Source organism: Melospiza melodia, chromosome W, assembly GCF_035770615.1.
Source record: "Melospiza melodia melodia isolate bMelMel2 chromosome W, bMelMel2.pri, whole genome shotgun sequence".
NCBI lineage: Eukaryota > Metazoa > Chordata > Aves > Passeriformes > Passerellidae > Melospiza > Melospiza melodia.
The window spans coordinates 12,493,374-12,565,462 of NC_086225.1; positions in this window are offsets into that span (position 1 = coordinate 12,493,374).

Here is a 72,089-nt window from a genome sequence, read left to right on the forward strand (position 1 = left end):
AATGTGTCTGAAATTTGCTCAGCTCGGGTCAGAAGTATATTCCTGTTACTTAGCGACGCTGCAATGGAGGGAGGGAGAAGATGAGGTGGGTGCATTGGTTAGTAAACTCAGCATTTACGAAGACACTGTCGCCGCCCCGTTACGGGCCCACGTCTCGCCCGTGGAAACGAAACTGGCTGGGCATGTCTGGAGCCTGGAACTGACGAGGGCTACCAGAAACCAAGAGAGGAGCTTAAGGAGGGAATCTTCTGCATCTCGCCAGGACAGACGAGAGTCTCTGCTATTAGGAGCAGGCGTCCCCCAGCTAAGGAGAGGGTGTACACTCCACGAGGGTATACTCCCGGCAGCATAGGAGTGATGATGTCATGTCCAGTCCTCTTGAAGGGACCTCCAGGTCGTATTTACAGGAAGGGAACAATGAGTACCATGACCAGAACTAGAGGGGCCCTGCCTCTAGCCAGGTAGAGGAGAGGGTCTATTGGACTGTGTTGATCCGATGGCCTGGCGCATCAGACCCAAAAAAGTGTAAGGCTTTAGTTGACACTGGCACACAGTGTACTTTGATGCCATTGAGAAATGTGGGGGCAGAATCCATCTCTATTTCTGGGGTGACAGGGGGATCCCAACAGCTGACTGGACTGGAAGCTGAAGTGAGCTTGACCAGGAAGGAATGGCACAAACACCCCATCGTGACTGGTCCAGAGGCCCTGTGTATCCTCGGCATAGATTACCTCAGGAGTGGGTATTTCAAAGACCCAAAAACACATCGCAAGGAGAGGCAAGGTAAAAAGTGCAGTAGCTGATTTGCAGCTGGCAGATGCCGCTCCGATGGGAGTTCGGAACCTCGCCAGGTGGCCTGGGCTGGCACCGAGAGGAGAGAGGCAAAGGGGGTGCTTCCCCTTTCAAAAAGATTCCTGCAAACTCACGGGGGTGGCAGCTGGTCTCAGTGCTAGTAGTGGTTGAGGTGCAGGCGGCGGACGGCTAGAATCTTCTCATCAGCAGTGGACACAGGTGGAGAAGGTAGCCAGAACTCAGTCACAGTGCTGAGTTGCAGCGCAGCAAAGTCCCGGGTCAGAGCGCACAACCTCCCACGGCACCATGCCGCAGATGGTTCGCAGATCCCCTGAGTGGAAGGGCCCACCCCCCCCAGCTAAAACTCCTCAACCAACCCCCACTGGAGAATTGTAGTATCCTAGACCAGCCCAGGTGTGAAGGGACCTTGAAAGATCATCTGGTGCAGGCTCTTGTGGGAAAGGGAGCCTAGATGAGATTATTTAGCACCCTGTCCAATCGCATCTGGAAAACGTCCAGCAATGGGGACTGATGCAACTTGTGCCCGTTGTCCCTTGTCTTCTCCATGTGGCTCCCTTGAAGTACTGGAATACTGTGTGGAGGTTCCCCCTGAGCCCAGGCAGGTGCCTAACATTTTGCAACTAATTCCTTTGTCGTTGCTAGCCTTCACGCAGCCGCTAGCTGCTTTTAGATGTTCCTCCACAGCTTTTGGATCATGCTGAGCCCATGTGTCCGAGTATTTAGGACTTAGGCTTATTCCCTGCTTCTGAAAGTATTCAGTGATATCTCTTGCCATCCCTCCGACTACGCCAATTGGTGCAAATGGGAGTTTTAGGTTGCCTTAAGAATCGCCAGAAAAGGTATCAGCAAAAGCAGGTTCTCCAGCCCTTTGAGCATCTTCATGGCCCTCCTTGGGACGCTCTCCTGTCTGTCCGCCTCTTTTAATAGAATTCTGGGGACCAGAACTGCACACAGAGTGTGGCCTGCAGGCATGGCCTCTGTGAGAAGAGGCCAAGGTCTGCTCTGTGCTAGACACAGCTAGTTTTCACCAGCTAGGCAGCAGCCTTCCCTGAGAGCCAAAGCTGAGCAACTCAGCAACGCTGGTGGCACCTTTGTGTAAGCATATTTAGGAAAGGGTAAAGCGCTGTCTGGGGCAGGTATTTCCCTGCTGCCCTTAGATCTGGCAGGTGGCTATGTCCTGCAGGAATTTTTCGTCTTATTTTCTCCTCCTGTCCTACTGAGGAGGGGTGGTGAGAGAACAGGTGTTTGAGCCCCTAGCAGCCAGCCAAGGTCTGACCTCATAAAGCCTACAAGGCATATTCTTCCTTGTAGAAGGGGATTGGTGGCTTAGAGATTTTAGGAACAGGAAAATTAATTAGGCACTGAATGTTGGTTTGGGTGAAGGGCAGGTACCAATCCGTCTTCTATAACTGCAATTTCAGCAGCAAAGGACAGCTTGAGAATCAGGCCCCAATGATGCTGGTTTGGGTGTTGCTAAGATGGAGTTCATTTCCCCATAGCAGCTCTCACAGTGCCGTGTGTCACGTGAAAAAGGGAGGAGGCTTCCTTGACCCTTGGTGTGGGGAGATTTACTCAGTCTTTAGTGGTTAATTTGTCTGTGTTTCAGGAAAGTTGAGACCGTTGTGCCCGACCAGTCTGTCAGCATCCCATTGGGGGGCTCCTTCACTGAGCAGTCCTACTGGATCAGAGGGTGGTTCAAATGACTTAGGGAAACACACCAACAGCGTAAGGGAGACCCCTCAGCAGGTCTTCCCCTTTACCCATTGTGTTACCTGCTGCTGCTGCCGACTGGTAGCGTTCGCCAAGGGTTCACGCTAACAGTTTATGGAATAACGCTCTTTATTAATATAAATTGTGACAGGTTAAGGTTCGAAGATTGTTGGTGATAGTGTCTGACTGCAAAAATATATTTGAAGGAATATACAGACAAGCTCTAATCCCCGATAAAATGTTCAGCATGCATAGAGTATGATTCCTATCCAATAGGCATCTCTATGGGGGAGAAGACAGGTTTAGCCCATCAACTGATCCCAGTGGCTACGATGGCGCCTTCCCTAATTTTCCCCATTCTCGACTTATTTTTATACCATTTCTGTGTGTTTAGGTGGAGCTTGAGTGACTCTAGTCATGCATACCTTTGTTACTGATTAATGTAAAATTCTCTTGCTTTGCTTTTAAAGATACAGTCAAGAAGAATATAGAGCACACGCCCAGTGAGGGATGGTTGCACTTTGGAGGTGGGTAACTTTGGGATGGAGGTGTGCGTTAATATTATTATTAGGCTTTAATGAAGCAAGTTCATCTAAGGAGAGTGATTTCACCACAGTTGCTGGCTCAGCAGTAAGACATCTTCCCCTATCTCCCTTGGTTGACAGGTGGTATGCTGTTTATCAGCTGCAAAGTACCATCGAGTTCCCTTCCCTGCAAGGATTTCTGCAGAGCCTGGCCTTCGCTCCGCTCCACCCTCCGTTCCATCCCTCTTAGCAGGTGTTTGTGTGGGGGGGGGGGGGTATCATCACGGAATAGGTTCCAAGTCATGCCAACTGCATTCCACCCAGGGAGCAGCAACTGTGATTTACCCTGTAATTCCCATACTGTTCTAACTCCTGTGAGGATGCTAATATAACTCCTAAGTTTCCTCTAATTGAATCCCCAGTTACCGGTCCGCAGGGTAACCGGTCATTTTCCCACACCGTGCTTTGCACCGGTAGCTCGAAAGGTGTTGATAGCACACCAGTGTTTTGGCTACTGCTGCGCAATATTGGCACAGCATCAGTGCTGTCTCTCCAACATTCTGCCCCAGCATCAGTAGGCTGGGGGTGGGCAAGATCCTGGGAGGAGACACAACCAGGTCAGCTGACCCAAACTGGCCAGAGGGATATTCCATACCGTATGACATCAGCTCAGCAATAAAAGCTGGGTAAAGGAGGAGGAAAGGGGGGCATTTCTTATTTACAGTGTTTACCTTCCAGAGAAACTGCTACGTGTGCGGAAGCCCTGCTTCCCGGGAAGTGGCTAGGCGGTGCTTGCTGATCAAAACTAGGCAATAAGGTGTTTTTTTTTTTCCCCTCTCCTTGCTCATGCTCATACTTTTAGTTTTGCTTGAGTAAACTGCCTTATCTCAATCTGCAAGTGGTATTTCATCTCTCCTGTCCAGCTGGGAAGGGGAAGCGACAGGGTTGTTTGCTGAACACCTGGCGTCTTTCCCAGATAAACCCACATCAGTCCTTTTGGGTTCCTAACGTGAGCTGAGACAATGGCAGTTATATATCTTGCATGGCATAGTAATAGCAGTTACTGAGTAGCAAGCTCCTGTGTGGGACATGGAGTTTGTGAGGTATGCTGCTTATCTCTTTGTTTTGTTCAGTTTGGGAAGATGTTAATACAAACAGTGTCTCTGTGCTTTGCTGTGACATTGATGGCTTTGTTGTGCTGGGGGAGCTATTTTCTGGGGACAATGAGGGAATCCCTCTCCCTATCGGGGATTGATGTGTATTGTTTTAGAATGCAGGCTCCCGTGTTCCTTGTTCTCCCTCATGTAAGCTGTTGAATGCTATTAATACTATTAACTGCTACTGTTGGCATACTATGGGGTTTATGGAATCTGGTGTCATCCTGCTGTAAGACAAAACAAACTGTAGGTGAGGAGATATTGAAATGTGCCCTGAAGCGACTGGTCCCTGGATGGCAGTGTGTGTGGTAGGATTTGGGCAGGCTCCTAGAGTGGTTATCACCTCCCCTTGCCTGGGACTTTTCACCTAAACAGACAGTAAGCCCTGGCGAACTGACGCGTCACCTGATAGAAGGGTGCCTTACCTACCCTGATGAAACCCAGAAGCTTCTCGCCCTGTACGGGGGCCTGGCCTATGCCTGTTGAGCCACAGTTCAGTGCTGTCAGAGGAGTGTGGCTGAGGCAGGGACCCGACATGCTTTGGAGGACGCTATGGCTGAGATAGGGACCCAAACAACAACGACTACGTTAATTGCCCCCCAGAAGTGTCAAAGAAAAAGGGAATAAGGAGAGTCAAGGAGCGATCAGCAAGGCTCACTCACCTTTTAGTAGTCCCATGTGGCCAGTGCAAAAGTCTGATGGAGGGTGGAGGTTAACAGTAGACCATCGTGGCCTGAATGAAGTAACGCCCCCACTGAGTGCTCCTGTACCGCACATGTTAGAGCTCTAGTGTGAGCTGGAGTCAAAAGCAGCCAGGTGTTGTGCTGCACTTGGCATTGTCAATGCATTTTTCTCAATTCCTTTGGCAGCAGAGTGCAGACCACAGTTTGCTTTCATGTGGTGGGGTGTCCAATACACCAGGAATCGACTGCCCCGGGGGTGGAAACACAGCCCTACCATCTCTCATGGACTGATCCAAAGCGTACTGGAAATGGGCGATGCCCCCGAACGTCTGCAATGCGTTCACGACATCTTTGTGTGGGGCAATGAGGCTGAAGAAGTGTTTGAGAAGGGAAAAAGAATAGTTCAGAAAGTTCTGAAAGCTGGGTTTGCCATAAAGAAAAGCAAGGTCAAGGGACCTGCACAGGGCATCCAGTTCTTGGGCGTCAAATGGCAGGATGGCCGCTGTCATGTGCCTATGGATGGGGTTAAGAAGATAGCAACTATGTCTTCACCAGCTAAGAAGATGGAAACACTGGCTTTCGTAGGTCGCCCGGGGGTTTGGAGAATGCCTATTCCAGGTTATAGTCAGCTTGTGAGGCCCCTCTGTCGAGTGACCCGGAAGAAGAACCATTCTGAATGGGGCCTTGAGCAACAACAGGCCTTTGGGCAGATCAAAGAGGAAATAGCTTGGGCGGTAGCTCTTGATCCAGTTCAGATTGGACCAACCCTGCAAAATATACTCTACACTGCAGCTGGGTAGCATGGTCTCACTTGGAGCCTGTGGCAAAGAACATCAAGAGAAACCCGAGGTCAACCATTAGGGTTTTGGAGCTGGGGTTATTGAGGATCAGAAGGCCCACTACACTCCAGCTGAAAAAGAAATATTAGCAGCGTATGAGAGGGTTTGAGCATCCTCAAATGTTTTTGGGAAGGAAGCCCATCTCTTCTTGGCCCTGCAATTTCCTGTGCTACACTAGATGTTCAAAGGAAGCATCCCTTTGACACATTGTGCAAACAGTGCTACTTGGAGTAAGTGGGTGGGTAGCACTGATCACACAATGAGCTCGACTGGGGAAACCCAATAGCCCGAGAATCCATGAAGAAAGGCAGAGATTTTGGAGAATTTCTTTGAAAAGTCACTCGCGCTCAAGAAGCACCACCATATAATGAGTTATCAGAAGATGAAAGAGGCCATGCTCTCTTTACTGATGGATCCTGCCTTGTGGTAGAAACCATCAGAGGTGGAAAGCTGCTGTGTGGAGTCCCACACTACGGGTCGTTGAGGTTGCTGAAGGAGAAGAGAAGTGGCCTGTACTGTGTCTCTATAGTGACTCCTGGATGGTGGCTAATGCCCCATGAAGGTGGCTACAGCAATGGAAGAAGACCAATTGGCAATGCAAGGGTAAACCCATTTGGGCTGCTGCGTTGTGGCAGGACATGACTGCACGGATAGAAAACATGTCTCTGAAGGAATGTCACCTAGATGTTTACGCGCCCAAATGCCATGCCACTGAGGAACATCACAACGATGAACAGCTAGATAAGGCTGCCAAAATGGAAATAGCTCAGGTAGACTTAGACTGGGAGCAGAAGTGTGAACTATTTACAGCCCGATGGGCCCACGAAACATCAGGACATCTAGGAAATGATGCAACCTACAGATGAGCTTGCGATCGAGGGGTGGATCTGGTCACAGAGGCTATCACACAGGTCACCCATGAATGTGAAACATGTGCTGCAATCAAGTGAGCCACACGAGTACAATGTCCTTGGAATAGATGGCCAAGCTGGATTTTACAGATGGTGAGGCCTGGCAAATTGACCATACTGGACCACTGCTATGGACACACCAAGGCAAGAGCTTACATACTCATCATGGTAGAGGCAACTACTAGTTGGCTGGAAAAATACCCTCCAAGCCATGCTATTGCTTGAAACACCATCTTGGGCCGTGAGGGACACATTTTGTGGTGTCGTGGTATCCCAGAAAGAATGGAATCAATGAGGCTTGTTTTTGAAATAACCTCCTAAACTCTTGGGCAAAGAAACATGTGGATATATCGCACCCCTTATCACCCACAAGCCTCTGGAAAGATTGAGAGGTATGATGGACTGTCAAGAGGGTTAGGCAATCAGGCATGGAAGCCTTGGGAGGCAAATGTAGCAGAAGCCACTTGGCTGGTTAACACCAGAAGATCTGCTAACCGCGCTGGTCCTGCCCAAACAAAACCACTACATACTGTGGGAGGAGATAAGGTCCCCATACTACACACAGGGAAGTGGTGACTGGGGAAGCTGGTACGGAATGCTCCTCCCATGGGAAAAGGCAAACCTATTAATGGGATTGCTTTTGCCCGAAGACCAGGGTATACTTGGTGGGTAATGCAGAAGGATGGGGAGACCTGGTGTGTGCCTCAAGGAGATTTAACCTTGGGGAAAAATAATGAGTGTAAATTGTGTGTTGCACGGAGTAAAGTAGCAGGAGTGACGTGAACCGACAATGAGTGAATTTTACGAGGAGCGAGGAGAGTGCGACGATAGCCCAAGCAGGGCCGGTGTCGGTGCCGAACAATCGCGTGTGTCGCTTCTGTCCCGAGCACCCATCTTGATGAAATGGAGCCCAAGCCACAGCCTGTTTATAAACGTCCGGAGGGGTGGAGGAAACCCATGGAATGGGAAAATAATATCTGTCTTTGAGAGGAAGGGGGACGGTAGTTAATGAAAATGTACACGTGTGTTGGGCATAAAGATAGTTTAAGCATGAAGTTTAAGTTGTAAGCGATGGTAAGAAGGGATTTCAGTCATGACAAATAAATACGACGGAATAATTAGAAGACAGATATTTATTTATTTATTTATTTATTTATATTTCTGTGGCATCTGAGTACGATGCAAATGGTGTGAAGTTAGAGGTGGAGATTGTCCTGGGTGTGGCTGAGATGGAGTTAGTTTTCCGCATTGCGGCCATCAGTGCCATGCTTTGCATTGGTCACTAGAAAGGTGTTGATAACACCGCAGTGTTTTGGCTACTGCTGGGCAGTGTTGGCACAGCATCAGTGCTGTCTCTCCAACATTCTGTCCCTCATCAGTAGGCTGGGGGTGAGCAAGATCCTGGGAGGAGACACCACTAGACCAGGTGACCCAAACTGGCCAGAGGGCTATTCTGTACCATATGATTTCAGCTCGGAAATAAAAGCTAAGTTAAGGAGGGGGAAGGGGGCACATTCGTTATTTACAACGTTTGCCTTTCAGAGCAACCCTTAGGCATTCTGAAGCCCTACCTCTTGGAAAGTGGTCGGAGAATGCTTGCTGATGGGAACTAGAGGATATAATTATTTGGTTTTCCTGTTTGCTTTTTCGTGCGAAAACTTTCTCTTTTCCTTTAGTAAACTGCCTTATCTCACCCTGTGAGTTGTTTTCCATCTTATTTTCTCTCTGTGTCAAGCTGAGAAGGGGGAGTGATAGAGTGGCTCTGTGGGCACCTGGCATCCAGCCAAGGTCAACCCACCAGCGATGCTTTTGATGCCGTCCAGGTGTTGTAGGATAAGGGCACTGAATTGGCTGTGGAGCTGGTGCTTGCAGCAGTGTTCTGGGTTCTATGAGCATGGAACCCTGTTTTTGGATCAGCATCTGCTTGGGAAAGCGGAGCTCCACCTCACTAAGCGGAGTAACAGCATTTTTGCCAGTAGGAGAGCTGACCTCATTAGGAGGGCTTTAAACTGAAAGCGAGGTGTCGTGGCAGGGCGTCCCCGAACTGGTAATAATTAGCATTGACTCCATGATTCACAGAAGGCTTATCAATCTCTTTATTTTGTGTATATATATATATATATATATATATATTTAATTATTAGGAAACCCATTGCTTTTATAGACAGTTACGATACACCTGGACCTAATTGGTCCTCCAATCCAAACACCATCACCATTGGCTAGTTAAGAAACCACCCCTTGGCAAGCAAATCTCCACAACACATTCCACATGTTCACAATAACAGGTGCAGCAAGTGAAGATAAGAATTGTTCCTCATTCTTTTCTCTGATCTTCTCACAGCCTTCCTCAGAAAGGCCTGGGAAAGTTTTGTGTTGCTCTCTGTGGCCAGAGAGCTGCTGCCACAGTGAGGGTGCGAGGAGGGAGAGGCAGAGAATAATCAGCAGCCCTGTGCGGGAGTGATGGACAGGGTCAATGAACAAAGGGCAGGGCGAGAGGTCCAGTACCTGGAAGTCCCCCTTAGAACCCGAAGGCAGCGGTGGATGTCATAGCTGCAAGTGTGCCCAGCAGAAAGATCTCATTGGACGAGTAAGTTTTAAAAGAGGAGATTGACAGGAAGCGGGGAATCCAGGTACACGGACGGGAGTTCGATGCCAGGTATTGTACGCTGTCCCAGGCTGAGCGACGGCCTGCCTTCAGCGTGCACAAAAGGAAGGTAAGCCAGAGTGTAACCTCAGGGTGACTGACACAAGTGACTCCTGAGATGAAGGAGACCGGATGCATTTCTGTGCTCAGGGTAGAAGGAAGAACCCTCCCCCATCTCCTGAAGTGCCCCTACATAACAGACAGGATGCTCCTGGTTTGGAGACTGAAGAGCACATGAGTAATGGACAGGAGCCAGGACAAAGGCAACCATGCAAAGCTGACCTAACCACCTGCCCACGTTAGAACCAGTGCAACCAGAGAAGCACATAAAGGTATTAGTAATTGGAGACTTCCTCCCGAGAAACACAGAGACACCCATTTCCCACCCAGACGATTTCTCTAGAGAGCTCTGCTGCCAGGAGCTCGCATTCATGGTGTCACTGAGAGGCTGCCTAGGCTGGTGAACCTTACAGATTATCACCTGCTCCTACTCTTCTCTGTAGCGTCAGATAAGGCAATTTAGAACCCCCCCAGGAGTCTATTATGTCTGTAGGAGCGATGCTAAAAGGATGGGGAGCACAGGTGATGGTCGCCTCTATTGGTGTCCGGTCTGAGGAAGGGGTCCAGGAAGGAGGAGACGGACTGAACAGCTGAATGCCAGGCTACGTAGCTGGTGCCATACTCAAGGTTTTGGCTTCTATGATCATGGATCTACCTTTAAGAAGCCAGGTCTGTTGGGAGCTGATGGGATTCACGCGACCAAGCGGGGCAAGATCGTCTTCGCCAGGAAGCCGGTTAGACTTACAAGGAGGGCTTTAAACATGACTCAGCGGGGAAAGACGATGGAGTTTTGAGCAACAGAGAGGAGCCAGGGGCTGGTGATGTGTTGTGAAACAAGAGGGGAATACCTGAGGAATGCTGCAATGGAATTGGGGCTTGATCCTTGTCCAAAAAAGTGGTGCAGTCAACAGCCCAACGGAAGTGCCTCTGTACCAATGCATGCAGTATGCATAAGAAAGAGGAGCTGGAAACCACTGTGCAGCCGGAAAGCTAACAATGTAATCACCATAGTAGAAATGTGCTGGGACAACTCAAATGACTGGAGCTCTGCAATCAATGGCTATAAACTGGTCAGAAGGAAAGAGGGGCGGAGGTGGCCCTCTATGTCAACCAAAACTAAGAGGGATTTCCTGTACAGAGCTGTCTTTGAAAGACAGCGATGAACAGGTTGAGAGCTTATGGGTGAAAATTAGAGGCCAAATTGTTGCATTAAGAGTAAGAAATTTGGCAGAAAATATAGCCCCTTGCGTTCCAGCTGGTCCTGAGAGATCAGAGGGACTGGGTGAGGTTAGGCTTAATTTCCGATTACAACCAATTCAGCACTGTAAGTCTGGTTGCGTTCTCTAAGAACCTTTGCGAGCACAGATTCAGGAACAGAGTGGTTTTCTGAAGTTACAGAAATGGAGATTTGGAACTGCCGTTGAGAAATGCACTAGCTGTGATAGACCTCTAATAGCATTGTGCTAACCCATGCAATACTAATAACAGCAATGGCATGCAGAAGCTTCCCAAGAGGGCGGCCCCACTTGGGAGGAGGAGAAGAGAAGAGAACAGACTGGCAACTGTCCCCAACATCTTTTGGGAATTCCTGCTACCTAGCTGAAATTTCTACCCTCCTTATATACAGCCCAATCATCTCCTCCTTACGTATAGCGTGATCTAAGCCGAGAGCTGAGTGATATATCATCTATGTGGTCGCATGTACTTCAGTAAGCTTATTAGCATATGCATGAGTGTGCGTTTTAATACTTAAATGACCCTTAATCAGGCAAAGGTTACATTTTTGGCCTTGGTGTCCTTCAAAGTTCCGCTCTTAAGACTTCTTTCCATTTCATGCCGTTCATCAGAGCCAAAAGAGGGCTATCCTAGCTGCCCATGAACTCTTCCTTCGGCCATATTGTCCTTTCTTGACCTCAGCTATGTGGATCTCCATCAGTAAAGATAACGTGGAGGGTACACAGTTTAGGCCTTAACGCTTTCCTGGCCCATGGTCAGCATCCCACACAAGCTAACAAAGGAAACCTTGTGGTTGGTATCTACTATAGGCCACCTGATTAAGAGGATGAGGTCGACGTAAGAAATCAGGCAAGTTAGGCAAGAGATGAGCGTGGCTAACGGCCTTCTCTTCTGGTCGAGCTGAAGCACAAAGTGGAAGTGCATAGGTAGTGGAAGCAGGGACACGTATTCTGGGAAGAATCTAAAGACGCCGCCCAGGTCTGTAGGGATGGGATCAGAAAAACTAAGGCAAAGCTGCAGCTGAATTTGGCGGGGGATGTAAAGAATCATACGATGGGCTTCCATGGGTGCGTTGGTCAGAAAATAAGACTAAAGAAAGCGTACGCAACCCACGTGCCCGCCCCCCCCGCTGATAAAAAAGCCAGGAGGTCTAGTGGCCAGCAACATGGAGAAGGCTGTGGTACTCGGCGATTCATTTTCCTCTGTTTTCACTGGCACGGTTACCAGACCTCTTGAGACCCTGAACCTCAAGGCAGGGACTTGGGGAACAAAGTCCCTTCCATCATAGGAAACAATCTCTTTTGAGACCACCCAAGGAACCTGTGGATACACAAGTCCTGCACCAGGGGAGGCGGCACAACCCCATGCACCAGTACATGCTGGAGGCTGATCGGCCGGAAAGCAGCTTTGCAAAATAGGACAATGTGCTCTTGCCTCAAAGGCGGCCAAGGATATCCTTAGCCCGACATAGAGGAAAGCAGGGTTCATATATGTTACAAGACAGTTGTGTGGACCATTCAAGGTGCTCACTGTCCCCGGGGCTGCAGGGCACCACAGACCACCCTTGGGCAGCTTTGAGGGCACTGCCTACTTTTCTAAAAGCCTCCTATCCAGCTTAACGCAAATCCTACTCTCCTGAGCCCTCAAGCCAGCAGTGCCAAACGCACGCTTTGCATTTTATTTGCTTCCAGGAGACGTGCAGCCCAGAAATGTGTGCAAGGGAAGTGGGGCTTTCAGCAAACAATGTAGAGCAACTTCTGTTGTTTTTTCAAAATGTCCTGAGAAGTTAAAGGCAGGCCTGCCCTGGCCAAAGCAGTCATTTGACTGGAGGGAGCAGCAGCCAAAAGGCACGGGCACCTTTGGGGTGGGCTCGTTGCGGTAACAAAAACCAAGAAACAGTACTTGTAGCTACTACAGCCTCTTCTGCGACCTCGTAGTCCGCCCTCAGGGTCGCAGCACTACACGGGGCAGATCCCTCCGCGCCCCGCGGGCACCAGGTCGATGAGGGCGGACCCGCCAAGGGGGCGGGGAAAAGCGAAAACGACAGGCGAGACAGCAAATCGAGACGCGGGCCACGATCCGTCGGCCCAATGGGCGCCGCGGAGGGCCCGGCTTAGTGGAGGAAGTGGTCGGGGCGGACACGGGCGTTGTCCTTGGCTGGCGAGAGAGTGGGGGCGCTGGCCTCTGGCCCTTGGTGGCGCCGCTACTGTCTTCGGAAAGATTATCGGCAAGGCGTTTCTCGGGTATCGTCAGCGACGAGGACGAGGAGGTAGCCGCACCCTTGCTCTGTGCGCGGTTCCTCTTCCCTTCTCCCCTCTCCCCCTCCACCCGCGCTTGCGGGCATCTGAGCCGAGGACCCGGCGCGCGGTGCCCGGGCGCGCGGCCGGGTGCTGCTGCGGCTGGGTGCAGGGACGGGGGACGGACGGGGCCTCTCTGGGTTGTGGCGCTCTCTACTGCACCATCCCCTAAGCTTGTTCTGAGCCGCACCCCCACCCCTCCGGCTGCCGCGGGCGTACTGGGTTGCTGGTGTTGTCCGGACTCGCCTCGCATTCCACCCCCACCGTGTCGTGTGCGCGCGTAGAGAAGGACCTCTGACGGTAACTTGGCCTCAATGTGTCTCCTAACAGCATCGAAGAGGTTTCGCAGCTTCGCTGTGCTAGGCTTTGGTTCTGAACCCGCAAACTGGATTATTAGGGCAAGGAATTACGGCTTTCTCTAGTTAAAAACAAAACAAAACCACAAAGTGGTCATCCTGCAGGCTGCAACGGCTTTCCAGAACTTGTTTCTGTGGGGAAGTAAGACCGTGATAACAGCCGGCTTGCAAGGGTCACGAATGTTGGTGCTGGAAACTAGAGTGAGCTGCTGCTTAGCCCGGGGGGAAACCAATACAGCCGTTGCCTATGCGATGTTAACTTTAAGGTAATATCCCCTATGACTTAGTTATTAAGATGCTGAAAGTTAACAGTTAGGGATGCCTTCTGCTTTTAAAGGCAGAGCTTGCACGCAGTAATAGAAGACAGACTCGTCCTATGCACTTGCAGGCTTCCTGTCATAATGCGTGTGTTCGATACTTGAGCTCCCTGTCCTGTGGGAAACGAATGGGCGCTGCTCTTCCACTTCACTAAACTCTGATGATTCAGTTAAGCCATTTGTCTCCAGTCTCTGCATGGACCACATCCGATAGAAAAACTGCTTAGGAAACAATCAGCCCGAACTAAAACATACTGGAGGTTGTTAATTGCAAGTGGTGGCCTGGCTCCTTGCCCCATTGTCTTGCATGACGAATCCCACTTCTGGAGGGGGCTCTGTAAAGATGTCGTGTTTTGGGTATAGAAAGCATTATAATCATGCAAGAAAAATCAATGTTCTGGCTTGTGTTTGGGGTAATCTGGTAATCTGCTTCTGTAGGAGTTCAGCGGGGCAGATGGGTTTGCATAAGCTCTTACCTTTCTCTAAAGCTGGTTATGTTTTAACTGTTTAATCTTCCTCCAGTGCCGTACGTTCCGTGATCTTTTGCCCCTAGACGGGACGTTTTTCCTAGTCATGCCTAAGGAGCCAATTATCGAGTTGTCTGAAGCAGGAGATTCTGGTGAATCTGTAAGTACCGTGTGAGCTTTCTGTATGCTAAACTGTACCTGTAGATAGTTCTTCATTTACTAGACCCTTTGCCATTCCCCCCTTTCCCCCTTGATAGGGCACAGTAGGCTACTTTGGGTTTTCTGGCGCTCTCATCTTTTTGCCTCTAGCTTGTAATGGAGTTGAGCTTTTTGACTAAAAGCAGTGCTATCAAGCAGTGCTGGTCCCTGGGTATGTAGTTCTGGTGCAAAATGCAGTGTTGTTTTGGAGCGCAGTCTGGTGCCTATTGTCGTGGTTTAGAGTAAGAGTAGTAGAACTTCTAACATGCAGAAGAGCACCTGGGGTTTTGGCAGGCATGGGGCAAGGAAGGACAAAGCTGGTTGAGCGGTGCTGGACGTTTGGCTTTTAGCTATGAAAGCCATGTTGAAAGACTTTGTAAACCCACGCAAAAGGCAGCCTAAAGTTTATTTTCCACCAGGATTGGTTATGTTGCCTGAAGAGACAACGGGGGCTTTAACCCGGAGACAAAGTCAGCTTGTGTGGCTGTTTTGTAGTCCTTTGCTGTTTAGCTTGAGAAAAATTGCCTAGTTGTCTTTTGCCCCTATGGCGTGCATAATTGATCTTGGTAACTTTGCTTGGAACGCTTCAGTTGCCGATGGTCGGAATGCCATTAATTTGACATGCAATGGTTGAATTGCTAGGAATTGGCTAGCTGCTTTCTCTGGGTGGTTCTCTGCTCTCGTTCCTTCCCTTCCTGCCCTCTGCCCTCTTTATGTGTTCCTTTTTCTTTTTATTTTACTTATTTATGGGTTTCTACTTCCTTCTCCAGCTTCTTGAGCATGTAATGATTGTTGGCGAGATGTGTGTTGCTCACCTGGGCCTGACCAATGGATTCCGGATGGTTGTGGATGAAGGGCCCGAGGGTGGGCAGTCTGTCTATCGCATACATCTACCTGTTCTGGGTGGCCGTCAGTTGGGCTGGCCTCCTGGCTAAGATTTTGGCACCGCAGGAGTTGCTGCACGTGTACAAATCGCCACTGAATGGATTTCATCTCTTGCCCATCGATCTAGCAGCTTTTGATGTGTAATTTTTTTTTTTTTTGTTGCCGTGTGTCTGTGGAAGGTAATAAAAGCTTTGAGCAGCAGTTGCACAATAAAGATTTGTCATGGGGATATCACCTCGGTCTTGCGCGTCTTACTGAGGGGAAGTAGTTCTGCAAGTTCAGACGGTGTCTCCCTGGAATGCAAGTATGTGGAATGTTTGAGCCAGATAACAGCATTTCAGAGATAGATAGCTATTGGCCTGTTTGTGTGAAGCTGGAAGCGCTTAGCAGTCTCTCTGGGTCTTGTAGGAAGCTAAGTCTTAGCTCTTTGGCAGTGGTACACCAACGTACAGAAAGGCCGTGTAGGCTGCTGCTAAAACTGTAGAAGATACTGGGTGTGAGGCTACATGCATGCTTTCCAAGGGTGGTTTCACCATGGTGCACTGTGTTGGAAGCATCCACCTCCTGTTGGACCTGGGTGTCCTGGTAACAGGAGTAGGGTGCCAGTTTAGCACTATGTGCATGTAAGCAAACTGTATTGTACCACCCTCTGTGTCATTCCTGATGAACTGCTGAGGATGGATCACTTGCAGTAGCTGCCTCCTGTACACCCAACACCTCAGGCTACAAGATGGGTGTTAAATGAGATAAGGGAGAAGAGGCAAACCTTCAAAGGCAGGGTGGTGTTTTTTTTCTTCTTCACACAAATGACTCAGTCCTGATAACTCTCCTCTGGGGAAGCACCAGCACTTTCCCACCCACCCCGTGGAGGGGGTGTCATCTTTGCTAATGGGCCATAATGGAGTCCATGGCACTAGGATAATAGGCAGCTGCAAGGACTTAGACCATCAAAGACTCCCAGAATATCCCATGACTCACAGTATGACATTCCTCCACTGTGAAACTCCCTGTCCTGGTGGAGGTACTGAGCATTCTCACCTGAACCGGAGCATATATATAATCTTTGGGTTTGGGGACTTGGGGCACCACCATTTGATGGATCCGGAGGAAGACCAGACTTTCAACAGTACTGTGCCCCTCACCTTACAAACAGTGTGCCAATTTATACTCCGACTTTGTGGGTTAAAACCGGTTTTCTCTGTATCATTGTATTTTTTGTAATCACTAGTGAATTGTAACTCTGACCTGTAATCTCTCTTGAGGCAGTTGAATGGGATTCATTTCTCCTGCCGGTTTACTTTTAAACCAGCACATCTTTTGGCGCCCAATGTGAGGCTCGAGAGAAGTCGGAATTGCAGTTTTGTTCTAAAGCATTTGTGTATTGGGGTATAGCAACTTTCCTGATCATCATGTTTCTCGGTGTATTCACGTGCATGTTGTGCCCTGTTCGTATTTCTGCAGAGGAGGAAGTATTTGCCCATCATGATGCTCTCTTTACGATCAGGAGAGGAATCAAAACAGCTTTGCTGATTTACTGCGTTTATGGCATGATAACAGCAGAGGCAACGAGTTTCATTTGGAATGTGTATTCAGTCTTGTTTGCCTGTCCTAGTCTGGGCTGCTACCTCTGGGGCCTCATTAATAATGGCACCCAGCCTGATGCCTTAGAGTGGCTACCTGGAACAGAGGCTAGACAAGGTTAAGAGAATAAAAGTAGGTATTTATTAAAGGCCTTCAAAAGGTACACCTTGGGCAGTCAGAAGCCTCAGAGGCTACACCCAAGATGGACGATGGTCTTGCGTTTTTCAGACAGATATAAGTTTGGTCCATTTACGTATCAGGGGTTATTCCTCCAATTACAGCTTCAGGCAGTGAAGTCATATGCCCCCAGTTTGCTCCCCTGCCCCAATTCACTTTTGTTTATACTTTCCGGGGCCTGAGGCAGTAGGGTGTCCTTGGATCTCAGGCCTAGAGGGATTGTTTTGTCTGACTAAAATGTGGAGACAGTTAGCTAACACTTTATATGGAGTTCAGAGTTATGCACTAATGCAGTACAGGATTTGAAAACTATGAGGCATCAAGCCTGTGGGGTGAGGAGGAGAGAATGCTTTTTTCCAGCCCTTCAGGCCTGCTGTCACAGTTTTGGAGAACGTTGAGTTCCCTCTAGATGTTAAGGACAGCATGATCTTCTTGTTAGTTCTGCTAAGTTTTCTCTATTCGGCTTGCACTGTCTACACCATGCTTACAGAATCCCAGAATCACTAGGTTGGAAGAGACCTTCAAGATCAAGTCCAACCCATGCCCCAAATGCCTTAACTAAACCACGGCACCACGTGCCATATCCAGTCTTTTATTGAACACGTCCGGGGATGGTGACTCCACCACCTCCCCAGGCAGGCCATTCCAATATTGTATCACTCTTTCTGTGAAAAACTTCTTCCTAATATCCAACCAATATTTCCCCTGTAGCAGCTTGAGACTGTGTCCTCTCGTTCTGACGTTTGTTGCCTGGAGAAAGAGACCGACCCCCACCTGACTACAACCACCTTTCAGGAAGTTGTAGAGAGCGATAAGGTCACCTCTGAGTCTTCTTTTCTCCCGGCTAAACAACCCCAGGTCCCTCATTTGTTCTTCATAGGACTTGTGTTCCAAGCGCCTCACCAGCCTTGTGTGTCTTCTCTGGACGCGCTCAAGCGTCTCAACGTCCTTCCTAAACTGAGGGGCCCAGAACTGGACACAGTATTCAAGGTGCGGCCTCACCAGTGCCGAGTACAGGGGAAGAATGACCTCCCTGCTCCTGCTGGCCGCACTGTTCCCGATACAGGCCAGGATGCCGTTGGCCTTCTTGGCCACCAGGGCACACTGCTGACTCATGTTCAGTCTGTTGTCGACCAGTACCCCCAGGTCCTTTTCCGCCTGGGCACTGTCCAGCCACACCGTCCCCAGCCTGTAACGTTGCAGGGGGTTATTGTGGCCAAAATGCTGGACTCGGTGCTTGGACTTATTAAACTCCATCCCATTGGACTCTGCCCATCCATCCAACCGTTCTAGGTCTCTACGCAGAGCTCTTCTCCCTTCCAACAGATCAACACGTGCCCCCAACTTGGTGCCGTCTGCAGACTTACTAATGAAGGTTTCAATACCCTCATCCATGTCATCAATGAAGATATTGAACAAAACAGGTCCCAGCACAGACCCCTGAGGGACACCACTGGTAACCGGTCGCCAGCTGGCTGCAGCTCAGTTCACCACCACTCTCTGGGCCCGGCCATCCAGCCAGTTCCCAACCCAGCAAAGAGTGCTCCTGTCCAGGCCGTGGGCTGTCGACTTTTCCAGGAGTATGCTGTGGGAGACAGCATCAAAGGCCATGCTGAAGTCCAAATAGACAACATCCACAGCCTTTCCTGCATCCACCAGGCGGGTCACTTGGTCCTAAAAGGAGACCCGGTTGGTCAAACACAACCTACCCCTCCTAAACCCTTGCTGGCTGGGTCTAATACCCTGGCCATCCTGTAAGTGCTGCGCGATGGCACTTAATATAAGTTGCTCCATTATCTTACCTGGTGCTGAGGTCAGGCTGACCGGTCTATAATTACTAGGATCCTCCTTTCTACCCTTTTTGTGAATGGGTGTCACATTGGCCAGCTTCCAGTCATCTGGAACCTCATAAGTGAGCCAGGACCGTTGGTAAAAGATGGAGAGCGGCTTCGCAAGCTCATCTTAGAGTCAAGACAGAGGCTTCTAGGGGATTTTTTTGTATGGAGACCTGCCCTGGGAGCAGATCATCCTGAGTGGCACGGGATGTTGAAGGAGATGGCCCAGTGTTTGGAAGACTTCTCTCTTCCAATGATCTGGAAGTTCACTTCTGACCAACTGCAAGGGCCCTGTTAAAAGAATAAGTTATGTGAAGGGAAAAGGCTCTGCCAGCTCCAGAGATGGACAACTCACAGCAACATGCTGGGCCCTGGCCATTGCTTACCATACACTGCTTGGTATGGTACAACACTTTCAGGAGGAGGAGAAAAGAAACAAATCAACAGGAACCATGTCCGCACAAACCACGTCTGAGCCAGAGGGAAAAGGAAACAAATCAACAGGCACCGTATGCATGCCAAGCCATTGCTGGACCAGAAGGACAGCCTAAGATGGTAGCAGTCGCCCTTGTTCAGAAAAGAAAATCCGCATAGTGGATGACGAGGCAGAGGCAGGACCTTCACATCCAGCAGAAGAGACAGAGCCAGAAAACATCACTCGATCCCTATCCCCAGGCAAGCTGCGTGAGGTGCATAGAGAGTTCACACGCGAGGCAAACGGGTCCATATTGACCTTTCTGCTCTGAATCGGGGATGCCATGGTTAATGATACAATTCCAGATGGAAACGAAGCCAGGCAACTGGGATCCCTGTCCCGGGGTGTGGCCATTGACCAGGGGATCGGGAAAAGAGTGGAAACTCTGAGCCTCTGGCGATGACTGCTGTCAAGTGTGAGGGAAAGACAGCTTTGTAAGGAGGACCTCCATGTGCTGCGAGGACAGTGGAACGTGATGGAGCAAGGTGTCCGATGCCTGAGAGAATTAGCTGTGCTGGAGATCGTTTCTTCAGAGGACAAGGGATTCCCGAAAAGTCCAGGCGGTGTCCAATACGCATTGCAAATGTGTCTGAAATTTGCTCAGCTCGGGTCAGAAGTATATTCCTGTTACTTAGCGACGCTGCAATGGAGGGAGGGAGAAGATGAGGTGGGTGCATTGGTTAGTAAACTCAGCATTTACGAAGACACTGTCGCCGCCCCGTTACGGGCCCACGTCTCGCCCGTGGAAACGAAACTGGCTGGGCATGTCTGGAGCCTGGAACTGACGAGGGCTACCAGAAACCAAGAGAGGAGCTTAAGGAGGGAATCTTCCGCATCTCGCCAGGACAGACGAGAGTCTCTGCTATTAGGAGCAGGCGTCCCCCAGCTAAGGAGAGGGTGTACACTCCACGAGGGTATACTCCCGGCAGCATAGGAGTGATGATGTCATGTCCAGTCCTCTTGAAGGGACCTCCAGGTCGTATTTACAGGAAGGGAACAATGAGTACCATGACCAGAACTAGAGGGGCTCTGCCTCTAGCCAGGTAGAGGAGAGGGTCTATTGGACTGTGTTGATCCGATGGCCTGGCGCATCAGACCCAAAAAAGTGTAAGGCTTTAGTTGACACTGGCACACAGTGTACTTTGATGCCATTGAGAAATGTGGGGGCAGAATCCATCTCTATTTCTGGGGTGACAGGGGGATCCCAACAGCTGACTGGACTGGAAGCTGAAGTGAGCTTGACCAGGAAGGAATGGCACAAACACCCCATCGTGACTGGTCCAGAGGCCCTGTGTATCCTCGGCATAGATTACCTCAGGAGTGGGTATTTCAAAGACCCAAAAACACATCGCAAGGAGAGGCAAGGTAAAAAGTGCAGTAGCTGATTTGCAGCTGGCAGATGCCGCTCCAATGGGAGTTCGGAACCTCGCCAGGTGGCCTGGGCTGGCACCGAGAGGAGAGAGGCAAAGGGGGTGCTTCCCCTTTCAAAAAGATTCCTGCAAACTCACGGGGGTGGCAGCTGGTCTCAGTGCTAGTAGTGGTTGAGGTGCAGGCGGCGGACGGCTAGAATCTTCTCATCAGCAGTGGACACAGGTGGAGAAGGTAGCCAGAACTCAGTCACAGTGCTGAGTTGCAGCGCAGCAAAGTCCCGGGTCAGAGCGCACAACCTCCCACGGCACCATGCCGCAGACGGTTCGCAGATCCCCTGAGTGGAAGGGCCCACCCCCCCCAGCTAAAACTCCTCAACCAACCCCCACTGGAGAATTGTAGTATCCTAGACCAGCCCAGGTGTGAAGGGACCTTGAAAGATCATCTGGTGCAGGCTCTTGTGGGAAAGGGAGCCTAGATGAGATTATTTAGCACCCTGTCCAATCGCATCTGGAAAACGTCCAGCAATGGGGACTGATGCAACTTGTGCCCGTTGTCCCTTGTCTTCTCCATGTGGCTCCCTTGAAGTACTGGAATACTGTGTGGAGGTTCCCCCTGAGCCCAGGCAGGTGCCTAACATTTTGCAACTAATTCCTTTGTCGTTGCTAGCCTTCACGCAGCCGCTAGCTGCTTTTAGATGTTCCTCCACAGCTTTTGGATCATGCTGAGCCCATGTGTCCGAGTATTTAGGACTTAGGCTTATTCCCTGCTTCTGAAAGTATTCAGTGATATCTCTTGCCATCCCTCCGACTACGCCAATTGGTGCAAATGGGAGTTTTAGGTTGCCTTAAGAATCGCCAGAAAAGGTATCAGCAAAAGCAGGTTCTCCAGCCCTTTGAGCATCTTCATGGCCCTCCTTGGGACGCTCTCCTGTCTGTCCGCCTCTTTTAATAGAATTCTGGGGACCAGAACTGCACACAGAGTGTGGCCTGCAGGCATGGCCTCTGTGAGAAGAGGCCAAGGTCTGCTCTGTGCTAGACACAGCTAGTTTTCACCAGCTAGGCAGCAGCCTTCCCTGAGAGCCAAAGCTGAGCAACTCAGCAACGCTGGTGGCACCTTTGTGTAAGCATATTTAGGAAAGGGTAAAGCGCTGTCTGGGGCAGGTATTTCCCTGCTGCCCTTAGATCTGGCAGGTGGCTATGTCCTGCAGGAATTTTTCGTCTTATTTTCTCCTCCTGTCCTACTGAGGAGGGGTGGTGAGAGAACAGGTGTTTGAGCCCCTGGCAGCCAGCCAAGGTCTGACCTCATAAAGCCTACAAGGCATATTCTTCCTTGTAGAAGGGGATTGGTGGCTTAGAGATTTTAGGAACAGGAAAATTAATTAGGCACTGAATGTTGGTTTGGGTGAAGGGCAGGTACCAATCCGTCTTCTATAACTGCAATTTCAGCAGCAAAGGACAGCTTGAGAATCAGGCCCCAATGATGCTGGTTTGGGTGTTGCTAAGATGGAGTTCATTTCCCCATAGCAGCTCTCACAGTGCCGTGTGTCACGTGAAAAAGGGAGGAGGCTTCCTTGACCCTTGGTGTGGGGAGATTTACTCAGTCTTTAGTGGTTAATTTGTCTGTGTTTCAGGAAAGTTGAGACCGTTGTGCCCGACCAGTCTGTCAGCATCCCATTGGGGGGCTCCTTCACTGAGCAGTCCTACTGGATCAGAGGGTGGTTCAAGTGACTTAGGGAAACACACCAACAGCGTAAGGGAGACCCCTCAGCAGGTCTTCCCCTTTACCCATTGTGTTACCTGCTGCTGCTGCCGACTGGTAGCGTTCGCCAAGGGTTCACGCTAACAGTTTATGGAATAACGCTCTTTATTAATATAAATTGTGACAGGTTAAGGTTCGAAGATTGTTGGTGATAGTGTCTGACTGCAAAAATATATTTGAAGGAATATACAGACAAGCTCTAATCCCCGATAAAATGTTCAGCATGCATAGAGTATGATTCCTATCCAATAGGCATCTCTATGGGGGAGAAGACAGGTTTAGCCCATCAACTGATCCCAGTGGCTACGATGGCGCCTTCCCTAATTTTCCCCATTCTCGACTTATTTTTATACCATTTCTGTGTGTTTAGGTGGAGCTTGAGTGACTCTAGTCATGCATACCTTTGTTACTGATTAATGTAAAATTCTCTTGCTTTGCTTTTAAAGATACAGTCAAGAAGAATATAGAGCACACGCCCAGTGAGGGATGGTTGCACTTTGGAGGTGGGTAACTTTGGGATGGAGGTGTGCGTTAATATTATTATTAGGCTTTAATGAAGCAAGTTCATCTAAGGAGAGTGATTTCACCACAGTTGCTGGCTCAGCAGTAAGACATCTTCCCCTATCTCCCTTGGTTGACAGGTGGTATGCTGTTTATCAGCTGCAAAGTACCATCGAGTTCCCTTCCCTGCAAGGATTTCTGCAGAGCCTGGCCTTCGCTCCGCTCCACCCTCCGTTCCATCCCTCTTAGCAGGTGTTTGTGTGGGGGGGGGGTCAACTGCATTCCACCCAGGGAGCAGCAACTGTGATTTACCCTGTAATTCCCGTACTGTTCTAACTCCTGTGAGGATGCTAATATAACTCCTAAGTTTCCTCTAATTGAATCCCCAGTTACCGGTCCGCAGGGTAACCGGTCATTTTCCCACACCGTGCTTTGCACCGGTAGCTCGAAAGGTGTTGATAGCACACCAGTGTTTTGGCTACTGCTGCGCAATATTGGCACAGCATCAGTGCTGTCTCTCCAACATTCTGCCCCAGCATCAGTAGGCTGGGGGTGGGCAAGATCCTGGGAGGAGACACAACCAGGTCAGCTGACCCAAACTGGCCAGAGGGATATTCCATACCGTATGACATCAGCCCAGCAATAAAAGCTGGGTAAAGGAGGAGGAAAGGGGGGCATTTCTTATTTACAGTGTTTACCTTCCAGAGAAACTGCTACGTGTGCGGAAGCCCTGCTTCCCGGGAAGTGGCTAGGCGGTGCTTGCTGATCAAAACTAGGCAATAAGGTGTTTTTTTTTTCCCCTCTCCTTGCTCATGCTCATACTTTTAGTTTTGCTTGAGTAAACTGCCTTATCTCAATCTGCAAGTGGTATTTCATCTCTCCTGTCCAGCTGGGAAGGGGAAGCGACAGGGTTGTTTGCTGAACACCTGGCGTCTTTCCCAGATAAACCCATATCAGTCCTTTTGGGTTCCTAACGTGAGCTGAGACAATGGCAGTTATATATCTTGCATGGCATAGTAATAGCAGTTACTGAGTAGCAAGCTCCTGTGTGGGACATGGAGTTTGTGAGGTACGCTGCTTATCTCTTTGTTTTGTTCAGTTTGGGAAGATGTTAATACAAACAGTGTCTCTGTGCTTTGCTGTGACATTGATGGCTTTGTTGTGCTGGGGGAGCTATTTTCTGGGGACAATGAGGGAATCCCTCTCCCTATCGGGGATTGATGTGTATTGTTTTAGAATGCAGGCTCCCGTGTTCCTTGTTCTCCCTCATGTAAGCTGTTGAATGCTATTAATACTATTAACTGCTACTGTTGGCATACTATGGGGTTTATGGAATCTGGTGTCATCCTGCTGTAAGACAAAACAAACTGTAGGTGAGGAGATATTGAAATGTGCCCTGAAGCGACTGGTCCCTGGATGGCAGTGTGTGTGGTAGGATTTGGGCAGGCTCCTAGGGTGGTTATCACCTCCCCTTGCCTGGGACTTTTCACCTAAACAGACAGTAAGCCCTGGCGAACTGACGCGTCACCTGATAGAAGGGTGCCTTACCTACCCTGATGAAACCCAGAAGCTTCTCGCCCTGTACGGGGGCCTGGCCTATGCCTGTTGAGCCACAGTTCAGTGCTGTCAGAGGAGTGTGGCTGAGGCAGGGACCCGACATGCTTTGGAGGACGCTATGGCTGAGATAGGGACCCAAACAACAACGACTACATTAATTGCCCCCCAGAAGTGTCAAAGAAAAGGGGAATAAGGAGAGCCAAGGAGCGATCAGCAAGACTCACTCACCTTTTAGTAGTCCCATGTGGCCAGTGCAAAAGTCTGATGGAGGGTGGAGGTTAACAGTAGACCATCGTGGCCTGAATGAAGTAACGCCCCCACTGAGTACTCCTGTACCGCACATGTTAGAGCTCTAGTGTGAGCTGGAGTCAAAAGCAGCCAGGTGTTGTGCTGCACTTGGCATTGTCAATGCATTTTTCTCGATTCCTTTGGCAGCAGAGTGCAGACCACAGTTTGCTTTCATGTGGTGGGGTGTCCAATACACCAGGAATCGACTGCCCTGGGGGTGGAAACACAGCCCTACCATCTCTCATGGACTGATCCAAAGCGTACTGGAAATGGGCGATGCCCCCGAACGTCTGCAATGCGTTCACGACATCTTTGTGTGGGGCAATGAGGCTGAAGAAGTGTTTGAGAAGGGAAAAAGAATAGTTCAGAAAGTTCTGAAAGCTGGGTTTGCCATAAAGAAAAGCAAGGTCAAGGGACCTGCACGGGGCATCCAGTTCTTGGGCGTCAAATGGCAGGATGGCCGCTGTCATGTGCCTATGGATGGGGTTAAGAAGATAGCAACTGTCTTCACCAGCTAAGAAGATGGAAACACTGGCTTTCGTAGGTCGCCCGGGGGTTTGGAGAATGCCTATTCCAGGTTATAGTCAGCTTGTGAGGCCCCTCTGTCGAGTGACCCGGAAGAAGAACCATTCTGAATGGGGCCTTGAGCAACAACAGGCCTTTGGGCAGATCAAAGAGGAAATAGCTTGGGCGGTAGCTCTTGATCCAGTTCAGATTGGACCAACCCTGCAAAATATACTCTACACTGCAGCTGGGTAGCATGGTCTCACTTGGAGCCTGTGGCAAAGAACATCAAGAGAAACCCGAGGTCAACCATTAGGGTTTTGGAGCTGGGGTTATTGAGGATCAGAAGGCCCACTACACTCCAGCTGAAAAAGAAATATTAGCAGCGTATGAGAGGGTTTGAGCATCCTCAAATGTTTTTGGGAAGGAAGCCCATCTCTTCTTGGCCCTGCAATTTCCTGTGCTACACTAGATGTTCAAAGGAAGCATCCCTTTGACACATTGTGCAAACAGTGCTACTTGGAGTAAGTGGGTGGGTAGCACTGATCACACAACGAGCTCGACTGGGGAAACCCAATAGCCCGAGAATCCATGAAGAAAGGCAGAGATTTTGGAGAATTTCTTTGAAAAGTCACTCGCGCTCAAGAAGCACCACCATATAATGAGTTATCAGAAGATGAAAGAGGCCATGCTCTCTTTACTGATGGATCCTGCCTTGTGGTAGAAACCATCAGAGGTGGAAAGCTGCTGTGTGGAGTCCCACACTACGGGTCGTTGAGGTTGCTGAAGGAGAAGAGAAGTGGCCTGTACTGTGTCTCTATAGTGACTCCTGGATGGTGGCTAATGCCCCATGAAGGTGGCTACAGCAATGGAAGAAGACCAATTGGCAATGCAAGGGTAAACCCATTTGGGCTGCTGCGTTGTGGCAGGACATGACTGCACGGATAGAAAACATGTCTCTGAAGGAATGTCACCTAGATGTTTACGCGCCCAAATGCCATGCCACTGAGGAACATCACAACGATGAACAGCTAGATAAGGCTGCCAAAATGGAAATAGCTCAGGTAGACTTAGACTGGGAGCAGAAGTGTGAACTATTTACAGCCCGATGGGCCCACGAAACATCAGGACATCTAGGAAATGATGCAACCTACAGATGAGCTTGCGATCGAGGGGTGGATCTGGTCACAGAGGCTATCACACAGGTCACCCATGAATGTGAAACATGTGCTGCAATCAAGTGAGCCACACGAGTACAATGTCCTTGGAATAGATGGCCAAGCTGGATTTTACAGATGGTGAGGCCTGGCAAATTGACCATACTGGACCACTGCTATGGACACACCAAGGCAAGAGCTTACATACTCATCATGGTAGAGGCAACTACTAGTTGGCTGGAAAAATACCCTCCAAGCCATGCTATTGCTTGAAACACCATCTTGGGCCGTGAGGGACACATTTTGTGGTGTCGTGGTATCCCAGAAAGAATGGAATCAATGAGGCTTGTTTTTGAAATAACCTCCTAAACTCTTGGGCAAAGAAACATGTGGATATATCGCACCCCTTATCACCCACAAGCCTCTGGAAAGATTGAGAGGTATGATGGACCATAGCATACTCCTACACAAGCTAGCTGGCCGTGGTCTGGATAGGAATACCCTTTGCTGGGTTCAGAACTGGCTGGATGGCCGGGCCCAGAGAGTGGTGGTGAATGGTGTCACATCTAGCTGGCGACCAGTCACCAGTGGTGTCCCTCAGGGGTCTGTGTTGGGACCAGCTTTGTTCAATATTTTTATTGACGATATGGATGAGGGCTTAGAGTCTTTTATTAGTTGTTTCGCTGATGATACTAAATTGGGAATGAGTGTAGATCAACTAGAGGGGTGTAGGGCTCTTCAGAGAGACTTGGAATGGCTGAACGTATGGACAGAATCAAACGGGATGAACTTCAATAAGTCCAAGTGCCGAGTATTGCACTTCGGCCATAATAATCCCCTGTACCGATACAAGCTGGGGATGGAGTGGCTGGATAGTGCCCAGGTGGAAAGGGACCTGGGGGTGCTGGTTGACAGTCGATTGAATATGAGCCAGCAGTGTGCCCAGGTAGCCAAGAGGGCCAATGCCATCCTGGACAGTATCAGAAATGGAGTGGCCAGCAGGAACAGAGAGGTCATTCTTCCCCTGTACTCCGCACTGGTGAGGCCTCACTTGGAGTATTGCATCCAGTTCTGGGCCCCTCACTTTAGGAGGGACGTCGAGTTACTTGAGCGTGTCCAGAGGAGAGCAACGAAACTAATAAGGGGCTTGGAGCACAAGCCATATGAAGAGCGACTGAGGGAGCTGGGGTTGTTCAGCCTGGAGAAAAGGAGACTAAGGGGTGACCTCATCACTCTCTACAACTTCCTGAAGGGTGGCTGTAGTGAGCTGGGGGTCAGCCTCTTTCTCCGGGCGACAACGGATAGAACAAGAGGACACAGTCTCAAGTTGCGTCAAGCTAGATGTAAGTTAGAAGTAAGAAGGAAATACTTCACAGAAAGAGTGGTCAGAAACTGGAATCATTTACCCAGTGAGGTGGTGGAGGCATCATCCCTTGAAGAATTCAAAAAAAGACTGGATGTGGCACTTGCTGCCATGATCTAGTTGAACAGTTAGAACATCGGCTGGACTAGATGATCTTATAGGTCTCTTCCAGTCTTGAAAATTCTGTGATTCTGTGATTCTGTGACTGTCAAGAGGGTTAGGCAATCGGGCATGGAAGCCTTGGGAGGCAAATGTAGCAGAAGCCACTTGGCTGGTTAACACCAGAAGATCTGCTAACTGCGCTGGTCCTGCCCAAACAAAACCACTACATACTGTGGGAGGAGATAAGGTCCCCATTCTACACACAGGGATGTGGTGACTGGGGAAGCTGGTACGGAATGCTCCTCCCATGGGAAAAGGCAAACCTATTAATGGGATTGCTTTTGCCCGAAGACCAGGGTATACTTGGTGGGTAATGCAGAAGGATGGGGAGACCTGGTGTGTGCCTCAAGGAGATTTAACCTTGGGGAAAAATAATGAGTGTAAATTTTATGTTGCAGGAAGTCACTCTCTGATGTGACATGAACCAATGAAGAGATCGCTTCACAAGGAGCAAGGAGAGTGCGATGATGATTCCGCCAGGGCTGGTGTTGGTGCTGAACAATGGAGTGTGCTGCCTCCTCTGTCCTGAGCACCCATCTTGATGGAATGGAGCCCAAGTCTCAGCCTGTTTTTAAACATCTGGAGGGATGGAGGAAGCCCATGAAATGGGAAACAAATATTTATTCTGTGAAAGTAGTGGGGACCGTAGTTAATAAAAATGTATGCATCTATGTGTTAGGCATATATATGGTTTTAGCATGGAGTTTAAGTTGTAAGCATTGGTAAGAAACAATTTCAGTCATAACAAATAAATGCAATGGAATAATTAGAAGGTAGGTATAGATCTATATATATCATTGTGTGAGATCTGAGTATGATGCAAATGCCATGGAGTAAGGAGTGGAGATTGTATTGGGTGTTATGGAGATGGAGTTAATTATCTCTACAGCAGCCCTCACAGTACTATGCTTTGCATTTGTAGCTAGAATGTGTTGATGAAACCTCAGTGTTTTGGCTACTGCTGGGCAGTGTTGGCACAGCATCAGTGCTGTCTCTCCAGCATTTTGTCCCCATCAATAGGCTTTGGGTGGGCAAGCTCCTAGGAAGGGACACAACTATGCCCACTGAACCAAACTGGCCAGAGGGCTATTCTGTACCATATGATTTCAGCTCAGATATAAAAGCTAAGTTAAGGAGGGAGAAAGGGGCACATTCGTTAATTACAACGTCTGCTTTTCGGAGCAACCCCTATGCATGCTGAAGCCTTGCTTCCCAGAAAGTGGCTGGAAAATGCTGGCTGATGGGAACCAGAGGATAGAATTATTTTATTTTTCCTCTTTACTTGTTTGCACACAAACATTCTCTTTTCCTTTGCTAACCTGCTTTATCTCCAGTTCTGAGCTGTTTTCTATCTTATTTTCTTGTAGGAGCGTCGGGAGGTAGGACGGTCGGGACAGACAGAGATGAGAGATCTCTGAAGCCAGATTGTGGAACTTGCAGTGTATTGCAAAGGGCGTGGGTGCCGTGGCCCTGTTTGGAGCTGCTGGCCGCAGCTCGGAGCAGGCCTGAGAGAAGAGAGGGGTAGAGAGGATAAGAGGGTAAGAGAGTGAGAGGGTAAGAGCATAAGGGAGTAAAAAAGTACGAGAGTGAGGTTCCCATTACAATATAATAAATCTTCTGTGTTGAATATTCTAATTTACACTAACCAATCTACTACAATATACAAATCCTATAGCATTTACATACAGCCTGTAAGAATCATTACATTACCATACTGTGTTACATTTTAAACCCTAAAAACTACTCTTTGGACCCCTTCTGCCAAGCTACTAGTGAAATAAACAGGGCCAGGAGACTTCTTCTCCCTTTTAATGGCTTTATTAAAAGTGATCAGCTCAGGATTGGGCGGCTCGACGGGTCTGCAGCGTCCGTCGTCTCTCCCAAGGCGACTCAGAGGAGGAGGATATGCGCAGCTCTGTACACTAAGGGCAGAACTGGGGATCAGGTCCTCGTGGGAGCCTTTAGGGCGTGGTGATCCCTTTCCAGTTGTTAGTTCGGTCCGAGTCTCGCTCCCCTCCCAGACCTGGCCCGGGGGATCTCGAAGACAGGGTGAGGAATGATGAAGGTTTCCAGCATCTCTTGCAGGCCCAGCACTCCGCTCCTCACATCCAGACATCACTCCAGTCTCTCAACTCTTAAGTGGCTCGTTGTTTTTGGGGTTTCTCCGTGAGTTTGGAGTCAGGGGTCCCACAAAGCATTCTGGTCTTGGGAGTCACTTTGCATAACCCCCCCCACCTTCTCAGGTGTCTTCCCTATTCTGAGAAAGGTAAAATTTGGTGCTGGTTTCTCGCCAATAGCTTCATGCAGTGGAGTTTTCTTTGCATAATCCTACTTGTTGATCATCTGCCTGGACCAAAGTTCAGATAGTTCAAACAGGAGGAGCAAATCCATTACAGCAGGTTTTCCCTAGCAATGACCCCAGAGCACTGAGGGCAGTAGTCAAGGGCATGTTGGCCCACGGGTCTTTGTCCTCAGTCCTGACGCTGGTGGGAAATGGCAGGAGAAAGAGGGCACTTAGTGTGCGTCAGTAATTGTCTGCGGAGCTTGCGCCTGCAACAGGGTTTTGGGTTCTATGAGCTTGGGGCCCTGTGCATCTGTATCTGCTTGGGAAAGAGGGTCTCCACCTCACTAAGAAGGACAAAGGTATTTTGACTAGTAAGTTAGCTGACCACATTAGGAGGGCTTTAAACAAAGAGTGAGGGTGCGAGGAGAGAGAGAATAACCAGCAGCCCTGTGCGGGAGTGATGGACAGGGTCAATGATCATGAGGCTGGGTGAGAGCTCTAGTGCCTAGAAATGCCTCTTAGAAACCAAAGGCAGCAGTGGATGTCATTGCTGCAAGTGTGCCCAAGAGGAAGATCTCCTTGGTCAAGTAAGTTTTAAAAGAGGAGATCGACAGGCAGCATGGTATCTGGGAACGCAGACAGGAGATTGATGCATAGTATTGAATGCTGTCCCAGACTCAACGACGGCCTGCCTTCAGAGTGCACAAAAGGAAGGTAAGCCAAAATCTAACCTCAGGCTGACTGACACAAGTAACTCCTGAGATGAAGGGGACCAGACACTTGTCTCTGCTTGGGGCAGAAGGAAGAACCCTCCCCCATCTGTTGCTATAGAGCCCCATGTCACAGACGTATTTTATGAAAAATCCTTTTGCTAGGATCTTTTCGCCTGAGAAGCTGAGAGGCCTCAGAAACAAAATGTAAACAATTATCTGCTGCTGTGGAATGCAACAGGTGCATCTTTGATTGGTCTCATGTGGTTGTTTTTTATTAATGGCCAATCACAGTCCAGCTGTCTCAGACTCTTGTCAGTCACAAGATTTTATTATCATTCCATCCCCTTCCTTTCCTAGCCTTTTGATGAAATCCTGTCGTCTATTCTTTAGTATAGTTTTAATATATAATTTTCTTTTAATATAATATATATCATAAAATAATAAATCAGCCTTCTGAAACATGGAGTGAAGATTCTCATCTCTTCCCTTGTTGGGGTTGCCTGCAAATTCAACAGCCCCACACAGTGCAAAGCACCAGGGCTCAGTCAGAAGGCTGTTTAGACTTATTTATTAAAGCAGCATGTTGCTTTTATAGTTTTACAAGATGTTTACATTTCCTTAACGAACCCATACACTGTCCATTGGTCATAAAGAAGAAACAAAGCTTTCAATAGGTGAAAGGAGCCATGCCACTGTGTAAGCCAACCAAAGTCCAGATCTTCTTGCTTATACTTTTTTTCTCTCTTTTACTTCATGTTGTCAAGGTGATAGCCTTGGTAAATTCCTTGAGAGAGATATGAGGCTTTCCTTATCTTCAGGAAGCCTTCGCTTGCTCACAAGAACAGCACAGAAATATCTTTCCCACACCCATCTCTTGAAGTGCCCCTACATAACAGACAGGATGCTCCTGGTTTGGAGACTGAAGAGCACATGAGTAATGCACAGGAGCCAGGACAAAGCCAGCCATGCAAAGCTGACCTAACCACCTGCCCATGTTAGAGCCAGTGCAACCAGAGAAGCATATAAAGGTATTAGTAATTGGAGATTTCCTCTTGAGAAACACCGACACACCTATTTCCCACCCAGACAATTTCTCTAGAGAGCTCTGCTGCCTACCAGGAGCTTGCATTCATGGTGTCACTGAGAGGTGGCTGAGTCTGGTGGACAGTACAGATTATCATCTGCTCCTACTCTTTGTAGCATCTGATAAGGCAATTTAGAACCCTCCCAGGAGAGTAATGTCTGCAGGAGCGATGTTAAAAGGATCAGGATCACAGGTGATGGTGGTCTCCTCTATCAGTCTCCACTCTAAGGAAGTGGTCCAGGAAAGAGGAGACGGACTGAACAGCTGAATGCCAGGCTGCATAGCTGGTGCCATACGCAAAGTTTTGACTTCTATGATCATGGAACTACCTTTAAGAAACCAGGTCTGTTGGGAGCTGATGGGATTCACACAACCAAGTGGGGAGAGACTGTCTTCATGAGCAAACTGGCCAGACTTACAAGGAGAGCTTTAATTGAAACTCAGCAGTGAAAGGGGATGGAGTTTTGAGCAACAGAGAAGGGCCAGGAGCTGCTGATGTATCAAGAACTAAGAGGGGAATACTTCAGAAATGCTGCAAAGGAATTGGGGCTTGATCCTTGTCCAAAAAATTTATGTGGCTGACAGCCCAACATGTGTGATGCTTCTTGTTTTTCAGTCTAACCTGTTTTTAGCTAATTTTGCACTTTGCAAGTTCTGTTAAAATTTGCTACCTTGCTCTTGATGGTGCTTGTTATCTCAGTGGCTTTGCTATCTTACATTCTTTGCTATCTTGCTTGTTTTACCTGCACATCTTGTTACGATGTTACTTGTGGTTAACCTTTTGTTACATACCACTTAGGATTCAATCCTCCGCTCCCCAAGCCGGGACATCTGGTCACTGGGCCACTCAGGAGCTGGTTTAGGCAAGACTTGGGCACTATCTCTGGTGCGCCCTGATTGACAGACACTGCGGGGGCTGGGGGTGTGGGGGCAGGGCACTGTCTCCCTAGAGCAAGGCCTGAGACCTGCCCTCTCCCACACACACAAGCTTTCCAAAATGTCTCCAGACATCAGTCTCTCCAGTCTCTGACAACCACTCTGTGGCCCAAGACATTGACCGGGACCAGATCTCATCTAGCAGACAGAGCAGAAAGGAAAAAAGAGGAAAGTATACTGGAAGTCATAGAATGGGCAATTGCTATTCCAATAATCAAAGTGTAGTCTAGTTAATATCCTTCTATGCAGTTCATCTTCCCCCCCACCCCGTGAATCTCTAAAATTGTAGGCAAGGATTGATTCAAATCAGGATCCGGAGGGAGAGTTCATGAACCAGTCTTTCATCAGTCTTTCAGCACCCAGAGTCCAGCAGCTTGTTCCATGATTTCCTGTGTGTTCCTAGAGATAGCACTCTTCTTCCATGACTTTCAGCATTGTTGAATGTTGTCTCGGTTTGAGACAAGTTTAGGAGGAAACGTCCTGAAATGAATGTCTCCTTTAAAGAAGGCAGGTTTTGGCACTCCCTCCCTTACCGATACAAAAGGAATTTCTCGGATGAAAGTGAAAAAAACCTGTTTATTTAACAAACAGAGTGCTCACAGTCATGGGCAAAAAAAAAAAGAATAACTGTTAATATTGAACCTTCTCACTGTGGAGAAAGCTGGTGGATTCAGAGTTCTTTCTGTAGCTGTGGCTTGACTCCTCTTGAGGTCTGGAGCTGGGATGCGATGTCCTGGGGCCTCCCTGCCGGCTCCTGGCGATGGTGTGATTTTTGGACCGGAGCTAAGATGAACAGTTCCAGAAGCCACAGAAATCACTGGAGAAATTGCTATTGCAGTCTCAGGAAACCTTCTTGCCTCAGCTAACAAAAAGAAGCTAGCTAAAAGCAAAGAATGTACTCTCAGAGAAGCATGGGAGAGTGTGTGTGAGCTTGAACACAAACATCTGAAAGAATTCCCCCGGCCTCCCTCCTTCCCCTGGGCCCAGCTTAAAGCTGTAGGACCCATTTCTGGGTATAAAGTAGACAATAGGGGAATGCAGTATTTTTATAAAATCATCCCAAGACAGTTATATACAATTTTATACAATTATTTTTTTAGACTTGTTGGACTTGTAAGCTGGGCTCCAAAATAGCTTGGTGAGTTCAATTTAGGGTTCTCTATTGCTTATTGACAGTGTAGTACACTGCACTCCTTGTCCAACTCTAAGGATCAATAGTTTGTCCACCTTACCTTTTGGAGTCTATGATTTTACAAGTCCAGGTATATCGGTGATATTTTGCCTGACGTCCAGGAGGAATGACGAGGAGGACTCCATCTTATCAGAATGCTAATTAATTACTTTACTATACTATATTATTGTATACTATGTTACACTATATTGCATTACATCTAAACTGAATCTGCCAAGCACTCCACTGCACTCAACTGCACAGCATCTCGTGACTGTCAGCCGACAGTCCCGACACACACACACACACTTCACCTTGATAGGCCAAGGAAACAAAACACCATCACTTAGGGTAAACAATCTCCATATTGCATTCTACTTTGGCACAAACACAGGTGTAGCAAATGAGATAAGAATTGTTTTTCCTTTCTCTGAGGTTCAGAGAATATGAATCCCAGAATATCCTTGGGAAGTTGTGCCTTGCTTTTCTCTGTGAAGAGAAATGTGGCTACACAGGTATCTCCACAACCCAAACAAATATACATGTCCCACATTGCCACCCTTATCCCTCCCACTGATGCCTTTTGAAGGCTGACTTAGAACAGAGACTAGACGGAGCTAAAGAATAAAGTAGGTATTTATTAGAAGGCCTCAATGGATACACCTTGAGCAGCACAGGAGCCCAGCCAGGGCTACACCCAAGATGAACCCAAAATGGTCAAAAAATGGATGACTGGTCACCAGGTCTCACACTTTTATAAGTTTTGGTCCATTAGCATATTGGGAGTTTAATGTCCAATTATAGCTTTAGCTTATGAAGTCCCATCCTTCTTGTTTTTCTTTCTTCCGTCCACCGTTGTTTATGCTATTGAGCCTGAGATTTGAATCAGTTGTCCTTGGTCCCCAGCTAGAGAAGGAATTGTTTTGTCTACCTACTCTGTGAAGAGAGCTTAATATCCCCTAATATGAAGCTCAGAAGTACACACTAAAGCAGTACAGAATCTGAAAAATATAAAAGCTAAAACTTGAGGCATCACCACCAACCAGCTTTTAGGGAGATTCCCAGAGCCTGTTCTCAGGGAAAGAGGAAAAGGTAAGTGGGCACCATGGGAAACAACATTCAGTACAATTCTACTACCTAAAATAATCTAGATTGCCTCAAGGGTGGGAGTCAAAGATAACACAAAACTCAGTGCTTCCAATCTCCTCAGCATATAATTTTATTCAGGGTCCTGCATTTGGACCAAATACATTTTCAACTTTACCAAACTCTTCAGTGATTCTCCAACCCAAAATCTTTCTTACCATTAGTACATGTGCTTTCCTTGGTAATTTTACACTCTGCTCTGAGGACATAGGAAGAGGTTCACAAATTCGTTTCCATGATCATTTGAAATCCTATCTGTGAGTTCACAAAACTAAACTGAGGGAAGAACCTTTTCCACCAACTGTGGCAACCAGAGAGAAAATATTAACATATTGAAATATTGCGGGCAACAAATTATATAAACATATGTGAATATTAACATAATAATAACAACAGTAAAAAATGCAACAATCACTTAGGAAACTGAAGTTATCTACTACCTTAACAATGCTGTTGAGTATTCTCAGCAACATGTAGGTAAAAAAGTTAGAGTAGCTGTCGCTGTCGAGGCAGTCATGACACAAAGCAGAGACCACAAGCAGTCTCAGTTGGCAACTCTATTAGTGAACATGGCTGACTTTTTATACACTTTCTAATTGTTTATACTTCTTCTACCCCGACTATTGGCCATAATAAATCAACATAACACCATTGGTGAAAAGTAACAGTGACTTCAGCTAACTTTCTAAAAATACTTTGTCCAGCTGCAAAGTTCTCTCCTTATCTTTCTTCAGTTTCTCTGTCTCTTGGTCTCCTTGGTAATAGCCTTGGAGAGAGCTCCTTATCAGCTTCTTCTTGCTTCTCAGCTTCTTTTCACTCCTTTAGATAACAGGCCTGCTGTTAGCCTCTTCCACAAGTAGCCATCCACCTTTTGAGATCTGTCCACTTTTAATTTGTCAAATAACCATCTATAATTGTAGTATTTGTTCTACTGTCAGTGTAGTATTTGTTCTACGTGTGTGATGTTAGAATGGTCCTTAGTGAAAAGGACACCACTCCTTTCTTGCTCACTTACCCCTCTGGCATTTGCTATCACAGTTGATACAAGGCCCTGCTAGGATGGTTGACTAATCCAAGAAGAAATAACAGCGCTGGCATACTGGGAACACTGTTCTGGAAATACAAAAACATAAACGATTTAATGTATTTTATTTTGGAGTTTTGCATTTTGTTGCAGCTTAATCTGCAGTAGATTTCCAGTACTGTTCCCCTGTGTTCTTCTTTGTCTGCAGCTGACTTTATTCTCATCCAGATGTGCACCCAGTCTTTTGGCTGGAGAGGATATACTAAAACAACATACTTGCACAGTGATAAAAGTATTTTTCCTGAAAAGGTGACAGATTCTGCAGCAGCAGTTCCATCCCCACCTTTGGTGGAAGGCAAGGCTCAATACCCACTCTTAAATTTTGGAATAAATGATAATAACCTGGAAGAAGGCTGATGAGGCACCAGCTGTTTCTCAAGCATTGGTTGGAAGCCTGCTGCCTCCCACATTCTCCCAGTAATTTTACCATATGTTGGAGTGGGGAGAGGGATGAGTTCTCCCCCTCCAACAAGTTTAAATTTTTAACACAACAGTTTGCTTCTTGGTCAAAAGACCAGAGCTCTTTCCCATGTGCTTCCTTTAAAGAAATCTTTATTTTATTTCCCCGCATTAGTAAAATTTTCAAAATAGTCTCAGTTTCATTTTCTTTGGGACGATTGCTAATATTGCCTTGCAACTTAACCAATTCTGTTGCAGGGTTTGATATCATCATTGGCCCTGTCTCTTGATACGCAAATTCCGTCTTAACAAGAGAGCAGGGCTTCTGGTGAGGGGAAAAGTGTGCTGGATCCTCTGAGTCAAACCCCTCTTCCAAGGAGTGGAGGGAGGTGACATCAGTGATATCATGCTCAGGAAGTGCTGCCTCTGCCTACTCCTTTTTTTTACAGGAGAGTGGAGTTTAGGGTGTGGGGAGAGGTTTGGCTTTGGTGCATTAAACTCTTCCCCAAGGCTGAGAGGAGTGAGATTATGTTCGGGGAGGCTTAACTCCTCCCCAGGTTACATTCACACTTCCCCCAATGATATTAATTTGCATCTCTAAAGTCCTTTGGCTTTGGACAGACTTGTCTAACAGGTTTCTCAGGTTTTGGGCTAGGTGCTTTTGTGCCATTAGTTCTTGTTCTGCTCTGAAGCAAGCAATTATTTCATCCTCCAAGGCAGTTGGCAACTTGATCAGCTCTTTCTCTGGCCAGTTCAAAATATGTATCTCTTTTTGGGCAGCCATTTCAGACTCCCACGTGATTCCCTTACCAAAGGAGTTTTTTTCTTCTTTTGCCAAAGTTCCAATTCTCTCTGCTACCAACTGTGGGTGTGCCAGTTTTTCTCAAACCATATCTGGGTCTGATCAGGCTTTACAAGCTTCCAACAACTAGTGGAAAGCAAACTCAGGTTAGGCTCCTATACCTGGGATTCCATAACCATTTTTGCCAGAGAATATCGGTTTTAACTAAAAACTCACTCTCCTTATTCTGCAGCTGGCAGTTCTCTCCTGTTATAAATGGGTAATGTGATAGTTGGCTCTCACAATTAAGAGATGAATATTACGTGTATATTAAGAGAAGTTTTATAGATGTATAGTTATGTTATTTTGTATGTTCTCCCCATAGTTCTCCCCCCTCCCCCCTTGTATTGTAGTCACTAGTCAGGGCATTTAGGGGAGGGCAAGCTTGTTACTAGGAGGCGCAGCATGGCAACACCTCACCTCCAGTCAAGTTGTAAGAAAGTGATTGCCACCAATGGATGGCAGAGAAGGAGTTGACTGACGAGACTTTGGGGGGGCCAAGAGTATAAAAAGCGGAGCATCCATTCAGTAGACGGGCACGTGGCTGCTGGTCACGGAGACTCCCAGTGCAGTAATTTTTCCTTACTCAGTCTTCTGTTGTATTTTTGTTAAGTGTTGTAGTGTGTTTTTATACTTTGTAATACTTTGAAGTAGTTTTGTTTTGTATCCCCGTATTTTTTCCCAAATTATTTATCCCAGACTGTACCCCCCTCCCTTTACCTGTGTAATCACTCTCCCTGGCTGAGATCATCCCCAAATCCCCACCCTGGCTCTCTGTCAATCACTCAGCATCCCATCCCCTCCATCTAGAAGCTTCTGTCCAGATCGTTGAGTGATTAGTCAGAGTCTAGGGGTCAGCCCCCCCAAGCCTTGCCCCATACACTGTCCTAAATGTCTATCCCCCAGTATCCATCCCTTAGGGTTAATTATTGGTTAGTATAATGTTATCTACTTTTGGTTTCCACCTCCCTTTAAGTGTAACCTTGGCACATCTCCCGGGGCTCTCAGCAGGAGGCCCCCTAAGGTCTAGGAGCTCCCCAGAGCCCCTGAATAAAACCTTAGATTAACCCCTGCTAAGAGTTGGTCCTTTATCTTCTACTGATGTCTCTAGTGTCTCTTCTGCTGCACAGGCGACTAGCCTAGGTGACCTCAGTGCCCTCAGGGCACGGGAGAGTGTCTCCCCGCAGTCGGCCATGTCGAGGTTGCCCCCCGGTGTCTGCCAACTCGGGACTGGCCGAGGGTTCCTGAGAGGCTCTCCAGAGGGACAGAGAGAGTTAAGGTTTAATAAACCTTTGAAATTTTAAAAGTGACCATTGTTTCTCACATCTCCAAACAAAATACCTCTTCATCAAACCCAGAGCATCCTCCCAACAACACATATTTAAAATGTAACACCCAAGGCATTTAAATGCATGGGTTTACCAAGGTTCCTTTACTCTGGGTTAGACACATGGGAGAAATATCAACCAGATATTCTCAAGAGGTCAAAAGTACACAAAGGTTTACTGGCAAAATATAGAAAATCAAGGAACTTTGGCAAAGGATTTAATACAACATCCAATTAACATAAAACACTCATCATAGTGTCAGGAAAAATAATCCACAAACACCAGAGGTTTATGTTCCAGAAGGAGACAGAGGAGTTCTGTAACTTTATTCAAATAAAGGGACAGACCATTAGGTATTTCCCCATGGGGTCTCTCAAAATTTTTAAGGGATGCAGCCTCCTTTTTATTCTAATTTCCCAGCTGCATGTCCCTCTCTCTTTACCATTGGCTGAGTTACTTGAGAATACAGACTTCCCAAAACTCCTAATACCTAAGACCCCCCCTTCTAATGCATATCCCCCCTGTTTTTCCTTTTCCTTGTGTCTCTATTCTTTTTCTCTAAATCCAGAGATTTAGCACAGTCTTGGGTGAGTAACAGTCTGTGTCAATTAGGGGAATTCCTATGTGTTATGAATAAGGCATAGTGATTGGCTCATGCAAATGAGGAGGAGTTATTAAGTATGGTGAGAAGAAGTTCTCTTGAGGTTTATAGTTCTTTTGACATGTACTTCAGTTGTCCCAGTTTGGTTTTGAACCCTTTTCTGTTCTCCCTCCAGTCCTTCCCTTCCCCTTGTGTGGTTGCAGCCTGGCAGCTTTGGCGACAGAGCTGTCAAAACAAGTGGGGTAGGGCATGTATTTGCCCCTTTCAAGAGGTAGCAGGGAGTGAGGGGACACCTGTTGCTAGGAGGCTTGTCAGGGTAAGCATCTCACCACCAATCAAGATGCGAGAGGGGCTCCACCAACAAAAAGGCACAGAAGACTAACTGACAGACCTTGGGAGGAGCCAAATGTACTTATAAGGATGAGGCCATGGACTCTAGGAGTAGCCAAGTTCAACCACAGACTGTGGGAGGTGCCAGGAGGACATATAAGGACTGCTTATGAATATTAATGTGGCTGATGCAACCTTGAGTGTATAAAACACAGATGCCATTTTGTGAGCTGAGCCTCTGGTGAGCAGTCTCACTATGCTCCTAGTGCTGTCCCCCCTTTGCTTTGTAATTTTAACAGGGTATAATTAAACTTTATTTACTCATTCCCACCCGGGGTCTGAGTCATATATAACACTATGGAATTAATGGTTTCCTCCATTGCTTCTTTCACCTCTCTGTATCTGGCCTTATCTACTATGAGGCCCACTGTTTGTAAAGACACCTCCTCCTCATTCTTTTCAATAGTGTTAAAATATTTTGATCAAATAATCAATTAAATCTTATAGAAGGGTTAGCTATGATTATAAGTAGAAAATAGTGAAGTTTATGGTATAGAAATATCAGGAGTGCTGTGTTTGAAATGTGTTATAAATGACAATATAGTATTGGCTTTCACATTTATGTATTGGCTTTTGCAAGTTATTATTGACCACAAAGATTTTGATATGGTACTATTTGTAATTCCTTTTAACTGCTTTTTGGTATAGTAAAATCTGTCACCTTATGTATGCACCATATAGTTATATAAGTAATAGTGTGGTAAACATATGTGAGAAATGACTGTACACTTTTAAAATTTTAACAAAAATTACAACAAAGGACTGAATAAGGAAAATGTTTTCAGCGCTGGGAGTCTCCATGACTACTATGGGATGACATATTACAATAACATTCCTATACATCTACATAATATCTATCTCTTAATTGTAAGAGCCAACTATTACATTACTTATCTATAACAAACCTCCCTTTTCCTTTTCTCTAAGACATTTGGCTTGAAAAATTAACTCTTATTTTTCATTTGGATATTTTACCCTTCTCAAAAATAAATAAAAATAATTTCTACTAGCATCTGTTGATGTGGATGAGGACAGTGGGAACAGGAAAAAAAATATTTGAAAATGGACAAAATGAGATTACAGAGCTCTGGTATGGCCTTTTTATTCTCTTAGTGGTGAGTACAGAGGCTAACTCAGTCTTGCCCTTTAGTCTTTATTGGATTAAGAGACAACTGAGGAATGATAGAGGTCTGGTATGGCTTTCTTGTTCCCACCTTATCATGCCTGTGGGGTTGCTACCTGCAGCAGGGCTATAATCTTCTCTGTGGCGAACACAGGGGCCAATCCCGTCTTTCCCTCATTTTTTTTGTTTCAATTTACTTGTGTGTTCTTAAGGAAACTGTCTTAATACTTCTTACAGTTCCTTGTGTACTTGCCCTCAGCAGGCACTTGTAATTTTTATCTATTAAAACAGGATAATTGCATTAATAAACTACACAGATCAAACTCCCCGCTTAAGGTATTAGTTAAAACAATCTTGAAGCTGGCTGGTGAAAGCTTGACTCTACTTTTCGGACATCTTCAAGTTTCTTCAGTTATCTCTCACCTGGTCTGGATGTTATTGTAGTCTATTCTTTGGGTTTTTTCACTGGGTTTGGAATTCTGTTGACATGAGTCCACTCCCACTCTGCAGTGCACACAGCTGATTTAGTGGTTAGCAGTACCTGAAAGGTACTTCCCAACTGAGGGGTTAAGCTAAAGACAATGCATATAGTACTGCCTCAAATGTTTCAGTATTTGAGAGCGTAATTGAGTCTTCAAGTAGTTACTTACTACTGCTCACACAGGGGAACTGTGCAGCTTAGGAAGTATTAGGATCACAGAGAGGTTTTTAAACTTTTGGCAAACTTATACGTAGAGGCAAATTTTTTATCTTTACAAGAGCAGGGTGTACGCTGATAGCTAGGTAGTGACACACATACATACATATATATACTTACATATATATATATATATATATATATATATATATATACACGTCTGTTTTTCTAGATAGGACAGCAGTCGGATGTACAGAGCCGTGTATCTAGAGCTATGTCTCTGGGTGTGTCCAACTTGTGTATACACACAGGAACATGTGCAGAGTTAGTACACATGCACACACGTACTTGCTCACTTGCACAGAGTTCCTGTGAACTAGGGTACTTGTTAGCAGCACACACTTGTGTACACTTAACTTGTTACACCAGCACACGTTGTCATGGTTTGACGCTGGCACAATGCCAGTGCCCCCATGAGAATACCCTCTCTCTGGTGTCTGCTGTGAGATGTGACCAGGAATAAGCAAAGCAGGGTCCTACTTAGAAATAAAGAAAACTTTATTAACTAAACTACAAGAAAATAACTAAATTACAAGGAAAGGAAAAAAAAAAAAAAAGGAAAATGCAAACCTTACAAAAAGCATTTTCCTCCTCCCCCCACCAAATTTCCCAATGCAATACATTCCCCCCAAAATCACCAACTCTCAGTCCGGCACCACCCTTTAGAATACTCAGTCTTCAGTTCATCAAGAGGAGAGGAGTGTCGCAGACATTTCTTCACAGAAATCCTTTCTTTCGGATTTCTGTGTCTTCTGGAGGCCAGAGGCCTCAGAAGACAAGGTAAACAATTATTATCAGATGCTGTGGAATGTAACAGGAGTTTCCTGATTGGCTCATTTTCTATGTTTATAATTAAGGGCCAATCACAAAGTGCAAGCCAGGGGACTGAGTCCTTGGCCACAGCTTTGTTGTAGATTCTTGCTATCGATTCTTAGCCTAGCCTAGCTGCTCTGCAAACCTCTCTCTATATTCTATTTAGTATAGTCCTAATGTATTATATATAATATCTTAATAAATCAAGCCTTCTGATTCAAGAAACAAGATTCACCGTCTCTCTCTCACCACCAGCTGCGACCCACACAAGTGCGGTAATATCTGGTGACCCGACGTGTCAGAGCAGTAATAGAGGAGTCCTTCTTGTACCATAGGCTTCCCCCGGAAACACTGTTGAAACCTCGTGTGTTTCCATGTCACTCAGCACCGCCCGGAAATCCTTTGCCATCGTGACATCTTCCTTCCGTGCCCAGTGCTCTCACCACTGTGCATGGACCAGAGCTGTTTCTAGGGTTGTCTTTCAAGGATGCCTTGTCTCATTCCAAAAAAAAGGCACAGTCTCTCCTTCGGGACATCTGTCCCCCCCAAATTTTTTGCACCCCCTGGGGCCGAGGGGTACCCACACTGAACCCTCCTGGTTCTGAGGCACTGCCTCCCCCTAAATGCAGTCTCTGTGTCACAGGTAAAAAAAAATGGTTCCGTCTATGGCCACACAAGGAAAGTCCAGCCAAAAGGCCACTCCATCATCTCTCCCCCCACTCAAGAGTCTTCTGCACTTCCCTTGTGGCCAAACCCCTCTTATCTCATCTCTTATCTCTCTTCTCATTCAGCTCCAGGAGGATCAACATTTGCAAGGTTTTTATCATGCAAGAAAAGGGTTAAATATCTCAGCCTCATGCCTGTCTGGAGCTTTGGAACTCCCATGCTGCCCTGCCGGGCACCTTCTCGCTGCACTCTCCCCCCTTCTTCTCCTCGACTGGCCGCTATCAAATTCAGACGCCGGGCTCTCCCTCTCTCTCTCCCCTGGGGGGCAGGGGGATGGCTGCCTGATGTCTCTTGGTGCTCCTCCACCCTTCCATCCTCAAGGGCCTCTTCATCTCCCATCTCTGTCCAGGCCCAGGCCTTCCGCATGGTTGCCCCTCCCCCACCCAGCAGCAGCAGCTGGACGGGGGAAGGAGATCCGACCTCTTTCCCGCCAAAGTCCCAAGAGAGCCTCCCAGAGGAGCAGCTCTCTTTTTTAACCCCTGTGTGTTCTCAAAGGTGTGTCCGAACTTCAGTGGCTCACCAGGTGCCAATATTAAAATCTGAACACCTATTGGTGACCACAGCATATCCTAAAAAAAAAAAACTTACTTCCTGTCAATGTCAAACTACGACATTGTAGTAGACACAGACACTCCCTTATGTACAGTCTTTACTGATGCACATGTCTACAAACATGACTTGTTTGCATGTAGAGCTTGAGCACACCAATGTGTGCAGTGTTATACATATTGATATACGCATGTCTCACACAGAGCTATGCTCACACTAGCAGAACCTGTGCATACTCACAAGCACAGAGCTGTGCACAGACCCACTCACACTTGAGAGTGTTATTTAACACACGTGTAAACAGCAGTGTACAGATTGCATGTACACTTCAGTACATGTATGTGACTAGTGCTGTGCACTCCACTATATATGCACACTGTGTAAAGCAGGAGGTGCACACCCACATCTGGGCACACTAGAAAAACACATGTCCACACAAAGCTGTACACACTGGCACACACATGTACAGCACTCTGTCAGAGTTCTCCTGGCTCTGACACCCCAGTGGGTCTCCCATGTCATGGCAAGGATGGGGATAGGAGAGGGGAGTGTGAGTGGGACATTGTGGTTCAGTTTAAAGAACACCTTCTGTGCCTTTGGGGTGGGAGCAGACAGGCCTGTCATCTCAGACTGAAGGAGACAAAGGTATTGGTGTCTAAGCTTTTGACACCTCAGTTCAGTTCTCTTTGTCAACTATTAGATGAAAAGTCTGAAGACCAAGGAAAAAGAAAAGCTCAGAGGTTTAGCAGCCCACAGGAGGGCAAGAGAAGAGGGGAGAGGATCCTCCCTTTCCCCTTGGGGACACTTTAATTAGCAAACTACAGGTCCTTTCCATAAGGCTCACCTTCTTAATTAGCTAGAAGGAGAAAGAACGAAACAAGTGAAGAAAGGAAGAGCTCAGGAGTTGGCTGTACTCAGCTCTGCTCTTCTACCCACCCCACAGCATGGTGAGGGCATTGCTCAGAGACACTCAGGTGTGTCTGTGCTCTCTGGTTATGCTGAAAAATGAGGAAGACAAGGTGGAGAAGCAGGGCAGAGACTGGGGGTTCCAGCCAGCTCCCTGACTGCCCAGGAGGAACTAGCTGTTACTTGTCAATCTCAGGTACTAAAGTGGAAGTATCAGCCAAATATTGTAGTGGTAATGCTGGGATTGGAAACAGGGCCTGGGTTTACTAGCTTTAGTCAGAGTTTAGAACTAGAGTCAACATCTCTACGAGCTGCAAATGTGGCATTTACATTCTCTGAAAAAACCCCTTTGCCCAGGATTTTTCTCCTGGGAAGCTGAGAGGCCTCAGAGAAAAGGAAAACAATTCTTATCTCATTTGCTTCTCCTGTGTTGTGTTAGTTTGGAATGTGTTTGGAGATTGTTTACCCACAGATGATTGTTTCATTGGACTCTGGTGTGAGTTGTTTTGACTCATGGCCAATTGGGGCTGAGCTGTGTCAGGACTCTGGAAAGAGTCACAAGTTTTCATTACTATCTTTTAGCATTCAGTAAGTATCTTTTCTGTATTCCTGAGTATAGTATAGTATTCTTTAATATAATATAGTATAATAAAGTAATAAATTAACCTTCTGAGAACATGGAGTCAGATGCATCATTCCTTCCTTTGTCGGGGGTGCCCTGCAAATACAATATGCAAATATTCTGCTAGCTAAGTCAGTGTGCTCCTGTGTGGCTCTTGTCTGTCAGCCCTCAACAGGAGTAGTGCTCCTAGTGTAGATGGGGTCTGGTCAGAGCTCATGAGCCACATGGCTTCCCTCCCCCCCTGCCACCCACGGGTTGGGAAAGTTGCTGCAACTACTGGCCCCAACACAAGCACTGTCTTCACTGAATGGCAACTTTCGCCATCACTCTAGCACCGTGACTGTCAAGTGCTCTCAAGTCCCTACAAATCCTTCAATCTCATGTGTCCCGCCAACCACAGGGTCCTCGTTTTCCTCTTCTACATGTCCCACCTGTAGCTTCTCATTCCCTCTTCCACATGTGTCCCGCCGGCCAGAGTCTCCACTTTCCTCCCCTCCACATGTCCCACAGTCCTTTTTCTTCCGACCATCCAATATCTTAAAGCTTCAACAGACCAGGACAGGTCCCATGTATTGTTGGAAGCTGACTCTTATACATTGGAATTACAGAAATTACAATCTGGCCAAAAATAGTTATGAGGATCTTCTAAGTCTCATACTCACCCCAAGCATACTACTTTATTCACACTTCAAGCATACTCTCAGCTCTTACTTGTACTAGTACTCACAATCTAGATCTGCAGTTTTCAGGGGCTTTTTCTCATCTTTCCCCTTGTATTTTATGTTATTCTGTCTTTATTGTCTCTAGGGTGTTGACCTGCAATCACTGATGGTCGCGGGAGAGGTTGTTCGATCTTCCAAAATCGACAGGGATGCACCATTTGTCTGAAATCTCCTGGGCCACAGAGAAGAGGTTTTATATCCCAGACCAGTCCCCATTTGTGAGAAACGACTGTTCACTTTTAAAATTTAAAATGTTTATTAAGCCTTAACAAAAATTACAACAAAGGACTGAATAAGGAAAAAGTTTTAATTTCTGGGAGTCTCCATGACTACTAGCTATGTGCTCAACTCAAAGTGGATGGTCTCCCTTTTATATCCTTAGCCCCTCCCAAAGTTTTGTCGGTCAACTCTTTTTCTGCCCTCTATTGGTGGAGATTACATTTTACATCTTGATTGGAGGTCAGGTTGCGCCTCCTGATAACAAGCCAGCCTCCACTAAATGTCTTGACTTCTAAGGCTATTACAAGGGGGGGGGGGGGGGGGAGGGAAAGAGAACTATGGGATGACGTATTACAATAACATTCCTATACATCTACATAATACCTATCTCTTAATTGTGAGAGCCAACTATTACATTATTATCTCTAACACATATCTCAGACCATGGCATAATAATAAAAAAGAGACTATGTAATGTTAAAATACTTTTATTTGTGTAACTAACTCAGATAATGGTGTGTAATAGCTATGTTGTTTCTCACATTTGTGGACTATCTTATCTGAATAAGACAACAGTGAAGAGAACCAGGACACCAAGACAAAAATTTACTACTGACTCTCTGGTTATCAGGAAGTGTCAAAACAACAGAATGGAGCCTTGAGAAGAAAGAAAAGATATTGATTTAATCTAGAGGATGGCATGCAGACAAGTCAAAGTTTAAAACCAAGAAAAAGAGTTCCTGGAACATGTAAACTCAGGAGGGTTTAAATATGTATAACCCTCATTAATATACATTTAACCAATGTAATGAAACACATATAAGAAAACTGTTTTAACCTAACGGTGTGCTTTTGGCAGATTGTCAAGCACCCCAGCCCTTTTATCCCTTATTAAACTTCTGGATAAATTTTTTTAATAGTGAGCCACATTTCTCACAGAATGTGTAACTGCAGAAACGTTACCATGAAGTAACTGGACCCTTCTGTTTCGGGCAAGAAGCTATGGAGACTGTCGTGCTCACTGTTATATGTAATGTAGTTAATTCATGCTGTATAAGTGTATATATGTATGTATTAAATATTAAGTAGAATCTAAATCAATGCTTGCAAAACCACCCTGGCTGGGAGCAGAGTCCTATTCACATTATAACCGATTCCTGGACAGAGTTAAGATGATATCAGGTCTGTTACCTTATGAATGGAATAGTCCCCAGCTATTATGGGGGATTTCCTCCAGTTCCCGAATTCGGGAGATACCATCTGAACCTTCCTGGAATGGAATGTCTGGAGGAGCACGCACCAGACATGCACCTGGGACATGACTTCATCACGGTACTCAGGAATCGATACCAACTTGTTACATATAGAAAACAAACTTTTCCTGGGTGCCCAGACTTTTGTATGCAACTGGGACCCATCTTTGTCTATGTGTAGAAATGGATTGGCATTCGAAGAAGTGAATAGAAAGATGTGGTCATCTATGCCTCAGGCAGAATAAACTGTATATAAGCTGGACACTGGAGATATTCGGTGTGAACCTTTGAGGGGAAACCGTCACTCTGTCGGTCGAACCTCTGGTTTCACCCAGCGCCTGTTCCCGGGACAGACGCTGCCTTGGCTGTGGTGGTTGCTCAAAATCCTATTTTTTGTAATTGACCCAATAAATCGTTGTTAATTTTTTATAAATTTGGCTATCAATTTGATAATTTATAACACTCACCAATCATACTGCTTGGAAAATCACTACCCTTCCGATTTTGATTTGAATATTAAGGATTCCAATCAGTAGACCTCAGGAGAGATGACCAATGATTGTTTTAAAATAAGAATATTGCTGAAGTTATTAACTATTAAAACAAATCAATGAAAAGCTTAAATTAAAGAAGCGAGCATAGTATGCACAGTTTGCAAAAGAACTTATGTAATGATGATTCAGCAGAAAAATTATATAAAATGGATGGATTTTGTTGTTAAGTGGAAACACGTTTTCAGAGGAGTTATCTCAGAGGAGTGTTCCCAGTGACTGAATAAAGAAGTGTCTGTTTATTCATGAAAGGTGTAGCAGGCCCAGAGCCTGCAAGGGCTCCCTGGCAGCCAGCAGCCTAAGATAGGAAATGCCAAGTCATGATGACTGGACCTTAGAAGCCCCTCTCTTCTGCCTTTGGACCATTGCTTATCTCTCTGTAAGACTATAGGTCACTTTCCTTTGACCCTTACTATTGGACAATTTCCAAAACCCCTGTGTCCTATATAAAGAGCTAGTTTTGCCCAGCTCGGCAGAAGAGCTATCCCTGAGACCTTTGCAGAAGGCTTCAATAAAGACATCGCTGTGGAACCTCATACAGCGCTTCTCCTCTCTCTCCCTGCGTCTGCCTGCCTGCGGCACCTAGCAAGCTAAGAGCTGAAATCACAATGAGCTGATAACCACTAGAAGAGCTGATATCACTTAAGCTTGCTAAGGTTGCCTGCAGCAAAGAACTGCTTGGGAACTCGGACAGGCGGACAGGCCTGTGCCAAGCAGGACTGCGCTATCTGGACCCCATTGCAGCCTGCTGGGAACACCCCGAAATCCAGTGAAGGCCACATTACTTGGCGCACCAAACCGAAAACAACTCTGGAGTAGCATTTCTTCTTAAAATTGTTATTGCCTTCGATTGCTAAGACCCCCAAAGAAAAGACCTCCATTATAGCAGGACTTTTCTGAAGGGCTGCCAGTTGATCCTTGTTATGAACAAAAATTCGGTTAATATTTTTTTTGTGAGAAAAATTACCACTACTGCTGGGCTGCTGCCTGTGTTATGGTAATTACGGGTCGTTGTCGTTAATGGTTGTTTTTGTATCAGTAAAAGCCCTGGCTGGGGCGAGTTAATGGCCCTTCTCCTGAGACAGTGAAGGGTGGGGACCTTCCCGAACAGTGAGGAGAAGAGACCTGAAGGGGGGGGGTTATGCAAAGTGACTCCAAGGACCAGCATGCTTTGTGGGACCCCTGACTCCAAACCCACGAAGAAACCCCAAAAACAACGAGCCAAATAAGAGTTGAGAGACTGGAGTGATGTCTGGATGTGAGGAGCGGAGCACTAGGCCTGCAGAGATGCTGGAAAGCTTCATTGTTCCTCACCCTGTCTTTGAGAGCTCCTGGGCGAGGTCTGGCAGGAAGCGAGACGCGGACCAGAGTAGGAACATCTGACGGGGACACCACGCCCTAAAGGCTCCGACGAGGACTGGATCCCCCAGCCCTGCCCCCTGTGGACAGAGCTGTGCATATCCTCCTCCTCTGAGTCGCCCTGGGAGACGACGGGACGCTGCAGACCCGTCGAGCCGCCCAATCCTGAGCTGATCACTTTTAATAAAGGCATTAAAATGGAGAAGAAATCTCCTGACCCTGTTTATTTCAATCCTCACAGCTGACATCTGGACAAGTATCCGAGGAGACTGACACACAGACCACCTCTAGCAGACCCTTGATCCACTTCTGGCTGAAGAAATGTATGAAATAAACAGGGCCCTAAGACTTCTCTTTTTTAATGCCTTTATTCAATGTGATCAGCTCAGGATTGGGCGGCTCGACGGGTCTGCAGTCTTCCATCGTCTCTCCCAGGGCGACTCAGAGGAGGAGGATATGCACAGCTTTGTCCACTAGGGGCAGAGCTGAGGATCAGGTACTCGTGGGAGCCTTTTAGGGCGTGGTGATCCCTTTGTTGTTACTTTTCCCGGCCCCGTCCGCTCGGTCTCCGCGCCGGGGACGACTCCCGTGGTCAGGGCAAGAGGGACTCCGAAGGTGTTCCGCATCTCTGCAGGCTCAGCACTTGGCTCCTCACGTCCAGACATCACTCCAGTCTCTCAACTCTTAGGTGGCTCGTTGTTTTTGGGGTTCTTCCTGCACGTTTGGAGTAGGGGTCCCACACAGCATGCTGGTCCTTAGAGTTATTTTGCATATCCCTCCCCTCCAAAGTCTCTTCTCCTCACTGTTCGGGAGGTACCGCACCCTTCACTGTCTGAGAGAAGAGCCATTACCTCGCCCCAGCCAGGGCTTTTACCGATACAAAAACAACTATTAACAACAACGACCCGTAATTACCATATCGCAGGCAGCAGCCCAGCAGTAGTGGTAACCTTTTTCTCACAGAAAAAAATCAACTGAATTTTTGTTCATAACAGTGTAAGCTTTAAAACAGCCTTTTATTGGCCGCATTTATTCTTGGGTCCCTATTTCTTTATTTTTCTTTTTTTCCCTCTTTTTTGTCTGCTAGAAGGGAACAGGAAATATGGGATGGAAACTTAGTACATCAAAATGCTCCCAGAACGAGAGAGATTTATATTTACTAACCCTAGAAATTCTATCTTCTAACAACTTTTCTTTTTCTAAAGGTAATCTTTCAAAAACTAACCTGAAAAATATTACAAAATGGATCTTTTCAAAGTTTCCAGATTCTAACACACACACTGTCACTACACATTCTTTTTGGGACACAGTTGGGACCAGGGTATATACCCTCCAAACTAATCAAGGTTTTTCTGCAACTTGGTTTATCCCTATGTTTCACATTATAACCAAAGCCGTAGAAAAAACTAACAAAAGAAGTTTAACTTCTGTGCAAACTCCTTCTGAGAAAGGCAGGAAAAGCTTATCTGTCTCACAGGACAACCTCTCTTCAAATGCTAATCATGCTGATAACAACCTTCCCCTCTCCATTCTAGAATTCAGTCCTCCGGGTCCCTTCGGTCCTAGTGCCGCCTCTGATGCTGTCCCACCCCCAACCCGTCCCCCTGCGATGAAAAACAGAAACCTTGCGCCGCTCCCCCCCACCTGTTCAACCTTCTCCGTGGCAACGAAGACCTGGACTCTCCACACACTCTCACAAAAGAGGCCCGAGATGCCATCACCAAGGTCCAAGAAGCCCTGTCTTCATGCCAAGCCCATCACTTCGAGCCCAGCCTGCCTTTCCAGTTCATCATTCTGGGAAAAACACCTCGGTTCTATGGACTGATTTTTTAATGGCACACTCACCTTTTAGACCCTTTGCTGATATTGGAATAGAACTTTACAAACAAACAATCTGCAAAGACAATTACCATCTTACAAGAAATCATGGCACATGTAATAAAAAAGGCCAGAACTCGCCTCCTCTATCTTGCAGGGTGTGAGTTCACATGCATATACTTGCCACTGACCACTGGGGACCTGGAGCATTTGCTCCAGACCAATGAAAATCTCCAGTTTGACCTAGATAGCTATATAGGCCAAATTTCAGTTCATATCCCAAAACACAAACTTTTTAATAATGATGTAATCTTTCATCTGACCCCAAAATTAGTCCAAAGTAAAACACGTCTCAAAGCTCTAACCATCTTTACAGATGGCTCAGGGTCATCCCACAAGTCAGTAATGACATGGAAAGACCCTAATACCCAAAAATGGAAATATGACATCCAAATTGTGGAGGGATCTCCACAGATTGCAGAGCCTTTGAGAAATTCAAAGACGAACCCTTTAATCTGGTCACAGATTCATCTTATGTTGCTGGTATAGCTATGAGAGCAGAACATGCTCTTCTCAAAGAGGTTTCCAGTCCAAAGTTACACCAATTGATTTCTGCATTAACACGCTTAATCTCCCAGAGAAAGCAACCTTACCATATAATGCATGTGAGGTCACACACTGACCTCCCAGGTATCATCACAGAAGGGAACAAGAAAGCAGATGCATTAGCCATGCTAGTAGAAACTGATAATGTCCCTAACATCTTTGCCCAGGCAAAGTTGTCACATGCATTTTTTCACCAAAATGTGCCTGCCCTTATCAGAATGTTCAAGCTTTCAAAAGATCAGGGAAAAGCTATTGTCGCCACATGCCCGAACTGTCAGAACTACCAAATACCATCTATGGGGACTGGAGTCAATCCCGAGGTCTGAACAGCTGCCAGCTGTGACAGACAGATGTGACGCACTTTAAACCTTTTGGAAGGTCAAAATACGTGCATGTATCGGTCGACATGTTTTCTGGAGCAGTATTTGTATCAGCACATCAAGGAGAAACTACACAGCACACCATTAAACACTTCCTCCTCGCCTTCGCTACCCTGGAAGTACCAAAGGAGATCAAAACAGATAATGGACCTGCCTATACCTCCCATAAGTTAAAAGAGTTCCTCAGTGAGTGGGGAATGGAACACAAGACAGGCATACCCGCAAATCCCACAGGACAATCCATCTTGGAAAGGACACATCAAACCCTCAAAAGAGTCCTCAGTCAACAGCGCAGAGAAACAAGAATCATATCTCCTGAAATAAACAAGGCCAGGAGACTTCTTCTCCTTTTTAATGCGTTTATTAAAAGTGATCAGCTCAGGATTGGGCGGCTCGACAGGTCTGCAGCGTCCGTCGTCTCTCCCAAGGCAACTCAGAGGAGGAGGATATGCACAGCTTTGTCCGCAAGGGGCAGAGCTGGGGATCAGATCCTCGTGGGAGCCTTTAGGGCCTGCTGATTCCTTCAGATGGTAGTTCTCCCAGCCAAGTAGGCCCGGTCTGACCGCCGGGGACGACTCCTATGGTCAGGGCGAGAGGGACTCCAAAGGTGTTCCGCGTCTCTGCAGGTTCAGCACTCGGCTCCTCACGTCCAGACATCACTCCAGTCTCTCAACTCTTATTTGGCTCGTTGTTTTTAGGGTTCCTGCACGTTTGGAGTAGGGGTCCCACAGCATGCTGGTCCTTGGAGTCACTTTGCATAGCCCCCCCCACCCTCTCAGGTCTCTTCACCCTTCAGGGAAAAGTACACCTTAGCCTCGGGCAAGGCTCTGCTAATACAAAAGGAGCGATTAGCCACAACGACCCGTGATTACAATAACAAAACACGAAGAACTCCGGCAGCTATAGTGATCTGGCTGCCTTTTTGTAACTTTTTCTCACAAAAACAATATTAACCGAATTTTTGTTCATAACATCTCCAGTGGAAAGACTTTGCAAGGCTTTTTATGTCATTAACTTCCTAAATTGTACAACATCAGACCCTGACCCCCCAATACTTGGCCATTTTACAAATAGCACCCAAGCAAAGCTCACTGAGAAACCACCTGTGCTAGTGAAGGACCCAGAAACACACCAAATTTCTGGGCCTTTCCAGTTGATTACCTGGGGAAGAGGATATGTGTGTGTTCTACTACCATCTGATCCAAGGTGGTACCCAGGAAAAAACATAAAACCATACCTAGGCACTGCAAACACTACTCCTACAAACGGTGACAAGAATTCCCCTGAGTCAAACACAAGACTTCCTCAAAACCATATCAGTTTTGCCTGGAGACGAAGACTTCACCAAATATCCACACGCAGATGAAAAGACCGTCCCATCACGCGACAGCAGACAGAATAGAAAGCTGAATAACATACTGCTGCATCAAGCCATAAGCCAGACATAGCCTGAACACAAAATTGTTCTCTGAGTTATATGTTGCTACCCCTTTTTACCCTAAAAACCCTATTGTTCCCTTTTCTCAATTCTTACCAAAACCCTCTATCCTTACACCCACTCCCCCTCCCTTAGCTTAGATTAAAAAAAAAGGGGGGGGGGGAAGGAATGGAGGAAAGGAACAAGGGAAAAAACCCTAACCCTCCCATCATAAAGATAACAAATTTTACTTATATTCCCTATCAGAAGCCCCATTCCTGTCCAAAGATGAAAAATATCTCAGTTGGTGCTGTCCTTACTGCTGCCTGGATGTTCTTCACTGTACCATATGCCATGGGCTGGATTAGGCCACAGCCTAGCTATAATGTTTGGGTAACCTTAGCAAGGACATTGAAACAGGATAACATGTGCTGATCCATGGGAAACATTTATAATCCACTTTCCACATGTCTGGTAGGAATTCCCTTTGTAGTTGATAACTGGCCTATCTATAATTTAGAGCTCCTCAGCACCACGGGTAAGAGACCCAACCTGGTAGATACTTGGGATGAGTGGACAAAAATGTTGGCCAATGCTCTAGAGGAACCCCAAGAATTGGACCTGTTGGGGTCCTCCAAGGCAACATACTGTGTCAAATTTTACTTAAGACATCTGAAAAATAATTGGCCAGAAATTGACCAGACAAAAAACACATACCGAAAAGACATATCACCCATTAACAAAGCCTATAACTATCCTGATTGGTGTAATTATACCTCTCACATGATCTCTGTGTCCTCTCTACACCCCAAAGTATTACCCAAGGGAACATTTCTCATCTGTGGTGACCAAGTATGGGCTGGGATCCCCTCCCAACTCCAGGGAGGTCTCTGTACCCTTGGAAAACTTTCTACCCTCACTCCAAATATCACCTTGTTACATAATTGGAAAAAAGAAAGTGAAGTAAAACGCCCCAAAAGATCCTACACGGAATTTGATGAAAATTGCGATCCCAAATTATACGATTGGAACACACCAAAAAAGATTGCTGTCTCCCTATTTTTACCATGTGTAGCTGCAGCTAAAGCACTTGGTGAAATAAATCACCTCGGATGCTGGCTCAGTAAGCAAGCCAACGCTACATCTGTTGCCCTGAGTGATCTCTTAAAGGAAGAAGAAACCACAAGACATGCTTCACTCCAAAATCGAGCAGCAATTGACTTCCATGCTCGGAATCCATCCACACAAACATCCAGAAACTGAAGGGACTTGTGAAGGACTTGAAAGTAGAAAAAACCGCAGACTGGGTCAATGACATTTTCGGTCAATGGGGATTAACAGGATGGGTTGCATGTTTGGTTAAGGGAATGCTGCGGATTTTCCTTGTAATTGTCATTGTATTAGCTATGTTCTCATGCCTTGTTCATTGTTTTAAAAGAACTATAGGGAACGCCTTTTTTCTAAATACAGAAAGTGGAGTTGTAGCAGGTCCAGAGCCTGCAAGGGCTCCCTGGCAGCCAGCAGCCTAAGATAGGAAATGCCGAGTCATGATGACTGGACCTTAGAAGCCCCCCTCTTCTGCCTTTGGACCATTGCTTATCTCTCTGTAAGACTATAGGTCGCTTTCGCCTTGACCCTTACTATTGGACAATTTCCAAAACCCCTGTGTCCTATATAAAGAGCTAGTTTTGCCCAGCTCGGCAGAAGAGCTATCCCTGAGACCTTTGCAGAAGGCTTCAATAAAGACATCGCTGTGGAACCTCAGATGTGGTAGCTAGGGAAGAGGCGCTGCGGAAGACTTCGCGATGTCACGGAAAGCTAGGACCCTCGGTTCCCCATAGATAAGACCCTCAGGTACTCATAGATAAGAAATTAACATAGGAATGTGGTCCCACTAACAATAGGAATGTTGCCCCACTGAAGCCAGTAACTTTCCATCCCTTACCCAGTACTTTTCCATTCCCTACTAACCATAGGTAAGAAGGACAAACCCCTTTTTGACGTAGAGACCCCTAAGACTATAAGACCCCATGAGAAGAAGTAATAAAGGCCTTTTGACCGTCCACCACATTGGTGTCTGCGTATGTCATTGGCCCGAACGGCCCTAGAGAGAGGGCTGTCGAGCTGTACCTCAGAACCAGGTCGCCTGCCTTGATCTAGAAGGCAACACTCATACAGCGCTTCTCCTCTCTCTCCCTGCGTCTGCCTGCCTGCGGCACCTAGCAAGCTAAGAGCTGAAATCACAATGAGCTGATAACCACTAGAAGAGCTGATATCACTTAAGCTTGCTAAGGTTGCCTGCAGCAAAGAACTGCTTGGGAACTCGGACAGGCGGACAGGCCTGTGCCAAGCAGGACTGCGCTATCTGGACCCCATTGCAGCCTGCTGGGAACACCCCGAAACCCAGTGAAGGCCACATTAGAAAGGAATGAGAGACTTGTCTTTACAGACAAACTGTGGGTCTGCTGGAAGATAAAACTAAAACTGAGAGATAAAGGAAACAATTGGAAGTATTCCACTGATTGGTGAATGGAATTAGAAAGATTTATATTTACAAACAAACTGTCAGTCTCCTGATAAATAAAATTGGGAAGAACCATAAATTCCAAAAGGAATTCCACTAACTGACACAAGGAAAAGACAAGGGATGGGGTTTCACATTAAAAGGGGGTCTTAGGTATTAGGCATTTCAGGAAGTCTATATTTCTCAAGTACCTCAGCCAGTGGGGAAAGAGAGAGGGACACGCAGCCGGGAAATTAGGATAAAAAGGTGGCTTCATCCTCCAAAAATTTGAGAGACCCCAGGTGAACGCCCCATGGCCTCTCCCTTTATTCAAATAAAGTAACAGGACTCCTCTGTCTCCTTCTTGGACATAAATCTCTGGTGGTTGTGAATTAATTTTCCTGACATTCACATCAAACTGGCTTTGGACACGTTTCTTTTGTCCTGTTTGATGACAATAGCATTAACTTAGCCTATTTAGCTTAGCAAACTTTAAACCCATTGAATGTTATGCTACCCAAATTGTTCAAAGAGAAGGGGATTCTAAGAAGGAGAAAGAGAAACAAAACCAAAAATATCTATAGAAAAAACCACATTGCTACAGTCACCGAAACTGCGGGGAAAACAAAAAAAACTCTCCAACAACATTTTTAGTGTTAGAGAATCAAGGCATTACTATATTCCGGCCAGGATATGCAACAGAAATAATTTAATCCACACATTGCCTGGGTTGTGCAGAGAAAATCATTCCATCACACATTAGTTTTGTAATGGGTTAAAACTTTTAGTTTGTTCATCAAAGCTGACAAAGTTATTCCAGTAAGACTGTTGCCTAATAAATTTCCAGACTTAAAAGGATAAGGAAGGTGAAACCAAAGACAATGGGTTTCACAAACATTTGTTTATCTGCTTAGTAAACTGTTGGGTGGTGGGCTTGCTATGATTGATAACACAGTATTAGCTTATCCGCTCAGTAAATTTAAGATTCCAGGAACTCAGTAGATTGAGCTTAAAATTCCAGGAATCAGACAAAGGAAAAATACCAACCTTCATCTTCAGACCTCCGGGAGGTGGACTATGACCACCTAGACACAAAAGAAGAATGCACAGAGTACTACACATCAACCCGGAAGCAGGACTGTATAAGAACTCCACGAAATATCAGAAGAGTGCGGCAGTGGCGGAGCGGAGACTGCCCTGTCGCCCAGCGCTGATTTGCTTATTGCTTTGCCCGCTGTAATCAATAAATTCTCAATTTATTTTACTTGGCAAATTGTCGGCTCAATTTATAACAAGTTTTACTAGATTTTTCACATTTTATACAGTCAAAACCCATAGAAATTCATTGTGTCAAAGTTCATTGTTTCCAAGCTGGTAGTTCTCAGTATTTGGTTTCCTATTGGATATGGATTTCTTCACCGCTGATGCTAATTAGGTTCTCATTGTAATGCTCTTATCCCAGACCAGGTGTCTGGGATCATGCCAGGGGTGATGTTTGGAGTTGATGTTCGTTAATCGGTGTTAATGGTTGCTATCTTTTGTGTATCTTCTGTGCTATTCCCAGTCTGTTGATATGTTAAACTCATCAGACCTCACCTGGTGGAACAGTCTCCTGAAAAGAAACTTCAATTCCCTTCCTCTAGGGCAAAGGCGAACAAAACTGACTAAAGTTACATAAAAAACTTGAAACTTGGTATAATTCCCAACAATTAAAACACAGGACTCCTTTAATATATGAAACAGAGGACTGCCTTAACACAAGCGCCTTAGTATAAAGCATAGATTAATAAAAGTTGGTGTCGGCTGCTGTGCTCGATTGCAACCACTTTTGCAAAGGAAGAAGCCTAGCCCCAGCAGGGTCTATGATGATAAGCAAATAGTAGATGCTACGCCTAATGCTAACTTGTTCTTGGAGAAAAACAAAACCAAGTAGACTAAGATGAAAAGGGAAAGGAATGTGAGCTAATGGGTTTGGCTAACTGCTTTTTCTGCAGGACAAGGGCTTAACCCTTGTTGGCTAAGTGATAAGAAGGAAGACATGCTAACTGCCATTTTTTATGACAAATAGAACAACTGTCACAAAGGATAGAAAAATGTAATAAAATAATAGGAACATAATACCCAATTATAGATTAAGTATATCTAATACAGTGATAAAGTGTGTAATAATACAACTAAGTAAGCATTAGCAAAATAGGTGTGATGAATGTATTAAATAAGAACAGCGTGCCTTGTCTGTAACCGTAAGATAAGAAAACCACAAGTTATGTAAGACCCCAACCCCTTAAGACTGTAACTTTTAGATAAGCGAACAAACAGGGCGGATGCCTAACTTGTAGACATATAAATAACCTCTGTAAGACGAGCATGACAGAGATGCACATGAAGGTATGGTGTTAACCCCTTGCGTGCTGCATGCTCCCCCCGCCCGGGCCAATAAAGGTGTACTTTACAGTACTTTATTGGGGAGTAGAATCCTTTGAATTTCCCCTTTGAAAGTGATCTTAACTTCCTTTAAGGTCACTTCCACATGACTGACTTACTGATTTAACCCATACTAATGAGAGAAATTATATTCACTTTTAAAAAATTTAAAAGGTTTATTAAAACCTTATCAAAATAAAACAGAAGACTGAAAAAGGAAAAATACAGCGCTGGGAGTAAAGGATTTCATCATCATGTGCTCGTCTAAAAAATGGATGTTCTGCCTTTTATACCTCTCGCCCCTCCCAAAGTCTTCGCAATCAATTCCTTCTTCGCTGTCCAGTGGTGGAGGTCACTTTCTTACATCTTGATTGGAGGCCAGGTGCTGCCATAGTAACAAGCTGACCCTCCCAAATGCCCCAACTAAGGCTATCCCATGATAACAATGCAAGGGGGAGGAGAAACATAACTATACACCTACAAAACTTCTCTTAACATATACTTAATATTAGCCCCTTAATTGTGAGAGTCAACCATCGCATTACTGGTCTATAACAAACCCTCCTTTTCTTTTTCTATAAGTTATTTGGTTCAAACAAATAAATAAAAAAAATTCTCTCTTAAATGAGTCATACTAGCACCTGTTGATGTGGGCAAGGACAGTGGGGACAGGAGAAAAAAATCTCAGGTTTTCCCTAGACACACTTTTTTGGAATGGACAAAAGGGCATCACAGAGGTCTGATATGGCTTTGACTCCCATCTACCATGCCTATGGGATTGCTACCCATAGTCGGTGTATCTTAGTGGTGAGTACAGAACCCAACTCGGTCTTGCCCTCTAGTCCCTGTTGTATTAAAAGACAATTGAGGAATAATAGAGGTCCGATATGGTCCTTTTGCCCCCACCTTACCATGCCTATGGTGTTGCTACCCTCAGCAGGGCTATGGAATCTTCCTGGTGGTAAACAAAGGGGCCAACCCGGACTTGCTCTCTATTCTTTTGCTTACTTTATGTCCTAGGTTGATGTTATGATGCTTGTATCCCCAGTCATCTGTTCTGTTTATGCTGGATATTATGTTCTGTGCCTTCAAGACTGGCTCTGAAGAGTGAAGTTTTGTTTGGCTTTGTTATCAGCCTGCTCCCCCACAGTCGGTGGGACACAGAGACGGGGCAGTACATAGTGCCGCTTTTGTTTTTTTTTTTGGGCTTGCTTTTGCTCTTGCTCCTGCTTTGCTCTTGCTTTTGCTTCTGCTTGTTAGCTAGTTTAGCTCGGCAGTCCGAATTTTCCCTGGACTGTTTTTCTTTCCCTTTTCTTGGAATCACTCGAATCTGCTCCAGACTGGGACCTGGGAAACACCAAGAGTTTGTACTTTGTGGCCTGTAGCAGCCAGTCCCAGTGCTGGAAGGACGGATAACTGGAGAGACTCTCTGAATTTGTCATCTCTTCAGAGCAGTGAATGAGTTTTGTCATCTGGTATTGTTCATTTTGTGTGCTGGGGAGTGCTTTGCCTGTTAAATAAACAGGTTCTTTCCACTTCTCTCTGAGGAATCCTTCCTGAACCGGTTGGGGGGAAGGGCCGTGTGGGTTTGCTTTCTGGAGGGGCCCCCTTTTGGAGGTTTTCTCCCAAATTTGCCCTAAACGAGGACACATTACTTGGGGTTCTTAAGGAAACTGGGCCAGTTTGCGGAATACCTCCTACCGTCCCTTGTGTACTTCCCCTCAACAGATGCTTGTAATTCTCGTCTATTAAAACAGGAAGACAGTCCTTCAGCTGGCTGGTGGAAGCTTGACCCTACTTTTTGGATGTCTTGTTTCTATGGTTGTCTCTCGGTCTCTGCTTGAGAGTCAATATCATCTCACCTAGTCTGGATGTTTTAGTTCATTCTTTGGGTTCTTTTACTGGGCTTTTAACTCTGTTGGTATGAGTCCATCTCTGCTCTGCAGTTTGCACAGCCGATTTGATGGTAAGTAGTACCTGAAAGGGACCTTCCCACTGAGGAGTTAGAGGCTGATGTCTCCATGATTTGATCATTGCCCAATCCCCAAGATCAATATTATGGATTCTGAAATCCAGGGTGGTAGTTTGAGGAATTGGCCCTTTATGTCTTAGCCCTTCTAAGGTTTGTGCTATAGACATAACATATTTCTTGGCATTGGTTTCCCCTTCCCCATAGGTGGCAACCTTCTGAGGTGAGGTTAAAAAGGGTAACCCAAACATCATTTCATAGGGTGACAGCCCCAGATCTGACCGAGGTTGGGTTCTAATTCTTAATAAGGCCAAAGGGAGACATTTTATCCATGACATTTGGGCTTCAATTATCAGTTTAACTAGAGTTATTTTAAGAGTTTGATTCATCCTCTCAACATGACCAGAACTCTGTGGATGCCATGGAGTGTGTAATTCCCATTTCACTCCCAGGGCTTGAACAGCTTTCTGCAATATCTTAGATGTGAAATGAGATCCTTGGTCTGAATAAATCCTGTTCACCATCCCATATTGGGGAATGATTGATTCTAGAAGTGTTTTACTCACAATATTGGTATTGGCTTTAACAGTGGGTACTGTCTCCACCCAATGAGTCAAGTGATCTACTATCACTAGCAAAAACTTCCACTGTTGTACCTGGGGAAGCTCAGCAAAGTCTACTTGGATGTTTAAAAGGGCCTTAAGGCTAGTTCTCACCCTTCTCTGGGTGTTTTCCTCGTGACTTTCTTATTCATTTGTTGACATATCACACACAGTTCAGTTACTAGCTTAGCTATTCCAAAAATTCCTATGCAGCCCCAGTCCCTTAGAAATTGATTGCTTAGCACTTGAGTAGCCCAGTGTGATGTACCATGCATGCCTCCCAGCATTTTCTTGGCAAGGGGTTTATTCAACACTTGCCTCCTATCCACTAATCTCTACTTCCCATCATTATCTTTCTTGCTTCCTGTCTTAAGGAATTCTTTCTCTTCTGTCTCACTGAATAAGGGGACTTGTATTTCTCTCATGAGGGTTAATACCATCATTAATTTTTCTGTCCCAGATTCGTCTGCATTCCTAGCTTCTTAATCTGCTAAATTGTTCCTTGTGCCTCTTGAGTCACCCTGTTTTGATGTCCTTTAATATATACTACTGCCACTTCTTCTGGTAACTCTAAGGTTTCTAATACCTCTAAAATAAGTTTTTCATTAATCAATCCCTTTCCCTTTGAATTTAATAGCCCTCTCTCTTCCCAATTTTTTCGAAAGGTATGCACTACTCCAAAGGCATATTTTGAGTCTGTATATATTGTTCCTCTTTTTTGTGTTAATATTTCCAGAGCTCATTTTAGGGCATATAACTCACATGCTTGGGCTGACCAGTTGGAAGGTAACTTTCCCTTTTCTATGGCCACTAATTCTTCATCTACTATAGCATACCCTGATACCTGGTGCCCCTGGATTACCCTTGAAGATCCATCGATGTACAATCGTTTTCCTCCTTAGAGTGGTTGATCTGTTAGGTCCTCTCTTACTTTAGTCTGATAGTTTATAACCTCTAGGCAATTATGTACTAGTTCCTCATCTGGTTCTCCATACAAAAACTGGGCAGGGTTGAGCTGGTTACTCACAATTAGTTCTAAATCATTATCTATTAAGATGGCTTCATACTTTAACACTCAGGAATCAGTAAGCCATTTCTCAGCCTTTTGGCTTAGGATACTTCTAACTGAGTGCATGGTATATATTTTCAATTTTCCCCCAAAGGTTAATTTCTGGCTTTCTTCTACAAGTAGAGCAGTCGCTGCCACTGCCTGAATGTGGATTGGCCATCCCTGGCTGGCAGGGTCCAGCAGTTTTGATAAATAGGCCACTGGTTTCCTGGATCTTCCCCAGTTCTGGGCTAACACACCATGTGTTACCCCTTTTTCTCTATCTACAAACAGATAGAAAGGTTTGTCTAAGGCAGGAAGACTCAGTGCTGGTACACTGACTAATTTTTGCTTTAAAGCTTCAAACTTTTGCTCATCTTCTTTTTCCCATCTTCTTTTTCTTCTTGTACTAACTTTTCATACAAGAACCAGATGGCCTGCGTGTATCCTTCAATCCATAGCCTACAATATCCTAACAAGCCAAAAAACTTTCTTATCTCCCTCTTAGTTTTTGGCCAAGGAAGTGAGACTATCCCCGTAATTCTCTCAGGGTTCAGTTGATGGGTCCCTTGCCAAATTACATGTGCTAGGTATTTTACTTCACGCTTCCTCCCATTCAAAGGCAAATATATCTCTACTATCTTCTGTTAGTGGGCAAACCCAAAAAGCATCTTTTAGGTCTATCACACTAAACCACTGGTGTGATTGGGGAATATTACTCAATAGTGTATAGGGGTTAGGCACTACTGGGAATCGATTCACTGTTCTTTTATTAATTTTTCTCAAGTCTTGGACAAGCCTGTAAGTTCCATCTGACTTCTTTACTGGTAATATAGGTGTATTATGGGGGGGACATACATGGTTCTAAGGTTCCCCCCTCAAGTAGGTTCTGGATCATCGGCTGTAATCCTTGTCGCACTTCCAGGGACAGTGGATATTGTCAAACGTGAACTGGATGGTTCTCATTAAGTATTTTTATTACTGTAGGTTTCATGTTTAATTTATCTCAGTTTTTTGGTTTTGCCCATACCATTTTATGAATTTCTTCCTCATTGTGAAAAACGTTAATCACTTGTTTTAAAATTTTAAAAGTTTAATAGTAATAAAATAGTTATAAAAATAGTAATAAAAATTAGAGCAATAAGAATTTGGACTATCAGAGTTAGGACAATAAAGGACAATAAAAGCAAAAAATTACAGACATCTGGGTGCATTCTGCCAAGCAGAAGCACACCTTGCTAACAAAGGATTAACCCTTAAAAGCAATAGCCTGTTGCATATTCATCTATCTCATACATGATTCAAAAATTCTTTTGTTACAGGGCTTGCAAGGGTTCCTCAGGGGTGAAGAGATAGACGAGAATCTTGACTTCATGATCAGAAGGCTGGATTTATTATTTTATGATATAAGTTACATTAAGACTATACTAAAAGGAATAGAGAGAGAAGTTCAGAAGCTTGCTACCCTAAGAATAGAAAAAGAATGAATAAACAAGGGAGCTCTCTGTGAATCTGTCCCAGAGAGCTTGGCCCCTGATTGGCCCTTAATTGTAAACATGGAACATGGGCCAATCACAGGTGCACCTGTTGCATTCCACAGCAGCAGATAACCATTGTTTACATTCTCTTTCTGGGGACTCAGCCTTCCAGAAGAGGGAAAAATCCTAAAGAAAGGATTTTTCACAAAAGATGTCTGTGACATTCTTTTCAAACAAAGGGTGTTTTCTGGTTATTGTCAATTTCCCCCCTCATCTTGTAAATCAATGTTTTGGCTCCTCGAAGTCTGGTTCTTCCTGATAAGGAGGCAATAATAAGTCATCTGACCAGTCACCACTTAGAACAAAGCAGCATCCACTTAACTTTACAACTGTCTGCTTTCCTCATAATGGGCAACTAGCCTAGTTGTTCAAAGTGTGGAACCTTAACTACTAATTCAACACCCTTATGCAAAGGCAATATTTCTCTGCAGGTACCTTAAATTCCCTTATTTTGGGACCATCGGTGCCATGCAAAGGGAAATGGTACAAGACACATCACCTAGTGCTGCCAACCTCTCTGTGGAGGAATACAAAGAACTAAAGGTAACATCCACCAATTTAAACTTGGGTTTTCAGCACGAGTCAATATCCCCATTTGCTTTGCCCTGAATTTTACGTTTTGGCTCATAAGCACGAGGTTACCAGAATATAAAAAATCCAAGATGACAGAAAAACCTTAAACAGCAACAATGTCAAAATAGGTAACAGTGATTTGGTTATGGCTTTTACAGAGTCTTAAAGCCTCTTCACAACATATTCTTTGAGGGTCTGTGCTTCAATCCACTTGGTTGCCAGAATGACCCACACATTCTACTTCAGTTGTGGGATCATCCATCCTGTTCCTCCCAGTATCCTCCAAATATGGTTTAACACAGTGAGCAGAAACACAACGAGCGCCATTCTCTGTCAAGACACAAGCATATCCCCTTCCCCTAGTAATTAATTCCACTGGACCAGCCTACACTCCAGTAGGTAAATCTTTAACCCTTACCAAAATGTTTCTGTGAAAATTTGGTTTAGAATTCAAAGAAAAATGATAAAATATAGGAAACAATTGTGAATCAGGTAAAGGACGCAAAAAGTTTAACACATAAACATCTTTATCTAATCTCACTTGAGGTGGTTCCTTCCCCCTTTTTGCTTTTGAACATGATGCTACAAAACACCATGAGCGTGCTCAATAATTGCTTGACCTGTTGGGGTATGGGGAATACCAGTAGAATGGTCAACACTCAGGTACAGAAAAACATCTACAGTTTTTGTGAAACATATGCCGGGCCGTTATCCATCTTTATATGTGATGGAACACCTAAAATAGAAAAAGTATGACAAAAATGACGAATCACATCCCAAGCTGTTTAATCTGCAAATGCTGATGCAACCATTGCATGAGAAAAGGTATCAATTGTAACATGAATATACTTTAAATGATCAAATTCAGGCATTTTTGTAACATCAGTTTGCCATCCTCGCAAAAGGAGTAAGCCTCTAGGATTAGTACCATAATATTGTGCAGTATGAGTCATATGACAATCAGGACAAGAAGGAATAATTGATTTTGCTTCACTGTGTGATAACTTAAATTGTTGCTGCGGCGCCTGAGCACTTTGATGAAAAAATTGATGAGACAAAACAACTTGCTGAAGCACATTGGGTACAGTTTTGACTGCAGTAGCAGCCACAAGGGAATCCACATAGGTGTTACCGTCAACAAAAAATCCGGGTAGCGATGTATGACTACTAATATGCATAATAAAATAAGAATACTTTCGGTTACTTTTGATTATGAATAACAGTCCATAATTTCAGCAACATGACAAATAATGGTTTCTCCTTTACACTGTATAACACAGCTTGATCTAAATGTTTAACTAAATTAGCAACATAAACAGAATCAGTAACTATACAGGATTAGGAAATAAAGTAAAAGCCAAAAGTACAGCACAAAGTTTAACCAGCTGAGGAGACCCCTGTTGAATCATCACTTCATATTCTCAATGATTATCTTTCTTCCAGGCTACAGCTGCTTTTCCAGTTTTCCCTGATCCATCTGTAAAAACTGTTGTACCTTCCACTGGAACAGGAGAACAAGTTTTTTTTCCTGAAAAGGAATATTCTTAGTCAAAGTCAAAATAGGGTGAGAAGGTAAATGATATGTTATCTCGCCTGTAAAATAAGAGAGAGCAGATTGTAATTCATGATTATTTTGAAAACACCACTCAAAATGCCATTGTTGTACAGGTATCACAATAGTTACAGGATCGTGGCCAAAGATTTCATGGCAATGTTATCTGCAAAAAGCTCATAAAGTCCTGGAGCTGTTTTTCAGGATCTGAAAGATAAAAATATCCATTCTAAAATATGCAAATTATCTTCTCAGTCATCATTCCGTTGACACAATATTCCACATGGTATTTTATGATCTTTTAAAATAAATAGTTGCACACCAACAGAAGTATCTATCCTGTTAAAAAAAATTTGCATGTCAAAGCTAATTCAACTTCTTCTGTTGTGATCGTGGTCACAGGGGTTTGCAGGTGAAGCAAGAGACGGGAATGTTGACTCCATGATCAGAAGGCTTGATTTATTATTTTATGATATATATATATTACATTATAACTATACTAAATGAAATAGAAGGAAAAGTTCTCAGAAGGCTAAGCTAAGAATAGATTAGAAAGAATGAATAACAAAGATCTGTGTCTCGGCAGAGAGCAAGAGCCAGCTCTGCCGTGAGTGGTCAGTAAATCCAAACAGCCACAGGAGACCAATCATAGATCCACCTGTTGCATTCCACAGCAGCAGATAACCATTGTTTACATTTGTTGCTGAAACTTCTCAGCTTCAGCAGGAAAAATCCTAATAAAAGGATTTTAATTAAAAGATGTCTGCGACATTCTATAACCTTTTTTGTTGCAATAGTCAAATGTCTCTCATCAGTAGAGGAAGCAATCCCTGACAATAATTCAAACAAAGGTTGAATTTGATGATTAATAATCCCTAAGTATGACCTGATCCAACCTATCATACCAACCAATTTCTGGATATCTGTAATAGTTTTAACTTCAATGTCTAATTTTACAGGTTGAAGCACAATCTGAGTATTGGTTATTATCAACCCCAAATATTTCCAAGGTATCTGTTTCTGTACTTTCTCTGGGGCAATAACTAAACCAAAAGTTTTCATATTTGTTACAGCACATTGTTCAAGATCAGATAGCTGTTGCTTATTATCAAAAGCCAACAAGATATCATCCATGTAATGATAGCAATAGCAATTACTAAATTGCTCTCTTACATTTGATAAGGCCTGTGCCACAAGCCATTGACAAATAGTGGGTGAATTTCTCATTCCTTGTCGAAAAACTCGCCACTGATATATTTTATTAGGTTCAGCATGATTTAAAGAGTGCACAGTAAAAGCAAATTTTTCCTTATCTTGTTCAGCCAATGGAATGGTAAAGAAACAAGAATTTAAATCAATTATAATTATCTCTCATCCCTGTGGAATCATTGTGGGGGTTGGAAGACCTGGTTGTAAAGGTCCCATTGTAGCCATTACAGCATTTATCTGCCATAGATCATGCAAAAGTATCCATTTTCCTGATTTCTATTTTATCACAAAAACACAGGAGTATTCCATGGTCTAAATGACTCTTCAATATGTCCAGCTTGCAACTGTTCTGCTACTAATTCTTGCAGGGCAGTAAGCTTTTCATTAGGAAGGGGCCACTGGTCAATCCAGACAGGTTTATCTGTCAACCATGTCAAGGTTACAACTGGACACTTAAGGCCCTGCATCACAGTGGCCCCTATTAAAAATCCGTAGTATTTTTAGCACCCCATTTGGATAAACAGTCTCGTCCCCATAAATTACATGGGGCATTGGCAACATAAGGCCTGATGTTAGCTTGTTGGCCATCAGCATTTTTTACATTAATCACAATGGCAGACAAATCACCTGTAGTTGAGCCACCCAGCCCCATGATTCCAAAACCTGCTTGGGTGAGAGGCCATGACCGAGGCCAAAAAAGTTGTGAAATTATGGTTACATCTGCTCCTTTGTAAATCAAACCTTTTGTTGATATGGTCTCTGGATGATACCCCTTTGGCTGTACTGATGCATTCCTTTTCTGGACGTTGATCTGTCACTTTTTGAGTCCAAAATACTTGACGTGCTCGGGTAGATCCAAACCCTGAAGTTCCACGAGTTCTGTTCACTGCTTTTGGAACACAACTCACAAAAGGAACAAGCTGAACAATGCGAGTTCCTTTCTGAATAATAATAGAAGGTTCACTAACTGATACCATAGCATGAATTTGTCCCAAATAATCAGCATCAATGATCCTCAAATGTACATTATTACCTTAAATAGTGATACTAGATCTCCCCACTAGAAAGGCACTCAGTCCCTGTCTTATGGGACCATAAGCATCAAGAGGCACCTTACATATTTGTCTTGTTAAGATAGTTATTGTGTCAGCTATGGGTATAGCCACTTGCAGCCCCTGAGTATTGTTTACAAATGGATGGCTTTGCAGTGCCAGGAGGGCTTGTGATTGTCGTTGGGGTATTTGTGTCCCCACGCACCCCTTCATGTTCTTCCTCACGCTTCCCTGCAATTGCTGGCCATTTGCATGATATTTTGATCTGCATTGCTTGGCATAATGCCTAAATTTACCACGAGGATTAGAATTCACTTTATTGCCTTGGTTTTGCTTTTTGTTCATTATTTTGTTGGCATTGTGTCTTTAAATGCCCTTGTTGACCACAATTTAAACATTTTGGTGAAGGATTTAGGACTACTGCCAGAGCAGCCATTTTATATTCAACTGTCCTGACCTTGGAGCAAGCAATTACAATGTCAGCTAGTGAGTGTGGGATCTCAGCACCTCAGGACTGATGTGCAGAGTGACCGAGACCACCCTTGGGGGGCTCGGGAGTCCTGGAATGTTGCCAGAAGTGTCTGGTGGCTGGACTTTGATCCTACACAGGAGACAACACCTGTATGAGGATGGGAGGATTTCACTGGGGTGAATGGTGAAGGGATAAGTTAATTAGAGTGAAACACAGGGTTTAAGATTTCTGTACAGGGGGGTCTAAAGAAGTAAGATGGAGGAATTGGGGCATGTCCTGTTCTTCTTCTTCTTCTTCTTCTTGGCCTCGATCTTCTGTGATGATGTTGGCACTTTGGGATTGGTTATTACTAAAAGTGCACTGGTCAATAAGGGCAAAAGGTATTGGGGAAAAATGATAAATATTGTATACGTAATTTCGAGTATAAAGATAGGTGACCGCCCCGGGGGCTCTCAGTGTGCTCATGGCTGGCTGCTGCTGTGCAGACCTCTGTTGGGCCAAGAGAAAATCTTTTAGATAAACAATTAATAAACACCGAGACCGAGAAAAGATCTGAAGCCTCTTATCGTCCTTTGAAGCGCGGGCTGTCCAAGGCCACCCCGGGCCTTTCCAGGTCACCTAAACAGCCAGGAAACCGACAAGTGAGGGATCGCCAGATGAGGTTTTGATGATTTTTCTACAATCCTCATTTTCGTTCTTTTGGTAATCGCTTGCATAAACTTTGCTGCAAATTTTCATCAACTTCTTTTTTAATAGCTGCACCAACTTTTTCTACGAACTGTAAAAAAGGTTCCTTTATTCCTTGCTGGATGGTGACATATCTTTGTTTTGGAGCTGGCATTTCTATTGTTTTAATTAAGGCACTCATACCTAATTGTTGGGCTTGTGCCAAAATTAGAGGATCCCATCTTGCCTGTAAGTCAGGGTTAGAAAAAGGTCCATTGCCTAACAAGGCATCGACTCCTATAGCGTGACGAGGGTCCTGTTGCATTAATTGCATATTATTCAAGGCTGTCTGCTCAGTAAACTGTCTCCAGGTATTCTGAAATACACTATATTGCACTGGCTGAAATAAAATAGTGGCAAGATGTATGATGTCATAGGGAGCCAGTACATCAGCATTGATAACACGAATTAACTGCATCACCTCTGGAGAGTTAATACCATACTTAGCCACTTTTGCTTGGAGGTCTTGAACAATCTTCCATGCAAAAACTTGATGACTATCAGTTTTTCTGGAATTAGGAACTGCTTTGAAAACCAGAAAAGTGACAAGCCCATTATTGTCGGAACCCAGGACATCCCTCTGGCTGTCCTGAGCAGCCAAGAACACTGCCATGGGGCTCAGAGACCCTGGCACAGAGCCCAAGATGCCTGTGGTTTTGATTATGACCCGTAGAGCAGGTTACCAACTTCAGATGAAGATCTGCAAGCCATGACAGTTAAGTAGAATGATAGTGAATTTATCATGGCGTGAAAAAGTAGATTTTTGGGGTGTTTTAGAGCGGGGGTTCAGGGGGCAAGATGGAGGGATTTGGGTGTGTCCAGCCTTTCTTCTTCTTCTTCTTCTTGGCCTCCATCTTCTGCTGTGATGTTGGCACTTTTAGATTGGTTTAGAGTAGAAGCTCACTGTCTAACATAGGTGATAGGTATTGGAAAGTAATTGTAAACATTGTATACGTAATTTTTAGCATAAAGACATAACACCACCCTGGGGGCAGGCAGAGTGTGTGGTAGCTAGGGAAGAGGCGCTGCGGAAGACTTCGCGATGTCACGGAAAGCCAGGACCCTCGGTTCCCCATAGATGAGACCCTCAGGTACTCATAGATAAGAAATTAACATAGGAATGTGGTCCCACTAACAATAGGAATGTTGCCCCACTGAAGCCAGTAACTTTCCATCCCTTACCCAGTACTTTTCCATTCCCTACTAACCATAGGTAAGAAGGACAAACCCCTTTTTGACGTAGAGACCCCTAAGACTATAAGACCCCATGAGAAGAAGTAATAAAGGCCTTTTGACCGTCCACCACATTGGTGTCTGCGTATGTCATTGGCCCGAACGGCCCTAGAGAGAGGGCTGTCGAGCTGTACCTCAGAACCAGGTCGCCTGCCTTGATCCAGAAGGCAACAAGAGTGCCTGGACTGTCTTGCTGAACGGACCTCAGCTGGACAGGAGAAAATATTTTATACATAAAGAACAATAAACAACCTTGAGACCGAGAACTGAAGAGCTGTGACTCCTTCTTTGAGCACTGTTGTAGTGCGTTTTTAAGTTTCTCTTGTGTTCCCCCATTTTATGTATCATTCCCCTTTTGTCCTTGTAAAATGGTTCTTCCCTCCCCAGTTTTCCCGCCACAGCTCTCCTGACAGTTATGTTGCTATGGTTACCCCTGCCCCCTTCAGTTGTCAATCGCTCAAGTTATGTAACTTCCCCTCCCTTATTTTACCATATAAGTAAGCTTTTCCTCCTCCCTGGTCTCAGTCAATCACCCCCCACTCCTCCCAGCTTTCGAGAACCTTCTTCTCTTTGGGGGATGTAATTGGCTGGGGTCCCGGGGCTCCTCTCTAACCTTGTGTTTATTGGATATGTTTGCATGTCAGTTATGTTGTGCATCTCCCTATATGTTTTCCTATTTGCTAGCGGGGTTTCCCTCCTTTCTCCGCCCCTTGCCTTTAAAACCTCGCCTCTCCCCTTGCTCGAGGCCATTTTGCTGGTCAGTGCCCTCCCTCCGTTGGTACCTGCCATCCTTCAATAAACCGACGTTAACCCCCAGCAAGTGGTCACTCCCTTTCCTCGTCTCGTCCAGCGCATATAATCCAGTCCGCGATTCGGCCCAGCCCGAGGCCACGACGCCAAGGGGGGCTGATCTCAGATGCAGCGGAGGCGTCTGCCGTTTCCCCTCTAGCTAGCTGGACTTTGAGCTGCATACGCGTTCGCGCAGAGCGCCAGGCTGGGAAAAGAGACTTTCCAACATTTTCTTGGGGTCACTCTGACCAGCAAGAGGCCCCAAGAGAGAGCTGGTATGACCCGGCGTCTGCCCTGCTCCCTGCCCAGCGAGTAGCTAAGGTGGCGGCAGCACCACCTCACTCCTGACTCAGTGGGGTCTGGAAATTATTGCGCTGACCGTGCACCAGAAGTCTCCCCCCCCCCCCCCCCCCCCCGTTATGAGCGCTGCAGGAACCTCTGGCCATGGCCCCGCATCACTCCTGGCTCAGTAGGCTCTGGAAATTATAGCACTGACTGCACTCCAGAAACCTGCCCCTGCTCTGAGTGCCACACAAGCCACCACTCCATGTGGAGCAGCTCACTGGCTTCCTTTGTGCCGACAGGTTGGGAAAACTGCTGCAAATCCTTGCCTGCAGCGGTGCGGCGGTGGTGTTAGTGTCAATCGCCCAGGCTAGCCAGCCAGCAACCGCTAGCAGCATGGGGGGGCACTTGTCCCGATAGCTGGCTTTGGGAGAGCTCCTCAAGCAGGCACCTAGTGCTACGGCTGTAGGTGCTGCCAGGTGCAGACGAGACCCGAAATCGCTGCGATGAACAGGAATAAAGAGCCCTCTCCGTTTTGGGGCAAAGTCCG